This window comes from Rhipicephalus microplus, chromosome 4 (genome assembly GCF_043290135.1).
Source record: "Rhipicephalus microplus isolate Deutch F79 chromosome 4, USDA_Rmic, whole genome shotgun sequence".
In the NCBI taxonomy this organism is placed as follows: domain Eukaryota; kingdom Metazoa; phylum Arthropoda; class Arachnida; order Ixodida; family Ixodidae; genus Rhipicephalus; species Rhipicephalus microplus.
This window is the reverse complement of record NC_134703.1, coordinates 196,663,060-196,735,148: the sequence shown is the minus strand read 5'-3', so window position 1 is coordinate 196,735,148 and position 72,089 is coordinate 196,663,060. Positions and strand designations below refer to the sequence as shown.

Here is a 72,089-nt window from a genome sequence, read left to right as displayed (position 1 = left end):
TGGTCCTTGGAATGTCTGCTGGATGGCGGTACTTCTATATGGCGAATATATGATGAAAAGATGTGACATGGTAGTACTTGGAGTGTTCACTAGATAGACGGATGAATTAACAGGCGCACGGACGGAGAAACAAAAAGATGCACGGAAGGACGGACGGATGCTAGCATGGACGGACAGACGCACGGACGGTCGCGCAGACGGACGCACGGACGGACAGAAGCACAGACGTACTGACGGACGCTTCGCCCCACTCATCATCTTGCACTCCCTGGATATGCTGTGATTTTTCTAACCTGCGCCACAGGGTCTCGCAGATTACAAAAACGGCGGCCCCCTCAACATTGACGTCGATAACGCTTTGCGGCGAAATACACGGAGGCCTTAAGCAGCTCGACTTGTATGGAGCTGTTGCCCCCGGTGCGGCAGCGATCAGTTTCCCTCTTCTGTAGCAGATCGGTGACGCATAGGTAACGGGGAGCGTCGTCGGAGAGATGGTGACCGGTGGTTTGCATATGGTCGTTGACCATCAGTGGTGTTCCTTGATGGCGTCCTTGACGACGATGCCACCAGCCTGCACACGGTGTCAAATGAAGGAGGAGCTTGGCGACGGTGGCGGGCGACATGTCTAGCGATACCACAAGCGAAGCAGATGGGCCTATTATCCGGTGTCCTCCGAACGTCTGAGCGACAGTAAGATGGAGCCGAAGATCTCGCAAAGAGATACGGCGCACGCATAGAGACATGCTGAACATTTGCCATTACCATTTGTTTGCACTCGCACCACGAATCCAACAGGAACATCAGTACTAGCACTACCAGAAGCAATAAACGGATATGAAGCACTGGTGCTCGCGAAGATGGCAGCCCTGGACACTTCTCTACTGACCAACTTCAGCGAATGTCTCCTAACTGCAATTGACGTTAGCCCGATGGGACGGCTGTATGATAGGAGTAGATGTGTAATGTTTATAAAATTTGATAACCCGCACTGCAACCACAATTGACGTTTCACAAACAATACCTACTGCTTGAACAGTAGGTCTGAAACATGGTGTGGCTCTGTGGTAGAATAGTTCATTGCCACGCAGATTGCTGAGGTTCGCTTCCTACTAAAACCATGAGAGTTAATGTATGCGTTAGTTGTATCAACGCTGCCGATGTTAGCTTTTCTTTCTTAACGAGCTAAATTGACTTATGTGTGTTCTCGCCTATTCTGGGTAGATATAAAGCTTCAATCCCATGGGGCACATACCCACATACCAGTGGCATATAATCACCTGCGGGTATGTGCCACTGCTTAACGCGAAGCGTTTACTGACGTACCCGACGGGATTGTGACATTATTGAAGTCTTGACTGGCGCGTCATGTTCGCCAAGCCATTTTACTCTCCCATAATGACTTTGGTTGTTGCCAAGTTAAAAAGAGAATCACGAAAGATGCAGTCGTAAGCGGCTAGACAGAGAAAAAGATACGCAGGTAGACGCCAAAAGTACCTGCAGCACGCAAAAAATGATTCGCGTCTATTACATGCGCATATGAAGTGTAATGAAGATTCGTTGGAAGTGAATTTTGTAAAAAGGCATAGTGATCGAAGAATATTGCTACAAGACTACATCACGCTGAAGAAGGAAGGCAGGCAGTGAGAAATACGACGTGATTCTGGGATGTCGGGTGCGCTCTCGCTTGCCATCTCGGCTTACGATTGGCGTCGTGCAAATATATCAAAACTGTCACTTCGTTTCTCTGTGTGCCCTCCCGTAACATTTTGGGGGAAGGTGCTGGGTAGCAAAGCACGACGGAGCTTCGCAGCGGACGCCAAGTCGCCGCTTCTAGCATGTTACGGACAGGAATGCTGCGCCAACAGCCATGCCTCGCTCATGAACCGCGCCCACCTCAACCGTGGTCATTGTGAACACTTCACCTCGAAAGACGTGCAAGTTTTTGGGCACTGACGGTGAAGACATCTATGAGTGGCTTCAACTCCACAAGCTCGTGAGTGAAAACTACAGGTGGGACCCAACCATGATGCTGGCAAGCCTTATCTTTTACTTGAAAGGTACGGCTAAGACGTGATTAAACAACAACTTGGAAGAGCTCACCAGCTGGGACGTCTGTAAGACGAAGTTGCGCGAGTTCTTTGGCCAATCTGCCGGGTGCAAGCAGGCCGCTAAGAAAGAACTTGGTAACTGGGTCCAGATATCCACGGAGTCTTCTCTGGCTTATATTCAAGATGTCTTGGCACTCTGCCGTGAGACTGATACCACCATGACTGAAGCCGACAAGGTTGTGCACGTACTCAAGGGCATCGCTGATGATGCCTTTAGCCTCCTTCTATTTAAAGGCTGTTCGACAGTGCAAGACGTCATTAAAAAGTGCCGACGCTTTCACGAGGCTGAAATTTGTCGAATGGCCCACCACTTTACCGGTCTTCCTAACACTGCTGCATCGTCAACTTGCGAGGACCTCCGTTTTGAGACAGAGCCCAATCCACCCTCTGCTGACATTAGGAGGGTCGTTCGACGCGAAATCGGAGCGATGTCGCCAGCACCCTTGAGGGTCCTGACGCTGAATGATCCTTAGCCCACCATATTCCTCATACAGAGCGTTGTGCTCCAAGAATGGGCAAAAGCGGTCCTTCAGGTGATCTGTTCTGTGCACCGACCCGATGTCTATCCACCTACCTTAAACACAAGTCAGCACTACCGCTGTTTTGCTCCACGTAACCTAGATCAAACGCGTGGAGGGACAGGCTAATTTGCTACCGGTGCGAACGAGTGGGACACATTTCACGTTATTGCTGAAGCACGTGGACATCGTCCTCGCGCACAAGCCCAAACTTCACGAACTTAACCCATGAGCCCGCTCTTCTGGCCAAGAACCACCCCGCCTTGATGATTCAGGTCATTACGACATGACCGCCACAATCAATGCCCAGTACAGCCGGTTGCCTTCACCGCGACGTAGATTCTCGTGGTCTCCTCCACCACCCCGTTCGCCATCCCCGTCCTTCGCCCGACGGTTTCCTTCGGGAAACTAACTGGTTCACCTCTTGGAGGTGACGCTGCTGCTGCTGCGACTTCCCTTACAATTCCTCTGTTGACCCTCCCATTCAACCAGAACTTGATTGATAGAAAGTGGATGGTTTATCTGTTAAAGCTTCAGTCGACACTGGTGCCCGAATTTCTGTTATGAGCTCGCACATCCGTGACCACTTAAAGAAAGTCTTGACTCCAGCCCCTTCACGCTGTGTTGGTATTGCTAACGGCCGCACAGCTGCTGTCGTTGGTGTCTGCACAGCACGCGTTACTATAGCCGGCCATCAAAACCCCATCCTCTTCGCTGTTCTCACCAACTGCACCAATGATGTTACATTCGGTCTAGAATTTTTGACCACCCATTCGGCCCTCATTGACTGTTCCGCTAGCACGGTGCAACTTGACCTGCCCAGTACGACTGATACACACAGTCCGCCTCAAGTTCACCTCTGCTCTGCTGAACATGTCCGTTTGTCATCGCAAACAGTTACCTGCATTGCCGTAATAGCGTCGCCACTTGTACCTGATGGAGACTACATGCTCACGCCCATTACACCCGTTTTTCTGACTCAAAGTGTTACTTTTCCGCACACTATTATTACGCTATGGGAAAACCGTTCTTGCATCCCTTTGCTGAACTTTGCTCTGTGTCCGCAAGTGCTCCCGTGTGGAATAGCCGTCGCCACGCTGACACACTCAGAGGATTGCGTTATCATAACTTTGTAACCCAATGATGTGCGATGCCACAACCGCACGCAAGCCTGTTATTCTGTTATTCGACAGAGTCCATCTTCCAATATGAAAAAAAAATGATTGCGGTGGACTTTTTGCGCATCAAAGTGACGTGCTCCGCCACGTCCTGGAATCGTACTTGGACGTATTCGACTTCTGTGACCATCCGCTAGGTCAAACAATCATTGAGAAGCACCACATTAACACCGGCGATGCATCTCAGGTACATTGACGGCCTTACCGCGTTTCTCATGAGGAGCGTCAGAAAATTCAAAAAGAAGTCGAAAAGATGCTCGCCAAAGACATAGTTGAGTGATCTTCCAGTCAATGGGCTTCCCCTGTTGTTCTTGTAAAAAAAGCACAACAGTTGGCTATTCTGTGTCGGCTACCGACTTCTGAAGCAGATCACTAAAAAATACATCTACCCGCTACTGCGTATTGACGACGTCGTGGATTGCCTTCATGATGCTAAGTATTTTTCCTCCATGAATCTTCCCTCAGGGTACCATAAAATTGCTTTCGATGACATAGACCACGACAAGACTGCTTTTGTGACCCCTGAGGGTCTTTACCAGTTTAAGGGGTGGCCGTTCGGATTATGCAATGCTCCAGCCACCTTCGAACGAATTATGGACACTCTCTTGCGCGGCTTCAAGTGGTCAATGTGCCTTTGTTCATTCGGCGACGTCATTGTATTTTCTGCGACCTCTGAAACACACCTCGATCGCCTTTCCTTCATCCTTTCTGTTTTTCGTACCGCAAGACTGCAACTGAACTCATCGAAGGGCCACTTCGGACGCCAGCAAATAACCATGTAGGGCCATCTTGTCGACTCCTCTGGCCTACGCCCTGATCCTGATAAAGTTCGAGCTGTGCAAAACTTTCGCGTCGCGGCCAGCACTGAGGAAGTCTGCAGCTTTTTTGGTCTATGTTCTTACTTCCGACGTTTTCTAAACAATTTTGCGGACGTGGCCCGACCTCTTACAGACTTGCTGAAGAAGGATGTTCCATTCTCTTGGGGCGTGGCACAGGCTTCGGCATTCTCTAGTCTCATCACGTTGCTCACAAGACCACATATTCTGGCCTATTTTGACATGTCTTCCCCAACAGAAGTCTGCACTGACGCCAGCGGCCACGGAATCGGCGCTGTTTTGGTCGAGCATCAAAGAGGCCGCGCCCGCGTTATCGCATATGCCAGCCGTCTGCTCTCTACGGCCGAGCGGAACTACTCGATCACCGAACGGGAATGCCTTGCTGTAGTATGGGCGGTTGGCAAATTTTGGTCCAACTAACATGGTCGCCGTTTCACCGTCACAATTGATCACCACGCCCTCTGCTGGCTCTCGTCGTTAAAGGATCCCACTGGGCATCTTGGTCACTGGCACTACAGCTCCAAGAATATTGCTGCTCAGTGTCATGCAAATCTGGCTGTTTAAAGCATGACGCTGCCAGCTTTCCCCGCCATCCATTGGACACCCCTGAGACTTTAGATGAAGCGCCGCCATGTGTACTCTCTCTCTCTCTGCGTCGAGCAACATCCGTGATGAACAGCGCCAAGATCCCGTCTTGAGTGACATTATTGAGAAGATGAACTCGCCGACGCCCCATCCGCCTACTCGACTGTTTGTGCTTAAAGAAGGTACCTTGTACCGCTACAATGTCAACACAAATGGGCGCGAACTGCTCTTTGTGGTGCCTTCCCACCTGCGTTCGAGTGTTATCACCCAGCTCCATGATGCCCCCAACACCGGTCACCTTGGTCTCTCTCGGACCTACGACCGCGTTCAGCGTCGATTTTACTGGCCCAGGCTTTATCGCTCCGTCTGCCGCTACGTCGCCGCATGTGACCGGTGCCGAATTCGAAAAAAAAATTACAAGCCCTGTCGGGCTCCTCCAGCCACTTGATCTTCCTATTGACCCCTTCTTTCGAGTTGGTCTTGACCTCCTTGGCCCTTTCCCTCAGTCTACCTTTGGAATCAAATGAATAGCTGTCGCTATGGACCGTACGACCTGGTACGCCATCCTGCAGGCTTTTCCAAACAGCTGTGCCACAGATGTTGTTGATTTCTTTCTGTACAATATCATCCCCCATCATGGTGCTTCATACCAACTCCTCACAGATCGTGGACGCTATTTTCCCTCCCGAGTTATTGACGACCTGCTTCGCTCTTGTGAAATCAAACATAAATTTAGGACGGCCTACCATCCACAAACTAATGGGCTTACCGAGCGATTCGACCGGACTTTAACTGATATGCTCTCCATGTACGTCTCCTGTAACCACCTAGACTGGGACGTTGCATTGTCCTTTGTTACATTGGCATACAATTCCTCACGCCGCGATACCGCTGGGTTTTTACCATTCTATCTCTTATTTGGCCACAATCCAACTCCACCTTTCGACACCATCTTTCCGATAGCTGTCGATTCGCCGACTGAATACGCCCATGACACTATCACCAGAGCACGTAAAGCACGAGAAGTCATTCGGTATGTTGGTCGTATGAGAAGCTGCTTTCCCGGTACTCTGGACCCTACCGCGTCTTGCGCCAGGTGACCGACGTTACCTACGAGATAGCCCCGCTGAAGTCGTCATTTCCCTCCGCTCCACTGTCTACAGACATTGTTGATGTCTCCCGCCTTAAGCTCTACCACTCCTCAACACCATAAAAAGCACCGAAATGGTGTTTCTGCACCCGGGGGCAATGTTACAAGACTACATCACGCTAAAGAAGCAAGACAGGCAGCGAGAAAGACGACGTGATTCTGGGATGTGGGGCGCGCTCTCGCTTGCCATTTCGGCTTAGGCTTGCTGTCATGCAAATATGTCACAACTGTCACCTCGTTTCTCTGTGTACCCACCCGTAACAATATGCACGTGGGCGACTTGGGACAATCGCTGTAACATTTCATACTATTTGACAGATTTCACGCAGTTCTGTCTTACTAATTCAATTGAAAGAGTGCACAATCGTGCAGCGCGTTTTTATCTCTTGGGAATATGACTAGCGCTCTTGTGTCACTTACACGAAATCATCCGTCAGCATATGTAGTTGACACTTCGCAGTAAGATTGCTCTAGTTTCCCTCTTCCACAAACTGTGTCAGGCCTATAAATACCGTTACCTCAGAAATACTATTTGGCTCCCACCCTAATGCACTTCATGCCGTCTGTATAATATTATCAGTGTATAACGCTTGCACGACACCACCAAAGTCTTGAAAATCCTTCCTACCGATTGCTATTGATCTATGAAACGTGCTTCCCGAAGATGTATTTATTGATCAGGGCGCCGATAAATTCAGTCATATAATTTCGTGGTGCGTACCCCACGTCTTCTCTGGACGAAAATAAATGTTTCATCATCATCTGCATAATCCTATAGTTTCGTGTTTTCTGTACGGTTAATCGGCCACCGTACTCTCGTATTTGATGTAGTATACATTTGTGACGGCATTTTTAGCATTTTTTCTTCCTGTTTTGTAGTTGTTATATTTGATTTTTAGAATAAAACCTTATTGGTGTATTTTTAAACATTTGTTTGTCTGCTGGTTTGCTTATTCATGACCGGCTATAATAACTTGTATTAAAGTGACATGACATTATAGATGCCTTTGTTCTCCCCCTTCCTACATAGTACCCTGAAAAGGGCTTTTAAGGACAAATATATGAAAAATAATGATACTGGAAACACGTGTGGAAGTGCCGAATAAAAGAGAAAAAAATGAAGCAGAACAAAAGAAGCTCGAAAGTAAGAAATATTCGCGACTCAATCGGTGATGCAAATACAACCTGCTTTTTTGCCCTTGTTGAATTGGTTACAGGCAAGCTACTCAATTTGACGAATGTCATCGTACCGACACTTTTTCATAGTTTTCAGACGTGAACATGTTGCGCATTGGCTTTAGAGCACCACTTCAGTCTCCTTCATTTACACGTTCACGCTTGAACACAGCAAACCGCCATTCTCTCATCGGCGTTCGATGGGATGACAGTTCATACAAAGTACATCCGACAAATATGTACACAGGTTTACATGGGCCAAGCTTTCATAGTTTATCTCAGAACTTGACCAAGCCCCGTGCCAGCTTTAGCTGAAAATAAAACAATAGATTACGTTGCAGATAACCAAAGATGTTTTGCTCGGACCACCACTGCTGCTTCGCTCCTTCTCTTGCTTTCTTCTTCCTCGCCGCGGTGGTCCAGTGGTTATGGTACTCGGCTGCTGATCCGCAGGTCACGGGATTGAATCCCGGCTGCGGCGGCTGTATTTCCGATAGAGGTGGAAATGTTGTAGACCCGTGCGCTCAGATTTGGATGCACGTTAAAGAATCCCAGGTGGTCAAAATTTCGGGAGCCCTCCACTACGGCGTCTCTCATAATCATATGGTGGTTTTGGGACATTAAACCCCACATATCAATCAATCATTACTTGTATTTTTTAAGGTACGGAGAAATAGACTAGGTGCAGTGAGAAATGACATCATCTGATAAGTTTCCTTGGCTGAGACAGACTTTGTGTCGTATATCGAGTTGCGCGGCCAAGTGCAGCGCTCCTTAATAGAAGGACGCGTTTGCGCTAGGCGGCTGGGCAGCCGGCCAAAATCTGATGCCTCATCCTGACTAGACGGAGCTATATTTATTCGCTGAACACGTGTTGAGTGTAATCTTTGGCGTTTTTGCTAGTGGACACTGCGTAATTGGTTACCGTGTGACCTTCACGTGGCTCACATGAAAAATGAAGTGATTAAGTAAGTTAGCGCGATGAGTATTAGTCTGGCTCTGTCTATTTTAACTATATGCTTTGGTGCGATAAAGAAACGTAAATGGCATTGCAAGCTAATGGTTAAAAGCCTTTTTGCGTAACTAAGCCTATTTCATAATTCAAAACAGTGCCAAAGATAGGAGACCCAGCAAAGAAAAACGCAGAAAATAGCATTGTTGCATTTGTCCTTACAGGAATTTTTATCCTTTTTTTTCGCTGTTCTACATTGTGATGTATGCCATACCAACCCATCCAAGCCTTTACTGTAGCACAGAATTTCTCTTAATCAGACATAAGAAGAACAGAATTAGGTTAATTGGAAGAGAAGCACCGTCATGAACAAAATGCCGCAGTTTAAAGAAAATGGTTACCAACACGAAGATCAATAGCTGTCTCCAGCTCAGTGTTCATTTGTAGTCTCAAATCTCTGTCAAGAATAACAAGAAGAACAAAGGGGGAAACCCATTCGCAAACAGTTGTCACAGGGTACAGTTTTAGAATTCCGTGGCATTTCCTCCTCAAATGTGAGTGCGTAGAATGCCTGCACCAATGCGCACTGAAAACTGACTTCGTGAACTGGATGGCCGATGAGCTCGCCTGCGAAGAAGGTTGTCGATGGCGTGAGCGGGACTATATCTTGAGTGGCCTAGGTGATCGGCTGCCACGTTTCAGGCATCTGTTTGGGGCTTTTGAGGAGTTAGTAGGTTGTATCTGACTGAGGAGTTGTTCTAAAGACAAGGTTAAGGTCAATGCTAAAGCTGAGCCCACGAGGTTATTATGACACAGTGTTTTGTCGACTTAAGCCGTGTCATTTATCAATGGATGCTTGGCGCAAGCCGGGCCTAGATGTTTCAGATCATTGTAGACATCTCTCGTTGGTTTTAATCAAACTGTATACTGAAGGCAAATACTTTAACATATTCAGGAAGCTGCGTGTGCACCAGTGATTACCTATCACGTATCGCGACTAGTGTAGAAATAAACACAGCTATTGATTTGCAGATTATAATTATCCACGATCAATCACGGTGGTTGCCGCTATCATTTTGCGTTCGGTGTTGTTATACTTGGCGGATACAGGTTCACAGTTTTTGATACTTTCCAAAAACTTAATATTTACCAATACGGCGTTTACGCTATTCTCGGTTAACCCAACACGGTGTTCTAGTGGTGAAGATGTCTGGCTTGCCGACCCGCAGGTCGTAAAGTTGAATTCCAACGGTGGCAGCCGCATTTTTATGGAAGCAAAACTACTTGAGACCCGTGTACTTCGGCTTAGCTGCACGTTAAAGAACCTATATTGTCTCTTATAACCATATAAAGGTTTCGGGACATTAAACCCTTGAAATTATTATGACAGCTTTATTGTCTCTGACAGCTACGATCTGATGGCGTCGCGACCACGTGGCGCTATCATCTGCTAGCCTACCCTTCCCCTTCAAGAATCACTTAAGAAAAAAATTGACTTGTGAATACGTCCTTTGAACTGAAAGTAAATTAGATGGTGAGGTTTTTGAACCCAAACCTATGTGCAAGAAACGCATATCAACTTTATGAAATTTTTGCCGGTGACACCACCGGTAACTGTCAAAATATTTCTGAATTCATAAATACATAATATTACTTGATATTTGTTGAACGTTATAGATTGTTTTCCGAGCACGCACATGATAAATGGGTTACAAAACTTAGAAAGTTGGCCAATCTTGCACTAAGTCTTGCCAGGTCATGAAAGAACTAAATAGGTGCATTTCAGCTTGTCTTGTTAATATCTCTACAGAATGCTTCGGCGCGTATCAGCTTATCGTGATCATAACTTCATGTTAAGCTACTACAGCCGCCAAGCATTGACCACAAAAGCGCTGCTGGGAAATTCATATACCTTACAATAGCTATTGCTCTTATTTATGCTGATTAGTAAAAACAGCAAAACCTGCCGCACGCTTAATGGGGTCGCCTAATTATTATGAGGTATAGAAGGCAATCGATGAGCATAAATATGATAATTGCACCTGAAATTTTATGTGGGATAATACTTCACATTCTAGTATTGACCTAAATAAATGTTACGTTGAGTATAAGTAATGCAGATTTTGTAAGCAGGATTAATCATCAATGTCAGCCAATTTGATCACTGTACAGAAAGATGCCTTTTATATGTTCCTTATCCATAGGTTCACAAGAAATGAGAAGCTTGCTCAGATTCTCCCAAGAAATGTGTTTTGCTGGTTTGGCCTACGGCTCACTCACTCTCAGGCTCACAAAACGTTTCCTCAACGAGACTGCGTCGCACAAAGACTCACTGTTTTTTTCAATCAGGCCAGAAGGTCATTCACTCGGGTTCACAGAGACGCAGACTTACGGCTGAATCTGAGTCTGGGTGAACCTGAGTGAGTCCACTCATGAGTTCATTATCACTCAATTAGGTGCTTTGGACATGGTGTATACACCTATTCACAGGAAGGAAAAAAACACCGCCATGATGTGCTGTGCGCGGGAGTACAAAGGCTAAGGGCGCAGCGTTGCCAGTGCATTTTCGAGGGGACGCGCCAACTTGCACAGCCCTAGGATGGCTATGGCGTCGCCCAGGGAGACGTTTATGAGAAGGTGAATACAATCTTTAGTACCGATATCTCACAAAATTCGCGCTTTACATTAGTTCTTCTTTTCCTACCTTCAAGTACCATTTATTCGTGGTTGCTTCATAGTAAGACCACTTAATGAAAAGCAATGACTCACACTAAATAATTTTATGATTAAAATTTCATGAAAGTGTTCACAGGAGAAAGACATTGGCCTCCATTCTGTCACGCACGCCTATCATCAATACATATTCAGCTGGCATAAGGTGCAATGAAATATGCGCAGTAGGCTTGAATATAGACCAGAGCGGAAAGAAGAATGGTAGTAAGTATACAGGACAATATAACAGCAAAAAATGTTGAAATAAGTCAGATTGACTCAAGAAATATATTTTATGCCTAGTATTCACTGCGACTAGTAGTATTCGATTGATATGTGAGGTTTAACGTTTCTAAACAACCATATTATTATGAGAGACGCCTTAGCGGAGGGCTCCGGAAATTTCGACCACCTGGGGTTCTTTAACAGGCACCCTAATCTGAGCACACAGGCCTACAACATAACCGCCTCCATTGGAAATGCAGCCGCCGCAGCCGGGATTCGATCCCGTGACCTATGGGTCAGCAGCGACTAGTAGTATTCTCTCTGTGGACTCACTTGTACGAAAATCCCCAAAATATTCTGAGCTAACTATGAATGGTACTCACGGCTTGATCTAAGTGTGATGGTCTGGATGAGTGGATTCGTGAGTGAGTTTACCAACCTATGGTCGCATGCGTCGTCAAGTTTTACGCAGCGTGATTTCAATTTTTTCCTGTGAACTCCATTACCATTCCTTTTCCTCTAATTCGCTCTCCTTTGAAAATGTGTTTTTCATGTGTGAATCTTTATTTTCTTGCTCCAAGTCACCATTAGTTGTACCAGGTAATACGTGGTCACTCCTTGTCAATTCCTACATCATAATAAAAACTTGTATATTGGCCTCCGCAGTTTCCTTTATCACAATTCCTGCTGTTTTTCTGACATAATATACACAATGTTTTTGATCACTGATTTATTCAAGAATAAAAAATGAACAAAATTACATAGACGTTTCGCCACCTATGTGGCTTGCATGATCATTACACAAATTACATCCGATGAAACAAAACATGTTAATTAAGTCTTGTCGTAAACACCCAGCAGAGGGCCACATTTCCTATTACATGCAGTGTAATTGCGATGACGAATCTGATTCCACAAATTTTTGGGGCCTTAGCTTGCTTCCTGTGTCACTGTCGTCACATTATCAAAATCGAAAATGTGTGTTTCGTCCGGCAGTGTGCTAATTCTGTCTTGGCAGGTATTGAATGTGCAGCTTTTGGAACATTCATTGCGTGCTCCTTGAAGCGAGTACGATGCCGCCTCCCGTCTCACCGATGTAGCTGGCATCACAGTCCATGCATGTGACGTTGATTGATTGATATGTGTGGTTTAACGTCCCAAAACCACTATATGATTATGAGAGACGCCGTAGTGGAGGGCTCAGGAAATTTCGACCACCTGGGGTTTTTTAACGTGCACCCAAATCTGAGCACACGGGCCACAACATTTTCGCCTCCATCGGAAATTCAGCCGACAGAGCCGGGATTCGAACCCGCGACCTGCGGGTAAGCAGCCGAGTACCTTAGCCACTATACCACCGCGGCGGGGCATGCATGTGATGTTACACCCCACGCTATTTCGTTTGTGCGAAGAGGTGTGGTCCCAAAACTCCGAGAACACATCTGCGAGTGTGCTTGTCGGTTTGAACGCCTTGCACACTACTGACACACCGCGAGGATAAGGAGTATCCACAAAAGTTATTGCCCGATTAGCGCTACTCTCGCGAGGTCTCTGCATGCGCCGTCGCATTTTGTCAAACCGCCGAGGGTAGCTCCGTTTATTGGGAACAATGGCAACGTAAGTTTATTCACGCTCCCTTAGGGTTTGCATAAACGACAATGCGTTGCAGCATAACAGAAATGGACGCACAACGGCATTTTGCGTTCCGCAGGGTGCTACGAGTCAAAACTCAGCATGTTGCCACCATTGCAAAATTTGCGCTTTACGGCTGTCTCTAACGAACCGCGCTCGCTCTGTACAAGCACATTTAGAAAGGCTAAAAACCACCCCTCTCTACTTATCAACGGAATCGGATGGCAGGATGAATGCTATTAAGAGTCCCATGCATAGAATGCAAATGGACCTTTTTTTACAATAATGAAAGTCAAGTTTACGTAGCAACAGCATATTTTGACAGGGAAGGGCAAGGTCGTCAAAAATGAAGTTTTTACTTGTATCATTAACAGGTTTGCCACATTTACCAACACGAGACTGCCGATTGCGATACCTCTTATTTAGTGATATAGATTTCAAACAAAAGTAAAATATGTTTCCTTCAAGGAGAAGCTCAGAATTATCATGGCGTCCTCTACTGCCGAAAAATTGTGACCTGTCTAAGCACAGTCATCTTGCAGGCTTTCCGCTATTACATCTGCCGCCAAGTTAACTGGCAAATTGGCAAATATTGGCATGGCATCAAAACATACCATAACGTCCTCATCGACAAGCTGCGGCTTTCATATTATGGTAACAAATTCTTTGGAATTCTTAACCGTGAATGTCATCGCTTCTGCAATTGGCTTTAAAGTTTCCCGCGAAAAGTGTGGCAAGCTGTATGAAAAGGGGTGGAATCCAACAAAAGAAACAACAGGCCGCAGTCGACAGCCATTCTTGTGACCTTCCGGCTCACGCCAACAGATAAAAAAAGACGACGGTATAACGATTTCTCAACCGTTTCTCTCATTTTTTTGCCCGTGCAAATAGTATAACTGCTCTTCAAATCTTAAAGCAGGATCATAGTGCATTTTGTGACACCGCAAAGGAAGGGCCAAAATTACTTGCGTTTTTCTTTTATCGCCCTTTCATTTTTCATTTCATTTCATTTTCATTTTATTATACCCCTCAGGGCCAGAGGCATTACAGAGGGGGAGTGGTAAAAGCACAAAAAGGTAACAAAATAAAAGGAACAAAATATGCAAGTACAATAGAGACGCACTATAAGTTAGAAAGAGCCTGAGTATACAATATTAGCTACAGAATTGCGAAAATGTTTACAGTTGTTAATGTTTACAATGTCAGCGGGAAGGCCATTCCAATCGCGAGAGGTTCGTGGTAGAAATGATTGATAAAAGTACTCAGTATTACATGAAGCGAATCCAACTTTGTGACGATGATCAGTGCGATGGGATACATAAGATGGTTGAGGGATGAGTCGATCGCGCAGATCAGGATGATGATACATTTTATGAAACAAGGCAATGCGTGACACTTTTCTGCGCAGTGATAATGATGGGAGGGAAAGGTCTGATTTCATAGAAGTTATGCTGGCGGTGCGACTGTAATTAGCGCGAATGAAACGTACAGAGTTGTTCTGGACCATCTCTAGAGCAGTAATTAAGTTGATATGGGTGGGATCCCACACCGATGTAGCATACTCTAATTTCGATCGGATTAGTGTTTTATAGAGCAGGAGTTTCAAGGAGGAAGGAACGTGATAAAAATTTCGACGAAGATAGCCTAACATGCGGTTAGCTTTGTTAATTATGAGAGACGCCGTAGAACTAAATAGGTGCGTTACAGCGATGCGTTTGTCCTTATCGGTTTCCAGGACTACGACAGATAGATCAGACCTCCATTACTGTGGTGGAGCACGCTTGTTACTCGTGAGATTTGATTGATATGTGGGGTGAACGTCCCAAAAGCACCATATGATTATGAGAGACGCCGTAGATGAGGGTTCCGGAAATTTTGACCACCTGGGGTTCTTTAACGTGCACGCAAAAGTGAGCACATGGGCCTACAACATTTCCGCCTCCATTGGAAATTCAGCCGCCACAGCCGGGATTCAAACCAGCGACCTGCGGGTCAGCAGCCGAGTACCTTAGCCAATAGAGCACCGCGGCGGGGCACTCGTGAGATTCAACCGAGGCCCTTGGGAATCAGGCAAAATGTTCACATTGCGATTACGAGCAAGGCTTACAGCCGCAGTATCTTTTATGTCATGAAAACATTCCTCAGCCTCTATACAATAATGTCAAGTTTAGAATCACCTGAGTTGTTATAGCAAAGTTAATCTCTATTGAAAAAAAAATAAATGGCAGATCCTACATGCACTGAGAATCGATGATATGCGAAGCACAAATAAGAAAGCTTAATATGTCACATAAAAATCAGTACAACGTTACGAGGTGGAGGTAAATGATACCGTACATGACTTCCGTATCATGTTTATCATGATTGAATGTGTCGTTTACCTTCGCAGTCTATTCACGTCACGTGATACCTAATTTAGTATATGTAGAGCTAGGGAAACGGCTGCCAGCAAGCTATTAGCGTGGTATGTTGTCATGATCTTACACGACACCCGTGTCAGGATTATCATGTTTGCGCCAGTAATATAAGTCGTTATTCATTGACATCACGTAACGCCAAATCCGGTATATGTGGAGCTCTCAAAACGGCCGTGAGTGCATCATGAAGGGCCTGTTATACTTCAATGTAGCGTTGACGCGCGCGCACGCCGGGCACAGCGACGCTACGTCAGCAAAACGCGAGTGCTCTATAGTCTGACGGCAGGCGCGACCGACGCGACCCGCGTCCGTCGGATCGGCCCGATGGCAACCAGCGCAAAATTCATGCCGGTGCGTTACGTAGATAACACTGCGTCTCCCTCTTTTAAGTGTGAATACACTTTATAAGCGACCCCAAACCATCCACCACCGTCGGCGGCGTTCGCAGTCTTCTATCTTTAAAAGAAAGAGGACTTGGCGGGCCGCAGCGTGACGCTGATATCGGTGTCAGTAACGCGCCTTATACCCCCTACCCCTTCGCTCGCTCCTCCACTCTCCTCGCTCGCTGCAGCTGCGCGCGCACCCCTCTCTCTCGCGCGCCCGCCTTCTCTCTCAGTCTCCCGTCGAGAGCGGGTCGTGGGGGGAGTAAAGTTAAAATCCGTTGGCATTCACCAGTGAGTTAACGTAAACTCTCCCGTGTGATCAAATTGCGATTCCCAGGAACCATTACACCATAAAGGCACCATAGTGTGATTAATAAATATAATAGTGCGAATTAATAAATAACCTTCATAGCATCACTCCATGTATTCGCACTTAACCATGTTCATCCTCGGGGAAATGCTTGGGAGTTTTTTGTGACGGAGGGACGCCGCACGCGCTAAAAACGCGCATGCGTCAAAGCAACACAGCGCAGCGTGCGCTTGCGAGTATATGGCAGGACCAGTGCCTGGCGTGGCAACGTCGGCGTGACGCGACAAAATGAACGCCGGCGAGCACGCGCACCGCGTCACGTCGAAAGGAATTGGTGCCTTGACTGTGGCATGTAGTCATATTCTCACATCACACGCATCTCATGATTATCATGTGTGCACCAGTCACATACCTTCGTCATCCATTGACGGGACGTAATACCAAATTTGGCATATGTGAAGCTGGCGAAATGGCCGTGAGCGCACCATGAGTGTGGCATGTAGCGATGTTGTTACATGACACGCATTTCATGATTATCATGTTTGGATGTGTCATTTACCTATGTCGGTCGCCCGTTCGCGTCGCGTAATATCGAGTTTGGTACATGTGAAGCTAGCGAAACAGCCGCGAGCGCATCATGAGAGTAGCATGTAGTCATGTTTTTACATGGCACGCATCTCATGTTTATCATGTTTCCACCAGTATCACACCTTCGTCATCCATTCACGTCCCGTAACACCAAATTCAGAATAAGTGAAGCTAGCGAAATGGCTGGCAGGGCATCATGAGCGTGGCATGTAGTCATGTTGTTACATGACACGCATCTCATGATTATCATGTTTGCACCAGTTACATACCTGCGTCATCTATTTACGTACCGTAATACCAAATTTGGTATATGTGATGCTAGCGAAACGGCTGCAAGCGCATCATGAGCGTAGCATGTAGTCAGGCTGTTACATGACACGTATGTCATGATTTTCATGTTAGGGTCTGTCCCTTGTATTCGCCATGCAATCATGTGATACCATACAAGTTTTGCAACATGCCATGTGAATGAAACACCGCAAGCGCTGCAGCACCATTAAATGAAAATCATGACATTCATGACATACATGTGATGATTTTTATGTCATGACTAGTCAGATATGTTTTTAATTCAGTCATGTTATGCCATAATAAGTTTGGTATCGATACCATTATCGAAACGGCCAGGAGAGCTAAAAGTCGTAGGCGGCTAGATGGATAGATAGATACGATCAAAATCGCCGAAGTTCGCTAAGAAATGCTAGGCATTTAAAAAAAAACACTCGAATGGTCTCGCGAAAGCCGTTTTCGAGACATTGTGGACGCTTGTGGCCTCATGCAGAGTTTCCCTGCGGAAGACTCGGTTTCAAAAGAGCAATTTCTTTGTCGTGGACATGCGTGCATTTCTCTTATGAGCTTCCGCGCTTGCTTTGGTTAGAATTTGGAAGGCCTTCATACATATTCTACCTTTTTCGTAATTTCTACATGCAGCCTTCGAGTCTGTGATTATTGTGTTTGGGGCTTTTTGCTCCCTGTCCTCCTTGATTGCCAGCGCGATCGCTTGAAATTTGTCCACAAACTCAATTGGGTTAGTGTTGTGCAGGATACTGCAGCCGTAAGATTGAGAAGCCAGAGAGATGGTGCCATCTGGCGGTGCCGACAGGAACCAGGCAAACCGTATAATTTTGACAGCAGAATTTCACTGCATTCTGCGTCTCTGGTGGTGCAAGTTAGCAACACTGGCCTAATATTGATTGTGTTGACTTTTGAAAAGGTATTTCCCCTCAGAGATACTAGGCGAAAACCAACAAACATGTGAATAGTTGTTGCACGAAACGTCTTTTGATGTCAGTACCAATGACTGGTAACCCTGTATTTTGTTAGCCCTTTTGATTGAGCATATGAGAACACCGGGTAATCTAAAAAGCTCAAAACCCTGAAGTTATCACCTTCAGCAAAATTGACAGCGTCATGAAGTCACCGTTTTCCTTGTTCACTGCTCAGTTGTTTGGCGTTCCCTGTGCATTTTACTTATCTCTGTAACAGCCATATATTTGACAGTAATGGCGAAGACAGGTGAAGACGTCGGAGCTTCCTGATGCGTTTAATAGCTCCTTTGTCTCCTTCGCGCCTTCGTGAAATAACTGTGTCCCGGCCCTGAAGTACCACAACGAGCACACCACTGACACTAGACCTCATTAAACATGGTCAGTGAGGCTGAGCTAGATTTCTGTTTCAAAAAACTCAAAAACAGCAAATATGTTGAGGCACTGGGGGCGTGAATCACACCAGTTAAATATGTCATAGGCATAATCTTGCCCACTAGGTTCACATTTTTATTTTTGCCTTACGAATGGTGTGTTCCCACGCAAAATAAAGTGTGCGAAAGTAACAGTTATTCATGAGAAAAGTGACAGAAACAATTTTTCAAATAACCGTCCTGTTTCCACCCTGCCAGCCCTTTTTGAAGAAGTAGCCAGACAGACAGACAGACAAAGAAATTTATTGGGTCCCGAGAAACGCTGCTCCTTTAGAGCAACGTCGCGGGAAGCTCCCACGAAGGAATGGGGAGGCCTAGCCTCACCACCGCATCGTGGGCTCTCTGACCAGCCGTAGTTGTGGTAGCAACTCTGAACTACGTAAGGAGCAGTCCCAATCTTCTTCTGTGAGTCGTCTTGGGCCCCGTAAGAGAAAAAATTACTTTAACGACTCACATCCTTTGTCGATCATTATAAGCTTCTAAAGCCAGTACAGCATGGTTTCAAAAAAAAAATGAACAAAGCTTGCTCTCCCTGCATAAAGAAGAATATGTGCTTGAAAATTTCGAGAGTCAGCACCCCCTATTTGGTGTTTTTTTAGGGGTGAAGCTCCTTATGGCGTGGTTTGTGCATCCCTCGTTGTAGTACGTAACCACCGGTGGCACATACCCGAAAGAGCGGTTCTCAGAAAGTCCACTGGATGGTGGCACTTGTATAGGATCAATACATGATGAAAAGACGTGAGATGGCTGTACTTGGAGTGTTCACTAGATAAATGGATGGACGGGTTTACAGACAGACAGAGGTGTGGACACACGGACGTATGGACAGACAGACAGAGGGACAGCCGCTCGAACAGGCGCACAGGCAGATGGACAGACAGACAGACGAGCGAATGGACAGACGCAAGAACGGACGTACGGACGGATGGATTCACTGACTGTCACACAGATGGACGGACGCATGGGAGGGCGCCTGGGCCCAAGGAGGCATGGACGGACTGATGAACGCTTCGCCCTACCAATCAGCATTCACTCCGTGAATATGCTGAGATTTTTTAGATTTCACGAAGGTATTTGATAGCCTTAGCCATTACATTTTTCTACAGAAGCTTCATCACTATAGTATCAAGGCAAATGCTTACTCTTTAATATCATCGTGCCTGCAACACCGCTCGTAATACGTAGAAAATATAGACACGATTCTTCTTCAGAAAATGTAATTTTGGTGTATTTTAAGTAAACGTCCTAGGCCCGTTTTATTTTTTGTAATATAATTACCTTGTCAGCATTGATCAGACGGTAAAGTATGGCGTCTACACTTATGATACGAGCAGTTTTAAATGCGAATCATTTCTTAGCGAAATTCGTGACTTGGAAACGTCACAAGTAGTGCCTGCATAGTCCAAGCCTCTATCACAGAAGCGGAGGAGGAAGCGATCGTGCTGGCAATCAAGGAGGGCAGGGAGCAAAAAGCCCCAGTGACAATAATCACAGATTCGAAGGCTGCATGTAGAAATTACGAAAAAGGTAGAATATATATGAAGGCCTTCCAAATTCTAAGCAAAGCTCATAAGGACTTCCCAATTGAATACACCCAAACCATTATCTGGGCGCCAGGGCACGAGGGCGTCATCGGAAACCAGTTTGCGGATCAGGTGGCTCGAGGCTTCACAAATTACCGAGCTTCCTTGCACACTGCAATAGAGGATCCAACGCCCCTAGACCCTAACTTTGGTACAATTCTTCAGTATTACAGGGACAATAGAAAAGTGTATCTAGCACCGTATAAGAAACTCACAGCAATGGAATCGGTGGCATTACGCAGAATCCAAACAAACACATACACGAACTTACACAGGCTGCATGTATTCTACCCCACAGCATACAAAGATATATGTCCGTGGTGTGGGGCCACACCAACTCTGTTTCACATCACGTGGGAGTGTACGCACAACAATGAAGAACACCACAACATGAACAACACGGAGGAACAATGGGAGGCGCTGCTGTCCAGCTCGGCCATTGTTGATCAGCGCTGGCTGGTACAACGGGTAGAGATGATGGCTAGGGCCAGCGGAGCCCTGGAATAGGAGCCCGACCATTTGGAATGCTCCGCGTTATGCGCAAATAAAGTTTTCTCTCTCTCTCTCTCTCTTCCGCGCTTGCTGTTGCTTCAAAAACTTCACTGAAGTCTGTCACATGCAGTGTCGTATAAAGATATGCCCCGTATGCATTAACATGGCGGCTTGCGTGGATGATTAGCAGCTTGTTCTCGTGTATGTGGGCTTTTGAGCAGTCCGTGCTGAAGTCGTTTGTGAGCTGGCGTTCGTAGGGTGTGTGAACCAGTCTCATGCAATCAAGACTTTTCGCAATCACGTTGACGTTGAGACAATTGTACACTTTACACGTAAGAAAGTTTACGCTGTAGACTTTTGGCCTTAATGGCAATGACTGACATTCCGTAATAATTTGGGAATATCTGCAATATGCGTAGCGTACCAGGGCATCGTTATCTCTTCCCGAATATAATCTTAACGCTATAGCCTTAAAAAGCTCGTTTCGCAAAAAAAAAGTCTCATGAGAACATCGTTGGCTGTGGAAAAAAAAAGTGTCGTCCAGGATAAAAAATTTAAGAAATATGCAAAACCTAATGAATTGTAAAAATCTTTGAATTGATTGAGCATTGAACTCTGGCATTCCGCGTTGATGAAAGATGTTTTACCACTGTGCAACACCATAGCTTTTCTTTGTTTCTTGCAGTTAGTTGAATTGTACCCAACACATAGCAGACGAAGTACCTAAGGTTGCCTATTAAGGGTCGAAAAAGAGTTTAAAAGGAAATGATAAATAACAGTTGGTTCTGAAATGTTATTAGAACAGTGCATTTCATAAAAAAGTGAATGCCACTGCGGCTGAAAAAGTAGTTGGTTATAACATTTTATAGCAGTAGCATCATTCATATGAAACGGGAACGCAGTTATACCATTAGTTCTGTATGCGTGTCTGGCATGCGAGTTTTTCATAAACTGCGCAAACCTATTAATGAGAGCATGTTAGTAGGTATAAGTGCTTCGGGAAAAATCACTGCATGAATTTGATCGACTGGGAGGAGCCCCCTTGAGCATTCCTTGAAGCAGATGCGCGCTAGCCGTCAAATCGCGCGGATTGCGCAGCAAGCAAGTGTTTTTAAAGCCCCCCTTCTACCCCCCCCCCGTCCTACAGAGCGCTCAGACGTAGTTTATTATAATCAGCATCAACAAAGTGAGCAGCTTCGTAGGTGCACGTGTTTCCTTACGGACGCAAAGTGGAACCTTAATTCACTGATTCACATAAGGGCGAATATTCGCGAGCTGAAAACTGTGCAACAGTGCTTACAGAAGACATTCTGAAATTGTTTGGAATGACCAATGTGACTAGCACAGACGTTCGTTTCTATGCGGCATGGTTGAGGCCTTCAGTGAAAGGCTATAGCAATTGAAAAGAGGACACGCACGGGGCCCCATTGTGGTAACGCCTTCTACTCCTAAAGGCGATGTTCAATTATCTATTTATGAGCAGGTTCTGTCATTTGTTAACGACCTAGGTTTACGTAGTACAAACCAGCAAACAATGAAGTCTGGTAAGGTGTAGGAGGTGCGAACAGCTATGTTTTACGAATGATGTAGTATTGGGGATATCAACAAGACGAAAGGGAAGTGACCTTCGAGGTTCGCTTTATTCAAGGCAAGAACCGGTTTTGAAGTGAGAGCCTTGAGGTTGCAACATCGAAGCATACAACCCTGCTTGTCGAAGCATTGTTTCCAACATACAGCCTCCGTTGAAGAATTTTTTATCGTGAGCTTCAAACGTCCCCTGCACCCTACCTTTATTAATGCATCCTGCAGGTATAGTCACCGTAGAGCGAATACGTTTCCATCTACCACCTGCGCATGGCGTGAGCACGGCGGGGGGAAGGGGGGGGTGAACAGGGCGGAATCTGCGATGACCCCCCCTCCCACGTCCAACACCACCAGAAGAGACCTTTGCGCGCACCTATGAGGGTATACGCGCATCAAAACCCGCCCATAGCGTGCAAATCATGGTGATGGAACAAAGTTCTGCGCAGAAGCTTGAGAGCTTGCGTTTGGAATTAGATCGTTGGCGTACTCGGCATGCCTGGTACGCACACAATATGTGCAAAACTGCGGCCACTCACTGCCTGGTTTTCATGATATCGTTTTACACTTGTTGACATGCTGTCACTAGCAAAATAAAGACAGAGAGAAAGAAAGAAGGCAAATGAAAGACAGTGAGGTTAACCAGAGGAAGACTGCGATTTGCTGCAATGTGTTTGGCAAGGGGAAGTGAGGTGTAGAAAGAAGAAAGGGAAGAAGAAGAGCCGCTAGTATAAATTCACACACACAAGAGTGTGCGATCCATGGCATTTTTCTAAGGATGAATTATTTGAGTGATAACAAGAACCAAAAGTACCTGTTTTGTGTCTGACCATAAGTATTTCCATACTCCTGTTTTATCCAAACAAAAAATGAGATGTAGAACTTCTGCGTGCTGAATGACGCATGCTACTGCGTCGCCCAAGAGACATTACAGACGAAAACGATATTTCCTGTATCATTCGTATGGTTCAAAATACCGAGAGCTATACTCTTTCCCGGTGAAGCCGCCTGGTAAGCGAGAAAACTTGTGAGCAGGATTATACTGCTAAGTGATGCCGACTAGAACTTCGTGCACTAGCTCGCCGTTAGATTTCGACAGCGTCTGTTTTGGCCTATGTAACCGGTTGCCATTAAAAATGAAGTAGACTGTGTTGTAAGGAATACTAAGCAGCAACGTATCAAGTTTCAGGAAACTTCATTGAGTTAAAAACGCCAATATATGAAAGACCAGTCAATTGCCGACTTCGCATAAATGTTTACGAGTTGAAATTTCAGCAGGAAGTTCACGAAAAAAATCTTTCATCTTTGTTTCCTCTTTTGTTAACTCTCAGCGTCTTTGCAACACTGATCACTAAAATGAATAAAAAGTATTCGAAGCATCCTACACCCGGCGACAACTTTCTGTGGCAGCACGGCCAAAGCTACGTGGGCGGAGCCTATGCACATGTGCTACTGCGCCAAGTAGTCCGACCGCTTCGATGGGTGTTTCGGTTTCGATTTCGCCAGCGCATACTTTATCCTTTGTGTGTCCGGCGTTGACCCAGGTTTCGTCAAGGTAGTATATGGGTCTGGAAGAATAAACAACAAAAATGAAGCATGTCATCTGCAGCGAAGCGCGGCGAATGCAGCGAAACTCGGCTCGTGTCACAATTATTAAAAATTGCTCGCGTTTCGGCTCGCGTTTGCTCGCGTTTTGCTGCAGGTTTCGCTGCTCACGTTTCGCTGCGTTTGCTCGCGTTTCGCTGCTTTTCCTTACTTGCGCGTAAACGTTGTACGCCACCTCCTTGGCCTGTACGGACAGCTTTTGATTTGACAACGCCTGGTACGGCTGCGCAGCTGGTGGACTCGCGGCACGCGGCGGTGTTTCCTCCGTAAGCGACGTTGACGAGCTGTAACCGGTGGACGCCATCTTTGACAGTGAGGAATGCGGTGAGGTAAAAAAGCGACGGAAGCCAAAAAAGCCCCAAAAAACCTGAGAGAGCGTGAAACGAAATTTTTTCTACTGCGCAACGTTTTTATTCACTAATTAAAAAATAAATCCGCGAAAAATGTAAGTGACGAATGGTAAAATCTTAGTTACCCAGAACAGTATACAAACGTTTTCGTTGAGGGACTACATGCTGTGGCGCAGTAAGACAAGCGTGCTTCGGCTCCGTAGCCTTGGCTGTGCTGCCACAGAAAGTTGTCGCGGGGTATAAGCAAGCAATTGCAAGTATCAGTGATGTTTTCGCCATGTTTGCAACTAGACTTGCCATTTCTTGAGTCCCGTTCTTATTCGGTGAGAACAAACTTTTTGTACCGGCGTTTCTTATTTCTTAAATTTTGGCCCTCTCTTGTTCTTTTGTTTTGTTTTCGTGGGATAATTAAAATGCATAACTTCTGGATGCTGAATGGCGTGTACTATTGCGATGACTAATGAGACACTAAAGAGGAAAACCATCTCTCTGGTATCAGTAAATTTGAGCTCCGCTATACTGAATACTTCTACAATTACGTAAATTAAGGTTTGAGGCTTTTTTTCGTAAAGATTTATTGGCTGTTACGTTGGGGTCGTTACGCGAACAGCCGATGTACAAGCAGTACAGTTATAAGCGTTGACGGGCGGCGCTTCTAAGGAGAGAAATCAAGAGAAGGACAGGCGAGGATATTTATCCGGCACATTCACAAAGGTCAGCAATGTCAGTGGGAACCGGTAAACACACGCACTCGACGTGACGTGTGACCGGGGGACCTCGAAAGACGCGCCGACGGGAAGCCAGGTGCGTCGACTTGCAATGCGCATTAGTCCTTTCTTTTTCCAGCAACAAATAGCTTATTCGATTGAATGACAGGCCTACTATTTCCGCCTTAAATAAACTCTTCGAACTATTGCAACAGCCCGTCGCACGGTTTATAGCACACTCTGTTTATCATCCACCCACGTGCTGTGCATCAGTGTGCCCTGTATTAGGAGTCTTAGAGGTGAGTGGGGGGCGAGGACGGGCGTGGTGGCTGCCGCAGCAGTTTACATAATGTGGCAGTGCATTTCCGCGTTGCGTCACAGATGGCGAGAATGGCGCACTCGCGATATCTCGCCGGATGGGGCTCCAACTAACGACTTTCCCCTTCTACCGAGTCGGGACTGTGTTGGCATTGAATTGGAAGATTTCCCGGAAGGCCCGGATGCAAGGACGGCAACCGTCGTTCGCACGGCGCAATTTACCGCGGCGCCATTGCCGAGGACGCCGAAATGAGGACCGTTTTGGCTTCGGGCCGAGCGAAGCACGGTAGGGATCAGTGTCGCTGGGCACGCGAGTGCTATTAGAGCCCCGCCGTAACTGCCTCTTTCAACGGCGAAGCAAGCAGCCACCTTCGGAGCTGGTGCGTTGCAAGCGTCGTTGAGCACGCATTCCGAAGCGGTGGACGCCGCGATCTTGACTGCCTTGAAGACGAGCTGTAGCGGCGAAGGCCGACCGCAGGCTTCGCCGCGGCCTCACTGTGCGGTTGCTTGCCTCGCGCCGGAGCAATACGCCGGCGACGGAGTGCTGCGAACGGCGCCGGCTTCGCTTAAATAACGACTAGTGCTTCGGTTCAACGTTTATTGCGTGGTGACAGGGACGGCATCGGAAGATGCCACTTTGCCATGCTTCAGAACGTCTGCAGGGCCAGCGTTATTTTTGTCTGGAAAACAGAAATAAATATAGCATTCCTTCAAGGCAGTTTTCTGATAATGTATGCGTTAATAAAAATATTTATTGCGTTGCTGAACTAAAATGCATTATAAAAAGTTTCACTTACGTTCACTATATAACTACAACGGTTATTTCAAAGCGTTACTAAGACAAGCTATCGCTATTCAACATAACTACAAAGTGATGTATACCGTTTGTTCGTTGGAGGGCGTGTAAGAAGATATATTGTTTCGCGGTATGCTCGTTTTTGTAACAAACAAAAAATGAAATAGCAGCTACATCGAGAGAGCAGTGGGCTTTACATATAATGTCATAACGTGATTGTGAATAATATGATTCTGAGAAAGGATATTCCTTCAGAGAGGCACAAGAAAGGATCGTTTTATTGATTTTCATTACCGATGGAGACTAAGTCGAATTGCTATTTTGATCGTGTGAGCTGAGCCATTTTTAAAAGAAGGTTTCCGAGTTTTCTACACAGTGTCCATATTTGGGCTCCATTTTAAAAACACCCTTGTATAACGTACCGAAAAAGAATAATATGTAATTGTAATTCTTACAATATTATTGTAATTCTTACAATAATATGGCGAGTTGGGCCACTTGGTTTATGTTCATGTAATAAAATTTGGTTGAAACTCACCGAGAAACATGGACCAGGAAAAGTAGGCAAGACAGCGCGTACTGTCACAACCGAGTGCAAGCGCTGTCCTGAGCGAGGAATCATGTATTTGCTGCTTCGTATACTTTTTTTGCTTACTAATATAGCTTTCGTTCTCGGTGTGAGCGCTGTCCAGTTTACTTCTTGTCCATATCTTCGGTGTGCTTGAACCGAATTTTGAGACACACAATAATTAACCCGATTACATACTTTCTTTCGCCTGAAAAACGACAGAGAAAAGATGGTATAATGGAAAAATATGTCTCATAGCAGTTTTTTTACAGCTGTTTGTTTTATCAAAGATTTCGTTATGCTTTTGGACAAAGAAGCACTATACCCTGTATTTAAAGAGCCAAATAAATATGTAGTGCAGGAAGTTTTTAGGACTTGTAACTCTCTATATGGGCCGAACAGCACTCTCTCGTTGTTGTGAATATATAGTTGGTGGGCACAAAAAATTCTCATTACGGATGGCAACCAGGTGTGGAGTTCGCACGTGCACTGCAAACAGTGGATTTTTTCGTGCATTATCTGGTCTCTTATTCAAATAACATAACATTCGAGCTTAACAGCGGCTGTGACAAAATAAGAACAGGAGCAAGAAGTATAGTAAAATCAGTGTCTTTCGTTTATGCCTGCATGTGCATTTCCAATCGTGCTCAATGGGCAAAACAGAGCAGCAGGACATGTTAATTGACTCCGATGCGTTTCCACGAGCTTTTTGGTTTGGAAATTTCCTCCCGGATATTGCACGGCATGCCTGTAGAACTTTGATGCATTCCGTGACGCATTGTAAGGCTTTCTTTCTAACAAGATGCTAAGTTTTATCATCATCCCCCTGTGTTTTCCGGGCTAGTTGCACCGTTTTACAGTGAGAGCTGTTATGAGATCAGAACACGGGTCACGTGGGGCGCTGTAATTGCCCGCCGTCACCGCCACTACCGGCGGCGGTGTCCGTAAGCAAGATTGCAAGAAATACGAAAAAAGCTTAGGAATTTAAAAAAAACGCCAGGCGCAGCCTGGCGTTTTTTGCGCAGCCTGGCGCAGCACTGCGCAGCCTGGCGCAGCACAGTCCCAGAAAAAACTAGAAGAGCGACCTTTCAAAGCCTTGTATAAACATTCTTTAGGTAACTCCTGCAAGCACACTTGCTTGATACAGCATTCATAATAAAATTTTATGGTAGTAGGCCGGCATTTTCTATGCTATATTTCATCATTCTTCTGAGAGCGTGGTATCCGCTGAGCACTTGCAAGGAATTCTGTGTCAATTGTTTATGCAGTGGTTAGCGACGATGAAGAATCACGCCTGGAGTGGGTATGCGCCGTAGTTAATAGGTCAACAAGAACAAGCTTTTGTAAATGGTTTGAGCATTGGACAACCTACCCGTTACGCTATTCGTAATCTGCGACGACTGGTTGCTCTTTCACTGTTGTAAAGCACTTTATAAGTCCTATTAATGCGATTTTTTTTCCCGACAACAAGCCTGCCCAAGGCAAGTTGGCCAACAAGTCTTAAACACCAGTGTAGCTCACATCGGCATGCTTGAGAAGAGAGAAAAAACAGGAAGAAATGACTAAGTTGTTCTTAAAGGCGGTAAATTAATCTGTGATGAATGCTCAACTCGTGTGATTGTTAATAGTCAACTATCCAAGCCTGTTTCTATTCGCTCTTATGTAAAACAGGTATGCCCAATGTTCTGTTTGCACTTTATCCAGAACCACTGTTCTTAAGCATAATATAGTCGAGTCGAATTCGTAGCTTCAGTATATTAGGCAGAGAAGTTAAAATATCAGCTTATGCAGACGATGTGGCTTTCTTTTGCACAGATAAGCCCAGTGCCGAAAATGCGGCATCTACTATTGAAAAGTATGGCGTAGTATTAGGAGCTCGTTCAAATGCGTCTAAGAGTTTAGGACTGTGGTCTGGCTTGTAGGGTAGCACGCTGAACAACTTCGCAGGAATTATTTGGACAAGAACTCCTCCAACATATCTCGGTGTACCATTGCATGCATATACATTCAGTGTATATTACTGCAAGGAGTGCGTCCCCAAGCTTGAACTATAAGCCCAGACACTTGTTCCTTATCGACTTTCAATCTTTGGGAAACCTGAAGCTTGCAATACTTTCTTAGCAACAAAGCTTTCCTATGTATTGTAGTTTATTATCTGGGCAAGATTTTATATACAACGCTTTTATTGGATTTTCGCTACTTTCATATGATCGCCGACTTTTGAGCCCACGCGTCGTGACAACATATTCAAGCCAGTTAGTTCACGGGTTTGGATTAAAGACCCCTTTATCTATGGCAAATAGTGTCACGCTTCTTTTTGCGAGACAGTTCTCATCCTGTAATCCATTTCTTCTTGCAGGTTACAGTTGTTGATTGCTTACCAGACTTAATTGTTTCATCAAACTTCTCCGAATGCCCGTATTCGTGAGGATTCATGCAGGAAGTTTACCTTGCAGTTCAGTTCTTTAAAGCTCACTTTTCTGTAAAATACCTTTTCACAGTATCACGCAAAGTGTTGTACAAGGATCTTCCAAGTATGCTCTTCCCCACTCCGTATTACCGCTCACTGTACTTCAATCTTTCAAGCCACTAGGTGGTGAAGCGAGTGCGCAAAATGTACATTCGGCCGATTTCAAAAACGGTATTGTATAAACTCCCCTCTGAAACATCGGTGGTAAATACATGGTTAAAAAAAGGTATTCTTATTCCGTCTGTTAACTGCCGTCTATGTGTTGTGCCAGAAAAGATTGAGCATTGTTTTATTAGCTGCAAAGACACTATTCTGTTTTAGGATGTCTTTCAGTGAGTACTGAAAAATTGTTTCATTAATAATTCCCACACCATACGTTATATTCTGCCAGCATCGCTTGATGAAGTGCCATATAATATGTTTTGCTCATTGGTTGCACAGCTTGTGGAAGACACGAATGTAGGACCGCAATGGTGAACCCAACATCTCTTCAAGCACACACTTCATTCAAATGGCTATTCACCTCAAAGGCATTTACGGCGACCTAGACTTTAGACCGAACTGGTACTCGATTTGACCTCACCTCTTTCTTGTTTACATAAGACGATGTGAAGAACTCTATATGTGAAGAACTCACGCTGTGCTAGTCATTAGGCGTTTACAAGTAACGCTTGAGCTCTCATTGTCGCCATTTGATTGTCCTTTTGTTAGCTTGATTTTGTTTTTATTGCACAAATACTTTACTAAATACCATGGCAAAAGAAAATCATCGTGGCTCAGCGGTAGAATACTACGCTGACAGACAGCAGATCGAGGTTCGAGCCCTACTGTGTCATTGGCACGAGGTTCTCTTTTTATAATTTTGTGTGATGTGGTTACCGGTGGCGTCAGTGTATAGACAGGTAGATCAAAACTTTATTATTCCCAAAAGAGGGGGCCAGACGAGAGGTAGGTTAAGCTGCTTAGAGGAGGTCAGCGGGGATCCCTTGGGACACCGTGGCGAACAACTATACGGTGCCGCGCGTGACCCGAGGTTTGATCTCTTAACTGCAATAAAGAAAAAAAAATTCTAGCCCGGGTCCACTGCGTGCCGGCCCAGTATTGTATCATTGTGCCACGCCGGTGTTTTTTAGGGGCGAAGCTCCTTATAGCGGCACCCGTTCGTCCCCCGTAGTATGTAACAAGTATAACATTTTGACCTCCAAGGTGGTGCCGGTGAGAGACTTCTTCTGTGCGTTGTTGAACAATAAAAAATAGTGCTCAATGTACATGTCAATGGCTGCTAATGGGGAATGAGAGACAGGAGCATTCGGCTTTTAGTTAACGCGCAGGCTGCGATCACCATTAGCAGCCATTGGCATGTACATTGAGCACTATCTGACAAGAAAGGTTTGCTACGTTATACTCGCTGGGTGTAACCTCCTTAGCTTTAGAAAGGTTTAGCGAGCGTTGAGCCGCAGTGCCATGAATAAAATGAACTTGTATATACCATGAATGAACTCGAGGTGGTTAAAAATGGGAAGTAGATACGAAGCGCAGGCCGTAAGAAAGTAAAAGCCGAATTCTCCGCCTCTCATTTTCCATTAGCAGTCATTGGCATGTACATTGAGCATTGAGCACTATCTGACTGAAAAAGTTTGCTACGTCATACTCGCTGGGCGTAATCTCCTTGGTTTTCGAAAGGTTTAGCGAGCGTTCGGCCGCAGTGCCATGAATACAGTGAACTAGTATATACCATGAACTCGAGGTGGTTAAAGGTGGGAAGTGGACCCGAAGCGCAAGCCGTAAGAAAGTGTGCGTGTGCCACCTCTCCTTTAGTCCTTGGAATGTCCGCTGGATGGCGGTGCTTCTATATGGGGAATATATGATGAAAAGATGCGAGATGGTGGTACTTGGAGTGTTGAATAGATGGACGAACGGACACATAGACAGATGCATGGATGGACGCATGAACGGACGCAGGGTCGGCTGCATGGACGAACGCAGGGACGGACGCACGAACAGACGCACGCACGGACGGGCTGATGGGCGCATGGATGGTCACACTGACGGACGCATGGACGGACGGAAGCAAGAACGAATGGACGGACGAATTCTTCGCCCCACTCTCCATCATTCACTCCGTGGATATGCTGCCATTTTTTTTTCTCTCTATTGCACTGTCAATATATTTTATACATATGCCACACACAACCCACCAGTGCGCGTAGGGCTGGCTGTATTTACTTTCGCACCTTAAACTTTTTCAACGTGTCAAATATACAAAGAATTTCATCGCTTGCCTTTCGATGTTCCAGCACTTCTCTTAGCTTCGTTACCTGTTAAATAAAATGAAGAGGTCATACGAGACACAATATCCTTGAACAGGCAGAAAGCGAATACCGTATGCGTCGATGAGTAGCTCCTTCATCAAAACTATCTGCAGGGCATCCCAATAAAACACAGCGTCCCAACAGTCTATAAAAACAAGTTCCACAGTTTCTGCTTTGTCACATAATACACAGTTCATTCCCCACGGCGCAAACATACCTCGTTGTTCAAGCAATGTTTTCACAGGTAATGTGTCAGTGTGAACTTTATAGAAAAACGTTAACCTCCATATGGAACTAACATCTTTTTCACGTGTTTCAAAACATCGCCACCCTATCTCTCCCCATAAATTGTTCTGTAGAGTAGGATTGGAAAAACTATGTCTACCAGGTCTTTCTGAGGGCAGCCACTGGGCACGCTCAATAAGTATTTCTCACCGATGCTTGGAGCTTGTTTGTAAACTGGCCTTAGGCAGGCTTGATGTCCGTAAAGGAATCGCGTTAACATGAGTAATAAAGCGTTTGAGTACACCAAGAGAATTTTAAGGGGCCTCACAATGCAAATTGCGTAACGAGTGGGTCGTCCAATGATCCAATCTACCAGAAAACTTCTTCTTGATCCCCTATTAACTGTGACGCATACGCACTGCAGGCATAATTCTTCATCGTCACCGGGTGCTGCATCAAAAAAGTTGCACAAAAATGATAACAAGTGTGTAGCGAGCATAGTATATGATGGCATACTACACAAAAATTATGAATATTTGTGGCGTAGTGCGTACCCAGCAAGTGCGCTTGCAGTAGTCACCCAACCAGTGAGTGTTTCGAAAAGGCTCTGAAAGACCGCTCTTCCAGCTTACGCTGTGACTGTGCTGTGCTTTCCGTGAAAGCCAGGCTTTTTTTTTTGAACGATGATATCGTATCAGCATAGTATTGTCGCGTTTTCTTCATTGGATACATTGGTGCTGTATAAACATTAGCTTTCTTTGATCGCACGTGTCGATGCAAAATATATTGGAGACAAACTTGTAGTTATAACCTTTTTAAAATTATCGCTGTCTCGTTTTGACTAATGCTGGAAGAACTAATTAACGGCTTTAAAATGGAGGGCATGATTGTCATTTGGTGCATACTGCTGTTGTTGGTGCCTATGCTATATTCAGTGTGTAACTGACAGTATATTTGTGTACAGTAGTGTTTATGCAATGCCTGCACTGTTTCCTGTAAAGTGCATTTCATTGAACACAGAAATCAGGCAGGTACCACATTCTTGTAACTGAAGAAGACGCAAGCTTCGCTGCACTTGTGTGAGATCGATGTTCCGCAGCGAGCATGGACGAAAGATTTGCAGTGAAGTATACTTTGCACATCTGATGTGAGCACTCGCGTCTTTGCGTGCCTTTCTGAAAAGTACTTCAACGAAATAAATATAGCGTGCCTGCAAGAGAATACACGCTCGTACGTAGCTGCGCACGCTGTGGCTGTGGCAGGGGATCGATGATGATGAACGACGTCTGCGTTCTTTGTAGTGAGTCACGCAGTAACACTTGTCATGCAGTTCACAATCTGCGGTGCCACTTGAAATTCTACACTTATGTCAGAAAGTAATATGCCTGTTAATGTGTGAAATCATTAGACGTCACACATGTATATCAATTTTTTAAAGCAGCTTCAAGCACAGGTAAACCTATATCGATGAACACTTCACAAGTGTGTGAACTGCCTCTGTTGGATTGTGGCTGTAACCTCGTTAGTGGGTGGCGCGCTTGAAAAGATGTTATAGACCAAAAGCCATATGGCCACCTAGGCCAGTGTGTGAGGGGGTACTCTACAATTTCTCCTGAATTAGTGTAATTTATAATAGGTATAGCGTACCAGTGATAACCAGTGCTCTGCTCTTTACCAAAAAAATGACAAAATACGTTACTCGTTACGCTAGCAAAAAGAATTGCTCAAAATCTACGAAATGCCATTTTTGCTGTTGTTGTGATGTAGTCAAAATTTTTTATCTCAGCATGTTCACCATCGGATACCACAACAACAGTTTTTAAACTCAAATTTATATTTGGCTGAAACCCTTAGCCCGCACTTTACTTTTAGCAGAAGTACTGATAAAACGTGAATAGTTGCACATGTTTGCCTGAGTTTAGCAATATCATATTAGCATAACCTTAACTGAGAGTTACGTGGGATGGCTCATAACTCTGCGGCACATGGGAAAGCTCCTTGTAGAAGACGCACGAAACAGATGATGTGAAATCATCGTTATTCTCTCAGTAAAGTGCGCGTGGATTCCTCAACACTTTTCAGTAATTCTGTCCATGTCCTTCTACTAACGAACAAAAGCAGGAAAGAAATGCTTAAATTGAATATCTCCTCCACTCTACATGAAAGATCTTCGATAAGAACATAGCAAGAGAAATAAGTTTCGCATCTTTATTCTCTACTACAGGCGAGGAAATTGCGAGTGTTTATGCGAAGGCGTTGAACGTTTGCCTCACTCGATCGTGACTAACGCTGTAAATCGAACGACTAACGCTGTAATGCCGCATTTGCAGGTAGATAAAATCAAACACTATTTTGCAAACAATACTGGTAAACAAAATTTTTAGGAGCAATTTTCTGACGACAACAAACACTTCTGGAATATAATGAATCGCTGTTTTCAAGCTGCCGTCGGACAGCTTGTACACCTCTCTTGGTGAAGGCGTCCACACCTACGATAAGTAGGCGCTTCATGGACGCATTCGGCTGTGAGTAGCGAAACGGGCAAACTTTGTAACGAAAGGAACACCCACATATTAAAGAAGGTGCTGAAAGTACAATTTTAATCAGACTAAGTATGAACAGAACCCCAACCCTAAGTGCAATCTGGATTTTATGGAATAATTACGCCACATGTATCGTTGTGCCCTCTTTCATAATACCACAGCACTGTCATCACAGTACGGTGCCAACCCATCCTGTTTCTTTGAGTTTATTTTTTATAAAATTAAAGCTGAAGAAACGATAATCAGTGATGAGTTTCTGTGCGCTTTGTGAGAAACCACTTGAATGCATCCTCAATACAGGCAGCAGCATGGGGCACAGCACCACAGCAACAACGGAGCACTTACGTATGCTGCTCTTGCAGCATAAGTAAGTACTACCCTGCTTGAACTCGTCATCGACTTAAATGCTTGGATTAAATGTCCAATGTGTGTACTTACTCCGGCAGCAGCGGATCTACTAGTATAGCAAAGACTGTTTTACATGACAAGATACGTCAAGCAATCTGGGTCATACAGTGGCGCGTCTATTGGGAAGTGCATCGATGGAAACCACCGTGTACGACAACCGAGACCCACTTTCCTTAGGCACGGCATCGCAGCGAAAACAGCGCACTTACCAATGCTGCTTTTCCAGGTTTGATATTGTCACGGGTTGTCACGTGGACGAAGGGGGCACACTTGATGTTCAGTTGAAACTGTTTATTCGGCCAAACTTGTGGGCAGAAAACTGAAGGTCAGATTACAGCAACACACGGGCACTGATAGCGGCCAACGGAGCGTTGGCAGGCGATCAACTAGAAGCCATATTTTAATTACGTGGGTCCCGAAATGTGGAACGAAATGTGCCAAAAACCTAATGCCACAGGCCTAAACGTCCGGCGACGGTTGAAGCGTGACTAGGTGAGAAAAGGACGGACAAACAGAACAAATAGCTCGGTATAATTTTTTGAGTAGTCGTAACTTTACATATGCCAAGGTTAACTATAAACTTACTTTATGTTGTATCTGGCACCTTGCTAAATGATTGACTGCCTCAATTTTCGGTCGAGTGCCATAAATAGGGAAGGTTGGTGGCGCATACAGGCAATCTGCTATCAGAGCTTGTGTTTGGTTCGGCGCATTGTCGGGTCCACGAGGTATCACTGAGTTTTCTGTGGTGACTTCATGCGTGCCTTCCGTAGTTTACCTATTTTGCTGTTTACTGGTGTGAGCCTACAGAATGAACTAGCTCGCAGAATGCGTAGATAGCCGCTCCTGTGATTGCCGACTGCTCTCGCTGGCACTCGGCAGCGTGGCCTCGCCTTTGGTGACTGTGAATGCGACAGACTAAGCAACAAGACACGGTACTCAATGGCGACCAAAGCTATATTATCAAAGCTGCTCTTTCGCTGCAAAGGGTTTTCGATGATTGGGCAACGAGAGTTTTTGAACTAATATGCTATAGTGCTCGTGAACAGTTGTATCGCAATTCCAACTGTGAACGTTTTTGTGTATGTTGTAAGTACATTTGACTAATAAAACAGCTCTGGTTCTTTCGTTTTGTTTTTTGTTTCTTTTCTCTTCCGCATGCAATTAGTGAGCCAAAAGACGCAATAAAACCACGTATCATTTAACGGCGCTTGAAAAGTCAGCAATTAGAAAAAAGTTCAATTTCACGCTATGTAGGGCGACTGCATGACGTTGATTGCACCTACTGTTGTGATGTCACATTTTATTAGATGTCGAGGCCAGAGGAAGGGAAACTTAACACAGGGTTTATTTACATTGTGCACATGGTGAGCTCAGACATACAAGGCGAGCTCCTCTACATGGCGCGCCGTCGAGTGGGCCGAGTGGCTCATTCTAAAGGGCACGTTCCCCCCAAATCCCTAGAATGCATGCAGATGGCACTGCCCACTCACGTGTCACACACAACCTGCGAGGGTGACAAGCATACACCGCTCACGTAAACGTCCATAATTGAAGCGTGGTAACGGCACTGAAATGAGGCATCAACGTGGTTTTTCGTCGTCTTGTGTGTGATGCTGGGCGAGGAATCCCAAGCTTACGACAGCATACATCAAAAGGGCCGCCGCCACCAAGCTCGAAAGGGTCCACCGAACTGCTCGCCCAATCGACAGAGATATTCGCTAAGATTTTGCTACCGCGTAACACTTGTCTTCATCTCGTGAGATGGGTTAAGGAAACTCATGGCACGGCGCTTTGCTTACCGGCGAGGAAGGGCAGTACGCGACAGATATAGACCAGCAACCGTCCGGTGTTTTGTTTTTGAGAATCTAAACAAGGCCGCTCCCTTGCGAGCCCAGGCATGGTTTGCAACAACGTGAAGATATTGATACGGCTGCGAGCGCATCATTAGCGTGCTATATTGTCAAGGTGTCATGAATATCATGTTTGCACCAGTCATATATACCTTCGTCATTCATTCACGTCACGTTACACCAAACTTGATATATGTGAAGCAAGCAAAATGACCGCGAGTGCCCTATGACCTTCTCATGCAGTCATGTTTCCGTGACACGCATCATGATTATCAAGTGCCATTCCCTTCGTCGTGTGTCATTTGCCGTGTCATTTGCCTCATCGTCCGTTGGCACCACGTAATGCCAAATTCGGAATATGTGAAACTTGCAAAACAGCCACGAGCGCATCCTGAGCGCGTCATAAAGTCATGTTGTAGATGACACGCATGTCGTGATTATCATGTACGGCCGTGTCATTTACTTTCGTCATTCATTCACGTCACGTAATACCAAATTTGGCATACGTGCAAATAGCGAAACGGCCGCGAGCGCATCACGAGCGTGATATGTAGTCATGTTTTTACATGACCCGCATGTCATGGTTATCATGTTTGGACCAGTCATATACCTTCGTCATCCAATCCCGTCTCATAATGCCCAATTTGGTACATGTTAAGCTAGTGAAACTACCGCGAGCGCACCATGAGCGTTGTGTTTAGTCATGACTTACACGACATGCATATCAGGATTTCTACTTTAGCGCCTGTCACTTAAGTTTGCCATGCAGTCATGTCATACCATACCAGTTTTGCAATCCGAAATGTGGACAAAACCACTGCAAGAGCAGCAGAACTATGACATGTAAAACATGACATTGTGACATGCATGTCTTGATTTTGATGTCAAGACTAGCCATTTATGCTCGTTATAGAGTCGTGTTATGCTATAACAATTATGGTATAGAACCCATTATCCAAACGGCCAAAAGAGCTGAAAGTCGTAGGCGGTAGATAGATAGTTAGATAGCCACTATCGCATATCATCGATTCCCACTGTACGTGGGATCTGTCATATTTTTTTTTACTGTAAAAGCAGCTACCCAACCAGATGATTCCGAAACTGGCGAAAGCTAATTCTGCTATGCTACTGATCCCAGCCGCGTTGTTATCAAAAAGAGTTGGCAGTCTTTGCGAAAAACTGAACTTAATTCTAGCTTGGTTGGAAAACGTACTTTCAATGAATACGTCCAACTCCGAGGCAGTGTCAGCTGAAAAGAAATATTGAAATGCTCGTCAGGCAAGAGAGCGTAATTCGTTCATGTGCGGGTGGCTCGTCTCTATATCGCCGAAATAAAATACAACTCTACGTCATTCTTACAAAATGTGCCGTTCATGAGCCCATCCGCACCGTGAGTTAGTAATTTTTTATGAACAATCCCTTCCTGTGTGTGACGTGTTGGCCTCGTGAGATAGCTACCCGTTTTAATAAGAATACCTGGGATTTTTAGCCGAAGTTATGATATCATTAAGAGATACGCTCGAGGAGGGCTCCAGAAATTTCGTCTTTGCGGTGTATTTGAACGTGCACAAAAACGACACAGTGCACGGACCTCTATAATTTAGCCACCCCCAAAATGCGGCCCCTGTGACAGAATTTGAACATACCCTTTTCTGCTGCAAGATGGCGGCCAATAGGATATTTTTGTTTTTAAAAGATTACTGAACATACATATTCCGTCATTTGGGACACTGACTTCACTGCCGTATGTTTAAATGCACGATTTCAGGTGTCCGAAAACGGAAGCATCCGCCCAACGCGCATCATCGAGGTGGCGAATCCAACAGTTTTTACTGATGTCTGCAGCTGTATTGTCAAAACTTCGCATTTGTTTGCCAATTGTGTTTGTTTTTTTGCACTTGTTATAAACCAGAGACCTCGTTTTTTGTTCTTTTTATTCATTCTGATTGGCGTCCGCGGCTCCGAAAGTACCATGCATAATAGCTGGCCTCAGTCACCTACAGCTGCAATCACTATGGCACCTTCTCCACATAACGAGGACAGAAGGTCTTCGTTTGAAGAGGCACCATTGGTCCACCTAAATACTTTCAACACCGTGATTGTGCACTCGAAGAGGCCGCCTGGTGTATTGAAGGCAGTCTTCTCTCAGTCTCCCTTGTCTAATTTGCTTCGCCAGTAGCCTGTCTGAAGGTATATTGATGAAAAGTATTTTGACGTTGTGAAGTCGATGAAGGACGTCATTTATTTGGGGTAGAGGGTATACGGCCTTCTTCGTGATCTTGTTGAGACGATGATAGTCAACGCAGAAACGTAGTGTTCTATTCGTTGTGTTCACGAACACCACCGGTGACGCCTATGAACTCTTCGAAGGCTGGAAAGTACAAGCGAGTAGCATTTTGTTGGCTTGTTTCTTCATGCCCTCGCATTCTCGTGTCGAAAATCTTCATGGGTGCTGCCGGAGTGGCCTGGCATTTTCTTCCGTCACGATTTGGTGCTACGATTTGATTAACAATGGTCTGTTGGATTCCTGGTGGTGACGAAAAGCAATTCTTTTATTTAAGGAGCAGGTTTTTAAGCTGTTCTTGTTTATGCGTTGGACGTCGTCGGAGTAGATACGGCGGAACTGGTTAAGGCAAAAGCGTTGCTGTGTTCCAGTATTTCTTCGATGTAGGCAACCATTGTGCCTTTGCGGACGTGCTTGTACTTATTGCTGATATTCGTGAGCATCACTGCGCACGGTGGCTTTTCTTGCGACGCAAATATGGCGGTTGACGGACAGCTGCTGATTTCCTGCAACGAAATTTTCGAAGTCTTTTGGTTTCGTAGTCGGGACCGGAATGATAGCGCTTGAGCGAGGAGGGATGGTGACTTGGTCTTCCAGCGCATTCGAGGCTTGGCGTCCTGGCTGCGTGCAAGGTGGTAGGACTTTTTCTGTGGATAGTGCTATCAAATTTTCTCTCAGGTCGATGACGGCATCATGAAGACTTAAGAATCCATACAAAGGATGGGACCTCTCGAGCAATGCTGTATATTGTACGACGAAGCTTGCGGGATAAATCTAGCTGTTAATGATGATTTTGGCTGTGTAGATTCCTGATGATGTAACAAGGTGACCTCCAGCTGTACGTATTTCAAGGCCTTCCCAGGTGGTCCCAACTTTCTTCAACTTCCCTGCGAACGTCATACTGATGACGGATTTGTCGGTTCCGGCACTGCGCTCTTTCCTGTCTCGTTTTTTTTTCTTCAAGTTTGTGCAGCAATTCAATTTTTTCAAGTATGAACCACCTAGTCAGCAAAAAAGTATTGCTTCATCAAAGAGAGCTGTGACGTTCTGGCCATCGATAAGGAAGTCCAGCCCGCCAGTTCACCACCCTCGTTGCAGTTGGGTCGTGGCGTCGAATCATGGCTACGACGGCTTGTACCGCTGTTTTGTCGTTGCATCGTCAGGTCTTCAGGTGGCCGCCAGGCATTGATATCGATGCTGCGCTCGGTGTGCGGCAGGTTCTTGAGGCTTTCGTCACATCATCGTCGTTGTCGGCTGTGGAGTTACGGTAATTCGTCGTACAGCAACCACAGCTCCATCGGTTGCGGCCCTCAGTTTTTATGATACAGGCTAGGCATATCTTCGCCCCTTCGTAGTGGTATAGGGGCTAAGGTACTCGGCTGCTGACCCGCAGGTCGTGTGATCGAGTCCCGGCTGCGGCGGCTGCATTTACGATGAAGGGGAAAATGCTGTAGCTTCATGTGCTCAGACTTACGTGCACGTTAAAGAACCTCAGGTGGTAGAAAGTTGCGAAGCCCTGCACCACGGCATGTGTGATAATCATATGGTGGCTTTGGGACTCTAGACCTCTCATCCCCACATATAAATCAGGCATATCGTCATTATGAGCTCTAAATCAGAAGTCAGAAAAAAAGTATTTATCTCTTAGAAGCATTGCTTACTTGTCACTTAACGTGCATACACGTGACACCAGATTTCGGGAAATGTGGGAGGTTCCGCATTGCAGAACTACTTACGGGGAACAAATTTTGTGCATACAGTTACCACGTCTTTTAAATAAACAAGTTTCGTAGCGTGTGTGTCTTATCAACTTTCCCTTTTTGCACTTCAAATCTTTTGTATTGCTATTCTCTTTCTTTTTTTTTCAGTGATTGCTTTAGCGGAAGAATTTCGCTCGTGAAGCCTAGCCTACTCTATGTATTTAGGTTACCGACTTGATTCAACACTTCTTGTATGATGCTTACAATTTCACTTTTGTAAAAGCACTGTAATATGTAATTTTTATTTCTGACTGTCTTTTTGTATATTGTTTCTTTAACTTGGACGTCTGTACTGTATTACGTTGCCTGCTATGTCCTGCTTGCTGTCTGTGAAATGCTATGATCAGTGGACGCTTTCAAGCCCATTTTAGAGGCTTTTTGTTCAGTGCCCCCAACGTCACTGTACGCTGTATCTTGATGTTGAAAATAAACCGAAATTGAAAACTGAAATTGAAATTGAACAGATCAGCCACGGTTTTGCCAGTGCATTGCCGATGGTGCGGTGACATGAAGCAGGCAGGGTGGGGTTAACGATATGATCCCCGCGTTGTCCTCTGCGCTGTTGCGAGATAGTCAGTGATGTCACGTGGTCTCTCACCCCGCTGTGGACACGGCGCGTCGATGGTGAAACCACGTAGTCCCATATGGTGGTACTAGCAGCTGTGGTACGCTGGCCCAGATTCACCCCAGTCATGACAAAGTGCGTGGTGGTCAGGGGCGCACCAGACGCCAGTCTTCTTAGAAGAATAACGCAGGCCGGCAGGGGGTTGGTATGACATTGGTGGTGGTGGCGTTGTTGTCTGGAGGTAGAACTGCGGCGGGGCAGTGTCCTCACGTGGGCTGGGAGGAGGGCAGCGGCACACTGCAGGGGCGCAGCTTATAGCCTCCGGCTCAGGTGGCGCTTCTTCGGGGATCCCAAGTGCCTGCAAACTTCTTCGCGGATTATGTCTTTGATTGAAGTAGTTTGAGGCTGCATCGAAGGTAATAGCTTGCTCAGCTCCACTCTCACGATTGCTCCAATAGACTCGCGCAGGTCGTCGGTGCTTGACTTCAGTGCAGTTGAATGATGCGCAGTGGTTGTACTGCATATTCCGCATCCTAACCTACCGTTGCTAGCAACTACATTTCGGCGAGAAATGTTTCTTCGATAAAATAGTAGGTCAACTATTTTGCCAAAAATGATTTTCTCACAAGAAGCAATAAGTTGACAATTTTGTTTCAAAATATAAGAGATATTCACCTGAGGTGAAACGCCGCAAAACAGTGCTCCTTTCTCCGCAGAAAAGGGCGTCGTGTGTAGTGCACAGCCATCTCATTTCTGAGAGTGCTTGTATATACTATTATAATCTTCGTCTTGATCTCCTCAATGAACTAACAAGCAGGAACGCTCTATTGAGGTGATGAAGACTGTAAATATACCTTGAGAAACAGCTTCATTAGAACAATAGAAAATAATATATCATCGTGCTTCTAAGGGCCTTCATGCATGCTGATCATGCGAGGTTATCAACTTCAGCGTCGCCGTACTAAGTATACTGATCAAGTACAGCTTTTCATTTCTAGATTTCTTGGTATTAGCAACTTGGATGACATGATGATCAACTCTATCAAGGTAATACTGGCAAAAAATAAGCAGTACACTTGCTATGGGTCCTTCAATCGAGTTTGTGGGCTAAATGGGACGTGCTGGAAAACACACCAGGTTGAAATAAGAATCGCACAATAGAGAGAAGTTTAAACTTCCGCAATACGTATTGCGGGGTCCTGAAGACGGCTGTCCAGGAACACCTTAGAGACGATACCGAGTCAAAAAAAGAACTTGTCTTTTCTCATCCAAGCCCCAGCCACGACTATGATCATTAAGATGATGATGATGATGCCATCATTCATCGTTTTCTTCTTCTATTTTCAGCATGCCCACCTCCACCACTCCCATAACACGTACCACCAGCCTGCTATGACCCTTCATGCATGGTGGTCACCCCAGGTGACGACCAAATTTTGACATAGCACTCTGTACTGACCGAGTACAGCTCCTCATTTTGAAATTTCTCAGCGATAGCTACACATGCCACATGCTCTCCTACACTATGCACACAATAGCTACATCACATAGGTTCACATTTATGAAACTACCTCGGCTCCTCCATAGCGCGCCTTGAGGACGATAGCTATATTGAGGACCAAACGAGGTAGCTTAAGTTTTGTCAGATTGTCGAAAGGTTCAAAATATGCCCAATTCATAATTCGACTCGCAGGGCCTACGTGTTTTGAAGAGAAAAAAAAACATGTAGAAAAGGAGGTTACCTGGGATGACCACCGTACTGGAATAAGTTCAGCACCTTTTCTATGGCTGTGGCCTCCGTAAGAAATTCATTGACAGTCTTGAGTGGATTCCGGACAAGTCCCGCAAACAGTTTTTGATTGAACCTTCGCATCAGTATACCGCAGCTTTTTCTCCTCAGCCATAGAGGGGCCAGCGGGATAAAAGAGCCGGGTCATCTCTTTGACGAAAATTGTCATGTGTTCGTTAGGGACATTAGTTCGTGGGATTGAATCCCGGATGCCGTGGGTGCCCTTTCGATGGAAGTGACAATGCTGTAGGCCCATGTGCTCAGATTCGGGGGCACGTTAAAAAACCCCAGGTGGTGGAAATTTCCGGAGCCCTCTACTGCGGCGTCTCTCATACACATATGGTGGTTTTGGGACGTTAAACCCCAGAAATCAGTGAAATCATGTTTTCGTTAGGGAATTGCGCACGTATCTGGTGCTCAGACTAGGTCAAAAGTATAAACCAAGGCGATATAAATACAAATGCTGAATAAAAGCTTTATTTAGGGAGAACATCGAAGCTTGATGCCACCACATATGCCGCTACATCAAGTTCCACTGTGTCCTGTATGTCAAAAATACTCGTGGAAGTCACGTAGAAATGTGTTGGCACATAAAACATGCTCAGAGGCTCTACCTTTGCGTTTGAGTTTGAGTTTATTCAACCACGTGACAAGTACACGAAAATACAATGTATACGTAGTCTGGTGCGAAGGAAAAAAAGCTGCATTTCACAGCTTGACTAGCCCCTTCACCCAAAAAAAATGTAAACTACAAATTTACAAAAAATTACAAACATTACAGGCAGCAGAAAGCGACAATACAAAAAGAAACACGCATGTGGCCCATGCCAGCAAATAATAGAATCACAACTCAAAAATACATACAAAAATATTCATAACAAAGCAATGCATGAAAGAATAAAAACTGAATAACTATTACAGAAATCACCCAACATTCATTTACAACACAATCAGCTCATCCGATTTAACATTTCAGTTTTAGACAATATACGCAGATTATCAGTTGTTAGTTTCCATTTGTTCATCACACTTGGAAGGCGGTAACGTAGTGTTTCAAATCCGTAGTTTGTGCGAGGACAAGGTACGTGCCAACTCTCCGTACAGCGAGTAATGCGACTGGCAGGATTTGGTTGCAAGGTGGCCAAGGTGCGTAAAAAGATACTTTATCCGCATATTTCTGATTTAAAAGCTGACAGAAGCTGGTATTCGTAATAACAGGTAATTCTTAAAATTCTATATTTTGCAAATATTGAAGCAGTGTGTGCATTATAGGATACACCTTCAATTCACCACAAGGCATTTTTTTGTAACACGACCAGGTTCTTTAGAGATGCTTTAGAGCCTGTAGACCAGACCAGATGACAACAGTGTAAATGTGAAGAAAAAAGAGCATTGTACACTGATATTTTTTGTTTCACAGGTAGTATGTTCTGGCATCGACACAACACACCTAGAACTTTACAAAGTTTGTGACTAATGTGTTCTGCATGGTAATTCTATGCCATATGTTCGTGAAAATGAACACCGAGAGTTTTAACTGTTTGGGAAAGTTTAATTTCAACGTTATTAAGTATTAGCTTGTGAGACGTTTTAAATGACCTGGCTTTCGCACAAAACAGTACAGCCTTGCTTTTAGAGCAATTAATGTATAGAGAATTCGCCACAGTCCAGGCATATATTTTATTTAGCAGAAACAATGAGGTCATCAGCCGTTTCCCAAGAAAAAATATATACTAGTATCGTCCGCGTAGATTACATATTCTACAGAGCTGTCGATACGTACAATATCGTTGATAAAAATATTAAATAATAGAGGTCCCAAAATGCTACCTTGAGGTACGCCATTCTTAACGTTCATGGATGATGATAGCTCCCGATTGATTGATACACATTGTTTCCTATTAGATAAGTAGCTTCTTATTAAAGCTAAAACGGTACCGCAAACTCCATAACAGTGAAGTTTTTCTAGCAAAATATCATGGTTTATTCTATCGAAAGCTTTCGAGAAATCTAAAAATATTGCTAGGGTAATTTTGTTTGCTTCTATATTTCTTAGAATCAATTTCTTTTGGTATATTAAGGCACTTTCGGCTGAGAGACCTGACTGAAAACCGAACCGTGATGGCGTAATAATGTTGTGTTTATTACAGAAATTTGATAACCGATTGAAAATAAGTTTTTCACACCCCTTAGAGAAAACTGGTAAAATCGAAATTGGTCTGTAGTTTCCTAAATTGCTTTTGTCCCCACCCTTATATGTAACCGTTACTTTAGCGTTTTTCATTCTCTGAGGAAACAGCCCAGTAGTGAACACGAGATTATAAGTATGTACTAAGCAGGCGCATATGAGATCAAAAATGTGTAGTATAGGTTCTAATTTTAAGCCATCTATGTCCTCGCTTTTACTCAATTTGAAATGCTGAAAAACGCTGATGACCTCTTGCGCGTCTGTAGGATTTGCAAACACAGAATTATTTAAAGCAGGAGGCAAATAACCTGATGAATCACAATAATGACTACTGTCAACTAGTGAGGTAAAGTACTCGTTAAGTTTGTTTGCTAGTACTGCGCCCTTGTATATTTTATTTTCGATCACCAGCTCACTAATATCATTAGACACTTGTTTGGTAGATATAATAGCATTAAGTTTGTTCCATAAGTGCTTAGAATTGGTGACACCGTCAAACAACTTGAAGTGATAATCGCGTTTAGCTTCGTTTTGTAGTTTAGTGAGTTTATTTCTGTATACTTTAAAAGCTTTAAATTTATCTGGGTCTCGCTTTATCAGAAACTCTTGATACAACCTATTTTTTTCTTTTATGATATTGAGTATTGCGGAAGAAATCCAAGGTTCGCGCGCCCGTTTTGGTCTCTTTAAAGCTTTGTAAGTAAAATGTTTTTTGTACACTGAACATAGAGTATCAATAAAACAATCATAAGCAAGATCAGCAGAAGAACTAGATAGAACATTGTTCCAATTGAGAGTTCTAATTTCCTCTCTAAAAGAAGATAGCGTTCGCGGATTAATTTGTTGAAAGTGAGCGGCAGGAAGCATTTGACTCCTTACACTGGTGATGTTTTCTATGACTAGATATATGGGCAAGTGATCACTTATCGGGGCACGCAGGACGCCTGCCTGTAACGTACTGTTTGTACTACTTGTGATAAACAAGTGTAATAGAGTAGAAGTGGTATCAGTAATACGTGTTGGAATTGAATTACGTTTGTTAAGAAAAAAGAAGCAAGAAGGTCTGAAAGTCTCATCTGTTTATGTGCGTCGCTCAACATATCTATGTTAAGATCACCTCCCAGTACTAGTTTGTAATTAAATTGGTTTACAACGGAAAATAGGTTTTCTAAATATTAAATAAATGAATCAAAATTGCCACTTGGTGGCCTGTAAATTGCAACAAAAATGTAGTTGTGATACTGTAATGTTAACGCCTCGAGGTCATCGGTGCACAGAGACAGATCTTCACGATACTCATACGTTATTTCAGCTTTGACATACAAGCATACACCACCACCAATTCTCAATTTTCTATTTTGGTACACAACATTATATCCGTCAATACTAAACACGTCTGTTTCACTACGGTACCAAGTTTCAGTCATCATAATAACGGAAAAGAAAAAATTGAACTCATCAAGAAACAAAAGAAAGTTTTTTTCTTTCGAACGAGCTGACTGCATATTAATGTGAAGGAATGTCATGGGCTGCCTATAACGGCCACTTACATACGAGTTAAATTCAGAAACGCTGGAATACATCGCCATTGTTCACAGCAGAAATATAAGTCTACTATTAAGCTAGACTACTTTAGCGAGATCCGCCTCAGAAGTTACATTTAAAACAGGTGTCCTGTCTGCTTTCCGCATGAAGATCCCGCCTTGTGATACCCATACATATTTCCATTCTTTTTCACGCCTTGCTTGCCGCGCCTTACTGAGCAGAACCTTAATTTCTATGCACAGGTGTTCATTTATATATACAGGGTTACTGTTGTAAAAACCAAGACGAGTGCTATCTAGTTTAATCTTTTTTGCTGCGGACAACATTTTGTCTCGCGCCGTTCTGGTGAGAAATCTGACGACAACATTTGATTTCTTTTTATCTTTCGATAATAAACGGTGCGCGACGTCAATGTCGTTATCTGTGACATCAGTTCCTAAGCACTTGGCGATGTTTGTGACAGTTTTCTCCAAGTTTTATTTTTCGATTAGCGGAAGACCTTGGATTTCAATATTCATATTTCGGCTGTTTTGCTTCAGCTCTACAATTTCCCGTCTAGCTTCTTTCAGGTCCCTCCGCAGTTCTTCGTTTTCCTTACGGCACTGCACACTCTCAGCCTTTACCACGTCAATCTCCTTGCGAAAAGCCTCCACGTCAGTCCTAAAGAGCTCAAAGCTCTCATTCATGAAAGCATCTCGAACACTTCCAAGTTCAGTGACTATTTTAGTGTTCGAGGAAGCGACCTTAGCTATTTCATATTTAACTTCAGTCGAGAACACGTCAAGTCTTCCCACCAGATCACCTAGAAATTTCACCTCCCACCAGATCACCTAGATCACCCCCATGGTTTCAAGCACTTCAAGTAAAAAATTGCACGAAAATGCTCTTGTGCACACAAAACAAGAGGCAAAGTTTGAAGATTAAAAAGAAAAACACTGTTGTGACGACAATGACCAATAAAACTTCAGCAGCAGCAGCAGCGACGAAACTAGGTGCATATAATGTTCAATATGAAAGTAACCAACCTGCAAAGAGTGCAGACAGTAGGTTAGCGTGCGTCCTTTCGCCGTCGCCGCTGCTGCCTGAGTGAAGCCAGTTGCAAAGAGACAACGCCCCCAGCACAAACTTGATAACAGCTTGAAACTGCAGCAGGCTTAAGTAGATGGCGGTTTCGGTAGCGCTGTCCTGGTCCTGGTAATGGTAAAGCCACAGCAACACAATTGTATAAACGGTGTGGCACTCAGGTCTGGTGGCAGAAGACGACTCCAGATGGAATGGCTTACACTTTTCTATTATTGGTTATCGAAGACAATGACAATGAGGTCTAGAATGCATCTGAGCACAATGTCATTAGACTTTGCTCGCAAATATTGCAAATCACTACAAGTGCCGCGGAGTTCGAACGAGTTTACAGACATGGTCACTTTGCTGCCGGCAATTACCGGCCTGTAATATAGAATTTGTTCTTTTTAAAGATGGAAAGGGCGTTCAGGCTTCACCTAATATAATAAAGGATTCCAGATTTTCAGCTCTGTATGACTTTTCGCTACCTAATTTACAAGCAAAAAGAAAGCTTATCGAATTTGGCAAAAATGAAACAAGCCCTACAAGCTAGTCATTGATCGTCTCGGTACGAGCGATAAAACTTACATCTTTGATAGTGCTATTAACGCAGTAAAGCTGTCTGCTAGATAGCAGTGGCACAAGCATGCGAATATTAAAAAAAAATGACGTCGTAGGAAGTTTTTGCTGGACGCGTCTGTTTGATTTACTAACATTCGCAGCTTACTGTGCAAGGGTGATCTCATTTGTTCGTTTCCGGAAGATAGTCTTTCTGATGTCCTTCTGCTGACTGAAACATGGCTGACACAGATTGTTGTTGCTAGCGAAATTGTTTATGGAAATATGAATTATAATGTTATACAGCGTGGTCGTCAAACAGAACGTGAGAGAGGTGTTCTCATTGGTATAAAAATATTTATACCTGCGTTAGTCATCGATACAAACTCAAGCTTGGTTATTGTTTGTGTAGCGTGCACTAATTCTACCGCAAAAATGCTGCTAGATGTATGTCTCCGTCCACCCTTTTCTGAAGAGTCATGTTATTCACCACCAAATTCTGAACAGTCATTTATAGATCATCTTCGACAGCACCACTTTATCTACAAACAAATGCCACACAAATGTCTATCTCTTCGAGGATTTCAACTTGCCACACATTGAATAGAAAAATTATTCATTCACATCCCGCATGTCGCCTGACTTAGTGGACGTAGCACTATATTTTAATTTTTCTGCAGTGATCGACCAGCCAACAAGGGACGATAAAACTTTTGATTTCTGTATGACCATGGATCCCGATATTACTGGTGAAATTTTATTCTTTAACACTAAAAAGTTTTCTCAATGTCGCGGGTGAAACTAAGGTGAATAAAGAGGTCTGTAAGGCGAGATGTAGGGGTATGGGGTCGGAATTGAAAGATTTCTATAACTGCGTATTTTTGCTCTTACTGTTAATTCGTACTGTTGATGAAAATTGGTCATTGTTTAGAGATAATATTGCCTTAATATTAGAAAAGTACGGGGCTTGAGGTTTTATTATCTAATGATAAGAGAAACCCTTGCTTAAAGAAAAACTTGCCAACCTTGAGAGATTAAAAGAAAACGCCTCTATCAGACTGCTGTGCATGCTTCCAGTGCCTATGCACGGAATGTATATAAATAATGTCCTAAAAGTTACACTTACACGTTATTCCCTGCAAAAAACAAGTATTTTAAACATGACTCCAGGACTTCATTATTACAAAGCAAATAAAGAAATTTCGCCATCAACTGTTGAATATATTACGTTGAAGGGCAAATATTATTTACTTCTACCAAATGATCAGTGTGCATTTATAAGTTTCTTTGTGCTTCATGTAGTGAGATCATTCTAGCTTTCCTGGTTTTGCGGAACTTGATTAGCACTTTAAGGAACCTTTAAATAATAACATAGAGGCCATCACCAGACTAATTAACAACCTCAATGGGAACCGCCGCGGTGGTCTAGTGGCTAAGGCACTCGGCTGCTCACTCGCAGGTCGCGGGATCGAATCCCGGCTGCGCCGGCTGCATTTCCAATAGAGGCAGAAATGTCGTAGGCCCGTGTACTGAGATTTAGGTGCACGTTAAAGAACCGCAGGTGGTCGAAATTTCCGGAGTCCTCCACTACGGCGTCTCTCGTAATCGCATCGTGGTTTTGGGACGTTAAACTCCACAAATCAAATCAAATCAACAACCTTGAAGTTTCTGCTTCTAGTGTTCTTGATAGTATGAGTTCAAAGATAATAAAATATGTGACTTCCGCGTCCTCCCAAATATTGATTAACATTTTCAGACATTTGTTTTCTACTGGTCAGCTTCCCATGGACTGGAAAATCGCGAAAGTTCTTCCTGCATATAAATCAGGGTGTTAAGATCAAGTTGAAGATTACCATTCTTTCTCGTTAACCTCTATCAGCTGTATATTAGTCGAGTATATGTTTGCTTCTCACATTATTTGAAATTATTTTGAATCGAATCATTTTTACGTGAACACGGCATCGCTAAAAGGTTTCTCTTGCGATGCACAACGTTTCCAATTCACGGCAACAATAAATTGGACATGAACTTTTAAACAGCTTGCGCATTCCTACATTATTCGAAGACCTTTCACCGTGTTGCCCGTACTGATTTTCGAACTATCTGCCCTAAAATAGGACTCCTTAACGCTATTATGACTCTAAAATTTCCTTTCATTTTGCGAACAACTCGCAATTATAAATGATTTTTATTCGGATCTCCCAGAGCCCAGTCCAGGAGCACCCCAAGGTAGCGTCCATGGCCTTCTACTGTTCCGAATTTTTAATAATGATCTGCCGACTAATATTTCTCCTGCATACGCTTTTTTGCAGATAATTGCGTCGTTTATAAAACCAGAACATTTTACGCTGATGATGTCTCCCTTTATAGTGACGTAGACCTCGTTAACAGTTGGTGTAAGAAATGTTTATAGAGTTTGAATACTACTAAATGTAAATTAATGTCCGTTTTCATAAAACCCACTTTCCTCTTTTTTGTACGAAGTTCACAACATTGAAGTACCTCGAACCACCTCATACAAATGTCTAGGGCTTGCTATAAACAAGCTAGCTGCAACTATCAGCTACAACTAGCTCACTTCACATTTGTGTGTAAAAAGTTACAATATGCCCCTTATGATCTCCATTTAACACAGATTATTGAAGTCATTGAAAACAGAGGAGCTCGCTTCATCACTCAGAACTACGAACGTCATAGCAGTAAGTTACAAATGAAACGTGGTGTCCATTTACAGTCATCAGTGATCCGCTGTAAGATAGTCCTAATTGCGTTGTTTCACAAGTGCGTTCATTGCATGAAGACGTCTCATTTCCTTCTGCACACACCGGATAGCAGGTCAGCACCTACGCAAAATCAGCGCATCTTTATACGTTTTTTTCGACAGAACTTGCGCATGCACCATATCTGTTTTCTCACAGGCATTCTAACTGTCGAATGATCTTCCTTATGTGGTAGTTTCAGTGGCAAACAGCAAGGTGTTCCGAGAGCAACTTCACTCCTGGCATCATTTCATAGCCCCTTAAATTTGTGTGCATTTATTGGTTATAGCATTTTCTTTGCAATCATAGTTTTATTTATCAGTGACAGTGTTGAGTCGTATGTAGTTCGTATAGTTCGAATGTACACGTTCTCATTGTTCATTTTCTTTGCATCGATACGCACAATACCCTTTCTGCTTTATCGTTCAGGTGCTAGCTGCATGGTTGGATACGCCTGCAGCTCATGCCGAACACCTTCGCAAGCTCCGAATATATCGCCAACAAGGATTGAAGTCCCAAGATCAAGGTTTCATCAAACTCAAGTTTCTTCGCTTTTCGTAAAGTAATTCCGCCAAACATACCAGCGTCTGCAGATGCTTTCTGCTGAACAACTTCTCAGCACGTAGACAGCCATGTTGCTATAAACATCGCCGGCAATGGTCAGATTGCATGGCAGTAGTGCATCTGGCACGTACGACAGGATGCTAAGGTCTTTCTGCTATATTGTTCAGCTCAGTAGGTGCATTCCTATCCGTTTCTTTAGAAGTAATAAACACTGTTTGCTGATGCTGCAATGTCCAGCGTTTACTGAAAAACTCGTTATAAATATTTACACATTCCAGAATAACCTTTGGCATGTGTTAATGTTCAATCGAACCCGGGACCAAGGGAAAGCAGTTTGTCGATTCAGTTGCTTTGAGGACAATCTAGCATAAATATGTCTATCAAGAGTATTTTCACTAAACTGGGTCAAATTGAAAGAGACATTACCAAATAAACGACCGTATTGGGTGTCTGGAACGTCAGATACCTCCATTGCTTTCATTAAACGTAAAGTAGATGAAAGAAAAAAAAAGTTTCAAAACTTAAAGGAAGCACTTGTCTTACATTGCGAAGAAATGAAGAGATTGAGAATCAAAGCAGGATAATTAACCTAATCGTATTTAGAATTGAAGAAGCCGTCTCCAAAACTACTGAAATGCCGAACAATAATACCCAAGAAAATTTGTTATTAAAAACGAAAACATGGAGTAACTGTCAATAGCAAAGGGCGAAGCCATATACTAGGTAAATGGTGAGCTGAAAAATGTCCTGTGAAAATGGAAATGGTCGGCTATCGCGAAAAAACGCCAATACCTTTGACATGTTTGAGCCTTAACGGATCTTCTGTTTTGGTCACACAGGATTTTTATTTCCATGTTAGAAAAACTAAGGAGAAATTGTGGCAAACTACGACAAAGAAAAAGATAAATGGTTCAAAAGCCAAGCTGGTATAAGATAAGCGGTACGTAGACGACATTATATAATTGGGATGAGACCAACAATAAGACGTGCAAAAGTTCAAAACAGAAGAAATAACACCAGAAAGCGAGTACACAAAATCTATTTATCCTTAACGTAAATTCTCATAGCATTGCAAAAAAAACACTTCTTTTTGAAGCCTTGTTTCTTACCCATGAACCAGATATTGCTGTGCTTACAGAAACTTGGTTAAGTGATGACGTAGCCAGCTGTGAATTTTCAAAAAAACTACATGTGGTCTCTTAAAAATTGAGACAGAAGAGGAGGCAGGGTCAATATATTATTTTGGCCGCCCTTCCAAGTCATAAAAATGCCTGAAATTTCAGGAATTGAAAGCAATTTTGCACTATATATATTAACAAAATGAGATACATTTTTGGAGCCATTTATAGGCTGCTTGACTCCCCTGTCTCAGTTCTGCAAAATCTTTACAATAACATTGGCTGACGTATAACACCAGACGGCCTGGCGAGTTCCATTTTATGAGTATCAACTGTAACGCTTTCTTCACGCAGTCTTACAATCTAAGTGACACAAAAATACTAGACATTGCTTCTAGTTACTGTTTGCTACAGATTGTATCCCAACGTACTACAATTAAAGTGCAATTTTAATTCTATATCGCTTGTTTTTTAGTGGTACTGTTAAAATCAATGTATTGCGTGATGTTGTACAGAGATACTGAAGCTTGGTTTTAACTTTACCAGACTATTTGTATGATCAGCTCACTGTCAATCGCCACTTCGCTAACGTTTCTCGCACTGATGCTGAGTCAATCATTAGCTTTCTGGAACTCTCCTGTAATGCTTTCTCAGAAAACACGAGCAATATAAACGGTCAACGATTAACTTACAAAAACATTGTTAAGGATTGTATATTAGCTTACGTACCACAAATAACTAAAAGGTTACCTGGAATGTACTTGGATCGCCCGACAAACGCACCAGCTGGAATGCAAACTTAGGAGATTGAAAAATGAAAAGGCGATAATTGTGTTTTCTCTTTACTAGATGATTCTATTTCTACATTAGCAACAAAACTGAAATTAATGACTGAGCAGGATAAAGCGGAATACGCTGATGTGTCGCATCTCTCTTTCTTTAAAGCGTCACCTGAAAAGTTTTGGAGATCGATTAAGCTGAGTTCACGCAGAAGTACCCCGTTTTCTCTTAACGGATATAACATTACCAACTGCACAGCTGTGTCAGCTGCTTTCAGTAATCGTTTTACATCTGGGTTTACAACAGATAATGCTTTCTTCCAATATTTAGCATATGTATTTTTCAGCTATACCTGTTGTGAGAATCCCCGACCAGGGTATTTGAAACCTGCTGCCTGTAGCATAGGTGTTAAAAAGTCTCCTGGCTCAAACCATAACGCAAACGCCTTCTTAAAAACGCCTCTTTAAAGTGGTGTCGAAGTATTTACTCGTATTGTTCAGAAAATCTCTCGATGACGGTGTATTACTGGTTTGAAGGAAAATCACGAGAATCAAACCACTCTTTATATCTTCGTATAAATCCAACATCGCGAATAATCGGGCCCTTTCATTAACATCTAGTTTGTGTAAAATCTTTGAGCGCATAACTTATAAACGCAAATTCTAATTTCTAGAATAGTATAAACGTCTAACAGATGCACCACATGGCTTTAGATGCGGTGATTCTACAAATACACAAGTACTTTGATTTACACATTATTTTTCTGGAGCTGTAAATCAATGAGATCAAACAGATATGCATCTAGATTTCAGGAAGACCCTTGATAAAGTATCGCATAATAAGTTACTTCACCAACTAGGTTTTAATATAACAAATCATGCTATTTGGAATGAATTAAAGATTACCTGATGAAACGTTACCAATACGTTTCCTTATATGGCATCTGTTGAGGTCAAGTTGAAGTTGATTCTGGCATCTCTGAGGGGTCCATGCTTGGTCCTTTCATAATTTTTATGCTTATAAATAACATCACAACTGATAATAATTTTAGATTAAACTGTATGCAGGCAACTGCGTGTTTATGAGAGTTAGGTCAATCGATGATCAGATTAGCTTAACGGAAAACTTCCATAGTATCATAATATGAGCTGTTGCAGATTACTGACATTTACGACAAGACTATCTTCCTGCGAATCATCCACGAAAAGAAACCACATTTATATGATTACGGGGTAAAGAAAACACTCTCTTGAAAGTCGATGAATAGCCATACCTAGGTTTGTAGTTCACAAATAGTTTATCATGGTCAAAACATATACATGTTGTTACAAATATGGCATTGAGTAAATTAGTTTTTAGACGATCCCTGAAAATATCAACTCCTTTCATTCATTTTCTTGCATACCAGTTCATTATATGTGCTATGCTCGAATATTGAGTTCTAATTCGGGACACAGACACCAAAATAAACATTAGCAACGTCGAAAGAATCCAAAAAGTACCTCGTTACGTACAACTCATATCGCCGTTCCTGAATTAGTGAACTCATCAAACAATCTGGGTTGCCCTCAGCTATCAGTATAGGTAGAATTTGCCTACTGAAATGTGTTACCAAATGGTTAAAGAACATTACAACATAGACTCCTCTCACATTATCAATTAATATTAGGGTTACGCAACCAGGCAGAGACATTGTTTCACAATAATGCCTTTTTTACACAAAATAACTGCTTTAAATATTTTTTCCTAGAACAGTTGTATATTGGGATAACACAACGACCATGTTGTAACACAACGCTAGCTTTCTTTGTTTTTAATACACTTGCAGTAGTTCGTTGGCATCGTTGAATATACTTCTCTTTTATTATTCGTTGTCATTTACTGCAACTCCTTGTTCACTTCGGTTATATATTTGACAAATTTTCCCTCTGAATTTTTTCTCATTTGTGTTTATTCACTTTGTTGTTGTATTTTTGCATTTCACAGTTACGATTTACTGTTAAATTCTATTGCGTTCGTGTTCATTTTCCTACCCTAATTGTTTTAATTTATATGCATTGTATTTTTATTACATAAATTTTCTTTGTAACCTATTTTGCCTTTTTGGATTACCATGCGTAAATATTTCCCACCTGCTACAGTCTGTGCTTGATACTGCAGTATCAATAAATATTTAAATAAAATACGCACAAGTGCAAAGATATTCGAAGTAGACGCCTAGCATTTCAGTAAGTCTATCCCTATTCGAAAACATGCGGAGTTCAGATACCTGCACACTGTGACGTATAGTCACGGAAACAGAAATGAAAGGATCAATGATTGTATGCATCTAAAATATGGGAAGTGCAAGCCAATTAATCGCATCTCGAGCCATTAGGCTCCATCTCGCAGTCAATAAAAAAGTTGTGTGACTGTGGCGGCGTTGATTGACCAGTGATGATGGCGACGAGCTGCTGTGCTGGAGGGCGCATATGCTTCCGGGTCACGGTTGCCGCAATTTCTTTGAGGCTCAAGCCGTCTTCTCCACTTTCCTGTGCTGTGTCTTGCCTTATTCGTGGGGCTTTGGCAAAGAGCGAGTGAACCGGTATCGCCAGAAGAAATGCTTACGAGATAAAAGGGTGTTTCAAGACTCTTCTGCTAGGGGAAAGGGCACATGTGCTATATGGTTGTGCCTTTGAGAAGCTGAGAAGCAAACACCAACTTTCTTGAATTCGCTGTCAATGTGTTCGTCCCCTTCCCCCCCCCCCCCCCTCCCGATGCGCGAAATGTTCTCTTTCCAACGTTGTTTCTTAGCATGCGTCGACATAACGTAGCGACGTCTCGATGTGACATCAGGATGACAACACAAGTTCTGTGCTGGATGACAACACGAGTTTTATTGCTTTGTGACATTATCATGACGTTATTTAACCACGCCATGGCGTTATCATGACTTTCTGCATCGCTAGTGTTTACGCGACATTGCGGGACGCTGACGAATATTATTCGCGATTCATGAAGCATCCGACGTTTCAACCATATAACACTCTTGTAATTTGAGTTAAGGACGTACTAAAGAAACTCTAGGTAGTCAATACTATCACTTTTTTCTTACATCACACCACTCATCGTTCTTATACCCTGGTTAGACCAGAGAGAACAGCCGAATGACGTTATGTATAGTTGCAGACAACTTACTTTTGGTAAAGTGACAAAGAAAGCTCTTGATTTCCACAATCAAAAATATATACACTGTTGCCACATGGGCTACGTTTTTTTTCCTTTTCTTCTGCCGTTTCAAGGTTGTGGGCTTAGCATTTTTTGAAAGCACACGCATAGTGTGAAGACGTAGTTGACTTCCGCAGTGCAATTTTTTGGAAGTGCATGACCGTAAGGAAGCACAACGCTGTACGACTGAGAAATCACTAATTGTTTTTTTCTACACTGTCAGTTGTTAGGTCTTTCCAAAATTTTGGCTGATTTCCACACTTATGGGACTTTTGAAGGAACTGGTAATTCGCAGCGATGTATATTACGCTTGCCGCTAGCCTTGCTGTGTAGCAATTTCGTCTTATTTATTTTTCCACATAATTGTGGCTTTTGCCTAATTGGCGAAGTCTGAGATAGTGCCCAACCCACTGTACCTGAACTTGCGCTGGTAAACTGTTCGGTGGAAACTAAACACCGCTCTCGGCTATTTTTTTTCGTTTTCACTTTCGCTTAGGTTGTAATCCCTTCGGTAGATAGCGATCATTGAGTTAGAACTAAGCGAAGCATTCTCCCGATATCTTTTCCATATTTGAATCCGCATTATCTGTTTGGTATTACTCAAGAAGAGCTTTCCTAATTTTGCCTAATTTCTGGCAGGCTGCTTTGGGAGGGTGTGATGGTCCGGCAGGTTAGTCGCAACAGAGACACCAAAATAGCTCAGGCGTGTCACATGGCTTTGTGATAGGTTAACGTGTATTCTTGCTCGGGCAAGCTAGAAATTACATGAATGAAACTAGGAGAAGTGTATGAGCCTGCTTACTCACCTCATCTGTCCAGTGCCAAACAAGTAGCGATGAGATTTCTTGTCAAGTTACTGCTATTTAAATTCGGCAAGTAGTAGGCTCGCTTTTTGAACGCGCATACTTACCATTTTATCTCAACTGGCGGCTGATACGTCAGACTCTAAACATGGTCCTTCGTACGTGCTCTGGGAGTTTGCTTTCAAAACGTGATTTTGTTGCACTTGCCTCCGATATCCTCCTTGCCCATCGCAGCTTCGTTCGTAATTTACCTACATTATTACTTCACGCAGACGATTGTTTATCAGTTTTAATTTATCTTTCCGAACGCCATTTTTGATAATACTAATTACGCAAAGCAGATCACTTTTTTGTGTACTTAACAAGACGAAGTTCTCTTCGAGTAATCGCCAAATTACTTTATTACGTGTGAGCTGATTCCGTTTTATGCTTGCAAACGTCTCATTTTTTCACTCCATAACTTGCTGTTGTGCTCACCTGCTTCCCATCTCTTCGTACCTGTTTCGCCAGTGTATCTCAACACCGGTTCTCCTCATTATGCAGCAAACTTCTCCTAAATACAATGATCGTCTGCGGAACAGATAAAATACAAAGTTACAGCCAAAACATAAAGCACTCAATGCGAAAAAAATTCCATGCAGAGTTACACCACTGAAACATACTAAATAATCCAACAGCATGATGTTACGTCATACTCGCTCAAACAAGCAGGAAAACTTCTGGCTCAGTGACCGTGAACGCGTGTTTTCACAATGGTTCAAAACAGGAAATAGCGCGCAAAAATGGGACAAGAAAAGCAGGCATGATTTGCTCTCACTGTTTCCTGTTATGAAGTCATGCCTACGAAGTCGTTTTGAGGAACGGTGACAACAAAAGTCACAAAAAAACGCCAGGCCTGCGCGGAAGGCGCAGCACACTCACAGAGAAAGCTGGAAGAGTGGCTTTTGCGAGCTTTTTTTTAACACTTATTGCGTAACTGCTGCAAGCACATATCTTGGATACCCACAATGGCATAAATAATCATCATTTCTGGGTGTTACGCCGGAATTCACTATGCTATCCTTCGTCATTCTTCTGAGAAGCATGGTATCCGCTAAACACATGCAAGAAATTTTGTGCCATTTGTTTATGCAGTGGCTGATGACGATGAGGAATTATGTGCTGAAGTGGGAATGGGCCACAACTAACGGGTGATCAAGAACAAGCTTTTTTAATGGGTCAGAGTATTGGACGACTCATTCGTTAAGCTACACGCAATGTGGCATGCCTGGTTGTTATTTTGCTGTTCTAAAACGCTTGAATAATCATATTAGCGCGATTCCTTTCCTGACATCAAGCTTGCCTAAGGAAACTTTGGAAACAAATCGCAAAAATTAGTGCGGCTCAGCGCTAGAATACTGGGCAGGTACCCAGCGGATCTGGGTTCGAGCCGAGCTGTGTCCTTGATGTTGTTGAGCTTTTTTCTTTCGATGCTGGTACGGACACTGGCGGCGGCGGACAACTGCGGCTTCCCACGTGACCCGTGTTTTGATCTCATAACAGCTTTCGCTGTAATGCGCCCTGTCGTCTCCGACTTCTTTGAAGCACCGCTAGCAAAATCATTAGGCTCGCGAAGGCGGAGCACTCGAAGCGAAGCCATGAGTTCGTATAGACCTCGGAACGACCACTTACAAGGTATAGCGGGCTGGCTTTTGCGGCGGCACGGCGCAGATGGCAACAGCGTCAACGATAAAAACACAGACTTCGTGCTTGTTTTCGTCGGGGCTGCACACCTAAGTTCACGTATCAGCAAACCTGAAACACGTTCTCTTTGATATCCCAGAGTAACTTAATAAAGTGAAGTGCACCGAGTGCGTTGCGCGGCAGGATATTACCACTCGGAAGACTATATGAAACTTTTTTTTTTATTCACATACTGCAGCCCATTAAAGGGCTATAGCAGGAGTAGGTGAAAAAAAACAGAGCAGTGAATTACAAAAGTACCACTTCCGGGAACACACTACAATATAACACACGAACAAAATACAATATACATGGCAATTCCATTCAGTACACAAATAAACATCCAATGAATGGGCACTGCGGGGCGTACATATTAACAGAACAAAGCAAGGAACTATTGGTTAGATACGACTTTCAAGAGAAGGCAGGAATTGATTTATCGATGCACTCCTAATCTCACCCGGCAGTAAATTACACTGTTCTATCGTTCTAGGAAAAAAAGCTAAATTTGATTAGATTGGTGTGTGCGTGAAAAGGGGCGAGGTTTAGGGCATGATTATTTCGAGTTACGGTTGGAATAGCATACGTAAGATAGCTGTTATCGGAGAGATGGTTAACTGAGTGAACGATGACATGCAAGAATTTGAGCGACTCGATATCGCGTCGAGTAGAGAGTGAGGTTAGATTTAAAGTAGTAATGGCGGATGTAGGCGAAAAATGGTGGTCATAGCGTCGACAAATGAAACGGATTGCTTTTTTTTCACAGATTCAATTTGTTTTATTTCTCTTTTTTGTACGGACACCAAACGATAGAGGCATAATCAATAACTTGACGAATTAGTGTTTTGTACATTAGTAATTTAGTTTCATGTGGGGAAGTTCTGAGGGTAGGTCTTAGGTAGCCTAGTTTTTTAAGAGATTTGGTGCAGACTGAATTTATATGTTTAGACCAGGAGAGGTTAGTGGTGAAAATCACGCCAAGGTATTTATAATCTGAAACCCTTTGGAGCATTAGGTCATTGAAAGAGTAGTTGAAAACGGAAGTCTGCGTTTTGGTAGTGAACGACATCGAGACAGTTTTACGGAAATTGATATTCATTTGCCATGTGTCACACCAAGAGCAAAAGGCACTAAACGAATCATTGAGAAGATAGTGATCTTGAACGGAGTTAATGGTGTTATATAGAACGCAGTCATCGGCGTAGAGACGTAATTTACAGGTAATAGATTGTGGTAAGTAAATAATAAAGATCAAAAATAATAAAGGACCAAGAACGGACCCTTGTGGTACCCCTAATGTGACTTTGATTTGAGATGAATTGCCAGAGTTAAAGCTAACGTATTGGGAGTGATTAAACAGAAAATTGGCAATTAGGTCTACTAGACTGGAAGTTTTTAGGATGGCACCAAGTTTTTTGAGCAACTTAGAATGCGAAACAGTGTCGAAAGCTTTTGCGAAGTCAATGAATATTACGTCGACCTGGTGGCCGCAGTCAAGACTTGCAGAAATGTCATGGGTAAATTCTGTCAATTGGGTTAAAGTGCTGAATCCCCTACGAAAGCCATGCTGCAGATTAAATAAGACGTTGTTAATCTCAATAAAGTCAATTATACGTTTGTAAATGATGTGCTCCAACAGCTTGCTGGAATGTGGTGTCTGCGAGATGGGACGATAGTTTGGCAAAAGCTGCTTATCACCAGACTTATAAATCGGCCGAACCTTGGCCAGTTTCCAGGCACTAGGAAACTTCAAGTTAATGGTGACGTGGACGGCAATTTTTCGTTTGTAATGTTCATGGCAGTGTCGTTCCAATGAAAATAAAATGGCGTAACGGTGAAATCCTACTCGCGTAAAACCTTCGCAGCAGGAACGCCGAGGTTGGCTCCATTATACGCCCTCAGCATTGATCTTTTACGATGAACTGCCCTAGGCGGTTATTGAAACTGCATAATGAGATTGGAGTGTGTAGGTTAGGTACAACACGTTCTTCCAGTATTTTGTATAGTTGTTGAGCCCTAACTATCTGTTAAAACTTATGTATTGTATCCCGGTAAATGTATCGTACTAATGTATGGCACAACCTAAGAGCACATGGATAATAGAGGCACCTAAGCGTTAGCAGACAGAGAATATACCAACACATACGCGCACAAATTGATTGATTTGATTTGTGGGGTTTAACGTCCCAAAACCACCATATGATTATGAGAGACGCCGAAGTGGAGGGCTCCGGAAATTTTGACCACCTGGGGTTCTTTAACGTGCACCCAAATCTGACGCGCACAAAACACGCGCACAAACACGCGTGTGTTTTGTGCACATACGCGCACAAAACACGCGCAGAAAACTGCACGGTCATCGAGTATATTTTGTATCCAATTGTGGGATACTATAAAAAAAGTTGTACGGGAGGAGGGGTGCACTAGAAGTAACAGTTGAGAGAGGGCGTGTGGATTCATCTCGAATGAAATTAACAGCTTGATAAGACCGATACGAGCAATGAAGCTACAAGTGAGCATTCACTCACACCTACCGCTTTATTGCCAGTAAAACAAGGTGAGTAGGAAAGCACGGAGACACGATAAGAGCAGAACTAGCCTATGGTTTTATGCCGTGATGAAACCAGCGTGTTCCCTTTTTTATGCAAAGAGGGCAGTGTCATATCGCTCGCCGACGGTGACCGCTCGGCTTTTCTTCTGCGTCACGCGCTCAAGGTGAGAGTGATTTCACACCAAGGGAAGAACTGCGAGGTTGCGCAAAGCCGAGAGGGGTGGGATTCGGAGTGGAGGCCAGTGTCGTGCAGCTCCCGCAGCGTTTATGTGCAACGTGGGCAGTTGTGTCGGATACACGTGATGGTGCCACGCGGACACCTGTGTGCCACACCCCTCTGGCGTGAGGTCTGGGCCATGGTCGCGGTGGTCTTGTTTTCAAACTCCGAGAAGGCACCGCGTCCGGTCAAGGGACAGACCACCCTGGATGGGTCGGAAGCGCCGGCGGCACTGTTAGAGGGCATCTGCGAACGTCGGTACACGCTGCAGAGGCAAGACCCGTTTAGCGTTTAGTCTCGTTCCTTTTGATGGCTAAAGATGTCGTTGAACAGCGGAATGTGTCAGCAATAAATCACGCACGCGCGTATGACATCCGCTCCTGACACGATTTGCGACCACTCGTCAGTGGCGAAGGAGGAAAGTGGTTGTTTTTCTTTTTTGATGGTTGGGCTTTCTGTTTTGACTCTGCCCAGTAGGCTGTACGTGTCGTACGAATACTTCGGCTCTGATTGGCCACCACGGTTAAGGGAGGGCTGATATACGGCGACTGCCCATTTGTTTGTTCATGGGAATAGGTAATCACGTTCACAATGGTTGTTCGGGAGTCTTGGCTGTAATCAGCTTTGTTGATAGATCGGTGAGGCTCCGTACCCTGTACGTATATTTACCCTAAACTGCAATTAGGACGCTGGTAGACCAGTGAGGCTAGAGGCAAAGACAACTGACAACTGTCTGGGCTCTGACTTTCTTTAGAAGTAGAAACGTGAGACTGTGCGTTTCCCTGCGTTTATCTTGTGTTACACCCTCTCTTAAGCTCAGTTGTACATATTATTTTCTATTTTTACAAAACAAATTCATCCACTGAGCCTTCACTGCTGCCTGCGTTTGAATTCATAATCACTGTCATCATGGTCTAAGATCTAGATGATCGATGACGAACCACGAAGAACTTTACTAGTTCTCGAACCCTCGATTGTGTAATCATTAACTTCTCCCTAAACACAATCATAAGCATGATAAATGTGCTGGTGACAAAGCCATCGAATGCTGATGGGCACAGTGACCACTTTTCACTGATGTACTAAATATTTCTGCCGTTTCTGTTGTTCGTAAGGCATTTTGCTGGATGAATATTTTTAAGTGCGAAGCATCTTTTAGCGAACTTCGGGGACTTTGAGCGTATCTATCTATCTATCTATCTATCTATCTATCTATCTATCTATCTATCTATCTATCTATCTATCTATCTATCTATCTATCTATCTATCTATCTATCTATCTATCTATCTATCTATCTATCCGCCTACGACCTTTAGCTTTCCTGGCCGTTTGATAACGATATCAATACGAAACTTGGTATCATATAACATGACTGTATGACGAACATAACGTACTACTCATAACATGAAAATAATGACATGTATGTCATAAATGTCATAATTTACTGGTCATGGTAGTGCTGCTCTTGCAGTGGTTTCGTTCACATGGCATGTTGCAAAAATGGTAAAGTATGACATGATTGCCTGGCGAACACAAGCGACCGACTGTAACATGAAAATATTGACATGGTTGTCATGTAACAACATGACCACGTTCCACGCTCATGATGCGCTCGCTGCCGTTTCGCTAGCGTCACTTATATCAAATTTGGTATTACAATACGTAAATGGATCATGAAGGTATGTGACTGGTGCGAACATGATAATCATGAGATGAGTCTCATGTGAGAACATGACTACATGCCACAGTCAAGGTGCCAATACATTTCGTAGCGACGCGGTGCGCGTGCTCGCTGGCGTTCATTTTGTCACGTCACGCCAGCGTTGCCACGCTAGGCACCAGTCCTGCCATATACTCGCAGGCCCGCACCACGCTGCGTTGCTTTGACGCACGTGCGTTTCAGTGCGCCGGCATCCATCCGTCATGAAAAGAGGGAGACGCAGAGTTGTCTAGGTAACGCATTGGCACCAAATGCAGCATATCGCATTTCGCGCTGCTTGCTGTCGGGCCGCGCCGACGGACGCTGGTCGCGCCTGGCGTCAGACTATATAGTGCTCGCGTTTCGCTAACGTAGCGTCGCTGTGCCTAGCCTGCGCGCGCGTCAACGCTACATTGGAGTATATTGGGCCTTGCATGATGCGCTTGCGGTCGTGGTGCTAGCTCAACATATACCAAGTTTAGTGTTACGTGACGTCAACGGATGATGAAATATATGACTAGTGCAAGCCTGACAATCCTGACACGCGTGTGATGTAAGAACATGACAACATACCACGCTCATAGCGTGCTCGCGGCCGTTTCGCTATCTCCGCAAATACTAAATATGGCATCACGTGACGTGAATAGATGGCGAAAGTAAACGACACACCCAAACATGGTAATCACGACACGGAAGCCATGTACGGCAACATTTACCTCCACCTCGTAACGTTGTGCTGATTTTAAAGTGACATATAACATTTCTCATTCGTGATTCGCATATCATCGATTGCGACTGTACGTGGGATCTGAAAATTTTTGTTCTACCAAATACAGGTTCATGAGAACTTGTGCAGCATCGAGCAGCTGGATAAGAACTTGCCCATTCAGGCCTTGATTATCTGCTCATGTATCCTTATAATTATGCAAGCAGGCGTTGTGCCCTTCCAAGTTGCAGTCACCAGCTGGGTCTTTTCTGTGTCCTTGTGTATCTGTGTTCGCATACATAATAATAATAATAATAATAATAATAATAATAATAATAATAATAATAATAATAATAATAATAATAATAATAATAATAATAATAACGTACGGGACTTGCACCCCGCACACGAGTCTTCACTCAAAGGGTTTTTTACGCCTTTGAGGCTAACTGTTACTGACATTTCCACATGGTGCTTACATTACTTTCTCGCCTATCCCAATTAAGGTATTCGGCGAGTAACGTACACAAACGTGACCAGTCTTGACCTTTTTTACGACACTTCGAGTGGTATTTTGTGCTAACCGTGGTGCAAGAACCCTATCGATATGTTCCTTGAAGCCTGAACTCAAATGTCATTCATAATTGATCCACATCTCTGGATAAGATAGCATTTTTTTTATACGGTACTGTTATGCGACAGTTTTTTAAGCCTTCTCTCCCCCTCGCGCTTCCAACTTTTTTTCACGGCCATTTGCGGGACTGATTTTTTTTACTGCTGCCCGGCAGCTGGTGTGAGTTGGAAATTTCTTATCTATGTGCAAAAAATTTGCTCCCTGTAACAATAGTACTGAATGTGTGGCGAGTTGGAACTGAGTCATGGCTATTGTCTCTTTTCTTCCGCGTTTTTGTAGCGCAAGTAATAGCCATGCACCATGTGAGTTTTATCTCAAGAGCATGGGATTCGATAAACTGAATCAGTTTAATGGCTCACACATTTTCCCTAATGCCTGAGAGCAAATCCTTACAGAACGCTCCGGTTCCGGTTCCCAATATCAACAGTCCTCATATGAAAGTTCACTGCTGCTTGATTTCTTGGGAACTCATATTTCGTACAACGAAAATATTGCGGCAGCACACTTACAGTTTCGAGCGTGTCATAACAGCTTTGATAAAAAAAATGGCCCCATATATGCAGGTTACACCGCAAATGTCGTCGAAAGACGATAGTCTTGCGTCTGGACAGAGTGAAAAAAATGTTTATTTGACGTTCTGCGCAAGAAAATTAGTGAATGGTATTCTGGAGGCACTGCGTTAGAGTGCCTCGAGCGTGAAGGGGAGGCGAACGAGCGCATCAAGTAACGTCACACGTGAGAAATTAGCGTTATCTGACATTTATCCTGGAAAACGAATTGCTCGGCGTGCGCGCCCATCTCTGGGGTGATAAGGTGTCGAACGCAAGGCGACGGGTAGGTGCCACCACCTTGTCATTGTAGCTAAGGTCCCTAGATGAAGGAAGTTGCCAAGGTAGCGACTCCTTTCCCTTTTCTCCTCGCCTATGTTCCTGGAGCGCCCCCTGGAAGGTTCAAAACTTTCATAAAAAGCGATTGTTCAGGTTCGGTTGCTACGGTGAGCAGATGTGCATGAAACAAAATGAAATGAGATGAGTCGTAAAATAAGCGGTTACCTTTATATGGCTTAAACGGTACAACACAAAAGCAAGCGGGATGTGCGTTACTCAACTGGCAACGGTGTGCAGTGCTATATTTTACACCATAGAGTTTTTTAAAATTTTATATTAGGAAACTCCATGTTTTACACCACTAGCCATGGCGTCTCACGTCATATATTGTAGTTCAACCAGTTATAACTAGTCCAGATTTCCGAATATATTTTAAGGGCGAAACAAAGGGAAGTTTATTGCACTTCTGACAGGTAATCAAGTACACAAATCTTCTCCGACACTTATCACGGACACACGCGGTAAACACACCGATGAAAGGCAAAAACACGTTTAGATTGTACACCACAACAGAAGCGCGATCATTCGGGCACTCGTTATACAAAGGTTACAAGAGCGCTGTACGGCCCGCGCGCAACACAGCCCATTTCCGTTTATAGGCGAAAAAAAAGGTGCGATAATGGTCGCCGCGGTTCGGGCTCCGGAGAACTAAGGGGTTGATCCATACAGAGAACAGATTCGAGACACATCATTATACAATTGACAGGAGGGGTTGGGCATTGACACTTTCCGTTTGCTGGTCAGGAAACAGTGAGACGCAGTGGCTGGCGTGCACTTAAAAAGGGGTTATCGGCGGGCGTAACTTGCCGTTTTGCAGGAGAAAAATCCACGTATGCCAGTGGCGGAGAAACTTTTCCTCGCCGCTGGCTTCAAGTTGGTCTGAGAGGTGCCGCCACACCATGTGGCGGATAAGAGCTAGGGTCGGGAAGGCCACTCTGACCGGAGAGCGGCTAACCTCAGCGAAGCAGCGTCGCTTCCAGGCCGTGAATATGGTGCAGAGGGCCACTAACTTTGCAAAGGCGCCTTTGTTTCTGTTCAGGGTTAGGGGAGGACGGATTTTAAAATCCCTCGCAGTGAGGCGCCAAACCGGTTTGACCGCTTCAGTTCAATTCAGGCTGTCAGTTCAGGCTGTCAAGGTGGATGGACGTGTTTTTTGAGCGCTCCGGATCGACTGCGCAGATAAGTGTTTTTGCATGTTTTGAGCTTGTCTTTATAATTATAAGGCAGCGGTTGAAATCTTCGTAGCACTTATTTTATGGTACGGCTTTTTCGGGGGCCGGTCACCAGGTATTTATTAGTTAGTGCGGGTGTGTGTGTTTGAAACTTTTTTGTTGTTTTTTTTCTTTTGCCACCCCGTGGGGGAGGTGCGCGTACATTGAACACGCAAACTTTTGTAGTAGAGCTTAGAAGCTTAGACTTTCTTTTTTTTCGTAGTGCAGGGCTCGAGTTTAGTAATTATCGAGTATAGGGACAATTGGTGTCAGAAAGACATGGTTAAAAAGACTGTAAAGTGTTCAGGATGTGGAGTGGGTTTGAAAGTGGACCCAAGCGTAGAAGTGAATGGAGAAGAGGCTGACGCGAAGTGTAGGCAATGTGAGGTCGAGGAAAAAATAGAGAAAATGATGGTTGCCCAGAGTGAACTGCAGATGAGAATCGCCGAGCTCGAGACTGCGTTGGCGACAGAGCAAGAGAAAACGAGGGCAATGGGAGAAAGACTGAAGTCCACCGAGGAAGCACTAGCGAAGCTGAACAAAGAAGCGGCCTACGGAGAGAACAGTACGGAACCGGCAACCAGAACGGTGGAGAAGGAAAAGCAAGCAAGTTTGGAAAAAACAGGTTTAGCCGGTTCAACTGTCGCAAGGCCCAGCTTCAGCGAGGTAGTGGTGGGGCAGGGAGGGAACAAAGCAGCCGGCGTCACAGGTGCAAGTAGCCCCCAGGAGCAGAACGCTCCAGCTGAAAAGTCACAGCATGTGATAATCGCCGGGGACTCGAATTTAAATCGATGCACAGAAGCAATCGAAGAGAGGGTAAGAGGTGACAAGAGGGTTGCAGTAGGGGCGTTCCCAGGACGCAAGCTGGAAGCAGTCATGAGGCAAGCGAGCGCAAAGCTCAAAACGACAGCTGATAGACGAAACCTCGTGATAATTTCAGGCGGTTTAAACGATGTCTTAAATGAAGATGCAGCAGGACTAGCAGCCACACAGGCGAAAGGCGTCGATGACATGCGTGCCACTTCTCCTAAGGTACAGGTAGTGATATGCACGATACCGGAGGTACCGGTGCGTGATAGCAACCTGCAAAGAGTGGTGGTCAACGCAAACCAAGAGATATGGCAGATGAGTCGAGAGAAAGGCTTTGAGGTGGTGGAAATAAACAGAGAGGTGCATAGGTGGGGGGTTTTTCAACGAGACCGAATTCACTTCGATGGGCGGCTAGGTCATGAGGTGGGTTGGCGACTTGCAGGACGCGCAGTAGCTCTTTTGGGGGGCAAGCGAGCCCTTCGGGGTGCAGTATAGCTAGTAGCAAGGAAAACAACCATGGAGACTCTTCGACAGGTGGTATGGACAGATACGATTCCAAAGTGGCACCAATATCTAAGATAGGTAGAGTCCGGGGCATAAATAGACGTAGCCACGAGCGCCGAGCCAATTCAGACATAGGGTATATTAACATGCAGGGTGGTAGGAACAGGCTGAAGTGGGAAGAGATAGAAGAACAGCTAAGGGAAGAGAGGCCGATGGTATACGGTTTTGTAGAAACACATCTCAGGGACATGGAACAACCTCCGAACAATCCGGACTACGCGTGGGAATATTGTAATAGAACAGAAGGCAGCAGAAAGGGGGGTGGTATCGGGGCATTCATTCATAAAAGTACAGACTGGCAAAGGGTCAAGCAGGAGTGCAAGGAACATTTATGGCTAAAAGGGAAAGTGGCAGGTCAAATGACACTCCTTGGTTTCGTGTACTTGTGGACGGGAGCAAAGGCCAGAGAGGAAAACCAGGCAATGGTAGAGTGTATATCAAAGGACATTCAGGAGTTAGGAAGAGAGTGCGAGATAATCATACTAGGAGACATGAATGCGCACATAGAAGATATAGATGGGTATACCGACCCGACAGGCAAAATGATCATGTATATGTGTGAAAGGCTTGATTTGATCATTTGCAACAGTACTGAGAAGTGTGAAGGGCAAATAACATAGGAAGTAGGAAGGCTTCAGTCGACGATAAATTATGCACTGATGTCACATAGGATGTATGATAAGCTCAGGGGAATGCACATAGATGAAGGTGGCTCCAGAAGTCTGGGTAGCGATCACAAACGTATCAAGCTAAGTTTTGGAAGAGCAGTGAAAGTGGGAAGGAGACAAGATGAGCAACTACAGGAAAATTTTTATCCAGAAAGGCAAATTGAAATAGCCACTAAACAAATTGAGAAAGTAATCACGGAGAATAATAAGACAGTGTGGACATACACGAATCTAATTAGACTCTTTGAGCTAGAGCTTGCTAAGACGCGTTAAGAGAGCCATAGGAAGTTAAGAGAGCCATAGCAAAACGTCAGGAAGCCCCTAGGGAACACAAACCTGCTAAGCAGCGTGGTGAGCCGACAGATGATGTTGAAAGAAAAGGGTCAACCTTCCTAAGCTGTAGAAGGGATGCATTCCTTCTGATCAATGAAAAGATTAGATGTAAGGGAGCTCAGTGGCTGGCCGAAGTACATAAAAAAGATAGAAAGGCAGCTGCGAAATTTTGGAACCATCTAAACTCCTTAAGAAATGAGACCAGTCTAGAGCAGAGTTTTATAACTACAGCCCAAGGTGCTAGGCTAAAAGGGGACGAAGCTATTGAATATATAGGAACAAGGGTGACAGAAAAATTTCAACAAAGAAGTACTTTATGCACCACAATAGACAAGGACGAATCAAGTGGTGCATTGGCTCCATTTTCACAACAAGAGTGGGAAAGGGCTGAGAAAAGGGTTCCTAGTAGTACATCAACAGGCCCAGATGGCATTCCAATTAGGCTGATAAAGACATTAGGTCCGAAGTCTAAGCAGGCTTTGAGAGAGGCAGTGAGCACAATAATAATCGATGGTGAAGTTCCGATGGATGGAAACTTAGCAGGATGAGCATGATCTATAAACGAAAGGGGGACAAAGCTGACATAAACAACTACCGTCCTATAACAGTGACATCAGTGGTCTACAGGCTGGTGATGCAGATTATAAAGGAAAGATTGCAGGCGTGGACAGAGGATGAGGGGGTGCTGGGGGAACTGCAGAATGGGTTTCGGAAACACAGGAGGTTGGAAGACAATCTGTTCTCACTGACGCAGTGCATCGAAATAGCAGAAAAGGAACACAGGCCCCTCTGGCTAGCCTTTTTGGATATGAAGGGAGTGTACGATAGCGTGGTTCAAGAGGAATTGTGGGGAATACTGGACACACTAGGCGTGGAACATGTAGTCACTAATCTTTTAAAGGGTATCTATAAAGGTAACAAGGTAGTTATAAAGTGGGAAAAACAGGTAACCAAGCCTGCAAAGGTAAAACGGGGGCTTAGGCAGGGGTGCCCCCTGTCACCCTTATTATTCATGATGTACCTACAAGGATTAGAGGCGAAATTAGATGGAGGTGGACTGGGCTTCAACCTCTCTTTAGTCAAACAAGGAAAACTTATTGATCAGGCACTACCAGCATTAATGTACGCAGATGATATAGTGCTAATGGCCAACAAAAAGGAAGATTTGCAGAGATTGATGGACATCTGTGGTATTGAGGGAGATAGGTTAGATTTTAGATTCAGTAAGGAAAAATCAGCAGTCATGATTTTCAATGACAGCGAAGGTAGTGAGCTTAGAATACAGGAGGTCTCGCTATAGATAACAGATAAATACAAATATCTGGGCGTATGGATAAGCAATGGGACCGAGTACCTAAGGGAACACGAATTATACGTGACGACTAAAGGCAACGGATAATGCAGCAGTGCTGAAAAACAGGGCACTGTCGAATTACAATCGGTATGAGGTTGTGAGATGGATATGGAAAGGGATCATGGTTCCTTGTCTAACGTTCGGCGATGCGGTCTTGTGCATGACATCAGAAGTTCAAGCAAGAATAGAAATTAAGCAACGTGGAATAGGTAGGCTTGCTTTAGGAGCTCACGGGAATACACCAAATCAGGGAGTACAAGGTGATATGGGATGGACATCATTTGAGGGCAGGGTAGCTAACAGCAAGATAAAATTTGAGAAGCGATTGAGAGAAATGAAGGAGTAGCGTTGGGCTAGGAAGATTTCAGCTACTTGTACATGAAGAATGTCGATACAAAATGGAGGAAGCGAACCAGGAAGTTGACTGGTAAATACTTGGAAAACAGCAGGTGGCCAAACCAAAAAGAACTATCGGTTAAGAAGAAAGTTAAGGAAACGGAGACTGACATGTGGCGAATGGGCATGATTAAGAAGTCCGCACTACAGATCTATCGAACTTTTAAGCGGGAAATTGCCAAGGAAAGGATCTATGATAATACTCGGGGTAGTTCTCTACTGTTTGAGGCCAGGACGGGAGTACTGCGAACCAAGACATATCGGGCCAAATACGAAGGGGTAGACACAGTATGCAGTGCGTGTGGAGAGGAAGAAGAAACTGCCGAACACTTGATAATGTTCTGTAAGGGGCTTCGCCCTATAGTTCAGGATGATGGCGCAGAGTTTTTCAAAGCACTGGTGTTTAGGGACCGGGAGGGCAAAATAAACTTGAAGCGGGTAGACTTAACTAGAAGGAGGTTATCTGATTGGTGGCTAAAGTCAAGGCACGAGTGAAAATTAAACTCTTCACTGCAAAGTACGAATCCTCAAGCTCACTTTTTAAGGAAAAAAATAAATATAGTTTTTGGTTGATTAGGTATTACGGCTTGGTGGCGCTAGCCACCGCCCCATCTAAAGGGTACAGCCATATCCATCCATCCATCCATCCATCCATCCGCTGGGCACTCAAATAAGACATGCGCCAAAGTCTCATCCGCGCGACAATTGGAACAGTGGGGTGTAGGTGTGATGCCAAACTTGTGGAGGCGCTGGCGGGTTGGGAGGACGTCCCAGTTTTTCCTCCATGCGAAGTCTACGGCGGACGAAGGGATGGCACGCCCATCTGTTTTGCCTTCCCGCTTCCAGTTCCGCGACCGTCGCCTCTCCTCTGGGGTTATCTGGTTGCTGGCGATTTCTTCCACAATGCGAGCAGGCGGGGTCTCATCTGCGTCGCACGTAGGGGCCTCCTTTTCAAGCATGCGCATGGTGTTTGCGGCTGCCTTATAGAACGCGGAGGGAGTCTCGGCGAGTGTGGGGCGAGTTGCCGGTCGGCATTCAGGAACCATGCGTTTGTACTGCACCAGTAACGCATTA

General features: G+C 44.1%; 1 long non-coding RNA gene across 1 annotated transcript; it reads left to right on the top strand.

Moving 5' to 3' along the window:
• The first annotated feature begins 24,306 nt into the window (after nt 1-24,306).
• On the top strand, nt 24,307-51,584 carry LOC142814088 (uncharacterized). Its single transcript, XR_012894804.1, has 2 exons — nt 24,307-24,403; nt 51,220-51,584. It is a non-coding gene; the product is annotated as an uncharacterized LOC142814088 (long non-coding RNA).
• Nucleotides 51,585-72,089: the final 20,505 nt, after the last annotated feature.